At 56.7% G+C, this 69,036-nt stretch overlaps 2 long non-coding RNA genes across 3 annotated transcripts; both read right to left on the minus strand.

The window, feature by feature from the left end:
* Positions 1-6,343: 6,343 nt before the first annotated feature.
* On the minus strand, positions 6,344-26,220 carry LOC135408973 (uncharacterized). 2 transcript variants are annotated; one of them, XR_010427961.1, is made up of 8 exons: positions 25,968-26,220; positions 25,538-25,843; positions 24,431-25,006; positions 21,192-21,672; positions 18,726-20,215; positions 11,841-12,146; positions 10,734-10,863; positions 6,344-6,762 (listed from the first exon to the last, which is right to left on the minus strand). It is a non-coding gene; the product is annotated as an uncharacterized LOC135408973 (long non-coding RNA). The 2 variants fall into 2 exon arrangements; XR_010427962.1 differs by lacking the exons at positions 18,726-20,215; positions 21,192-21,672 and adding an exon at positions 22,793-23,495 and having other exon boundaries at positions 6,577-6,762; positions 25,968-26,187.
* Positions 13,261-14,500, minus strand: LOC135408972 (uncharacterized). Its single transcript, XR_010427960.1, has 3 exons — positions 14,337-14,500; positions 13,682-13,806; positions 13,261-13,360 (listed from the first exon to the last, which is right to left on the minus strand). It is a non-coding gene; the product is annotated as an uncharacterized LOC135408972 (long non-coding RNA).
* Positions 26,221-69,036: the final 42,816 nt, after the last annotated feature.

Below are 69,036 nucleotides of genomic sequence, written 5' to 3' on the forward strand. Positions count from 1 at the left end.
TACCTCAGTGTGTTCATTCCCCGCCCTGCAGGGAATGAAGCTCCTTTTTAACCCCCAAACTTTCCCCTTCCAGCCCACTCCTGATTACCTCTTTTTGAACACAAAATTGAGTCATTCTCTCCCTCAGTTTACCTACTTTTTAAATCCCAGAGTCTCCCCTACCTGCACACTCCTGATTACCTCTTTAGGACCTCCAAATATTCATGCTCTGCCCTGCAGATTTGCTCAAGTGGGACCCCCAAAATTTCCCTACCTCTCCACAGCTGATCACCTCATGTATACCTAAATATGTTCATGCTCTACCCTACAGACCACCTCAAGTTTACTCTCAAAACTTCCCCCACCTCCTCACCACTGACTACCTCCTTTTGACCTCCAAATATTCATTCTCCACCCTGGAGGGTTTCTCTAGTTTTACCTGTCCACTGATGACTGCCTTAGTTTATCCCAAAATGTTCATTCTCTCTGCCAGACACTGCCACACATTTTACCCCCAGAACCTTCCCTGGGCCCACTGTGGTGTCCACTCCTGGTTGCCTCCTCTGCACCTCTCAGGATTCATTCTGGACCCCGGAGATTACCTCAGAGATTTCTGCCCTGAATCTCCCCACCTGGCCACCACTGATTACCTCAGTTGACCTCCTGATGTCCTTTCTCTCCCTGGAGATAACCTCCTTAAAAACCCCCCAAGTTTTAACTCAAAATATTCCTTCTGTCCCCTGGACATTACCTCAAGTTTTACCCCTGTAATTTTCCCCATATGTCCACAACTGATTAACCCAGTTTACCTCAGGATGTACATTCTCTGCTCCACATGACCTCAACGTTTACAAACACAAATTTTCCCTCCTTGCCCATCACTGACTGCCTCACTTTACCCCAAGGTATTCATTCTCTCTGCTACAGATTTTACTCCCAAAATTCTCCTTACCTACCCACATGTAATCAGCTCCTCTGTACAAATACATGTTCATTCTCTACCCTGTGGGCTACCCCAAGTTTACCCTAAAACACTTCCCAACTGTCCACCACTGAGTACCTCATTTATCCTTCAAAATATTCATTCTCTGCCCTGGACGTTCCCTCAAGTTTTACCCCCAAAGGTTTCCCCTCCTGCCCACCCCTGACTGCCTCAGTGTCCATCAGGAGGTACATCCTCTCTGCTACAGGTGACCTCACACTGGACCCACTGCATTTTCCCGACCTCTCCACATCTCAGCAACTCACTTCTACATCAAGATGTTCATTCTCCACCCAGCACACCACCTCCAGTTTACTCTCAACACTTTCCCCACCTCTCCACCACCCAGGAACTCATTTTCACCTCAGAAGATTCACTCTCTGCCCTGCAGATTCCCACAAGTTTTACCCCCCACATTTTCCCTGCAGGTCTGCAAGGTTTACCCCAGTTTACCCCAGGAGGTGCATTCTCTCTTCTCCACATGACCTCTGATTTTACAAACACAAATTTTCCCTCCCTGCCCACCACTGACTGCCTCACTGGACCTCAAAAGCCTCATTTTCTCCCCTAGGTGACATCCACACTTACCCCTCACAGTTTTCCCTGCTTGCAAATTACTTATTACCTCATTTTTACCTCCAAACATTCATCCTCTGCCACAGAGATGACCTCAAAGTTTCCCCCAAAACCTCCTCACCTGTCCACTACTGTTTGCCCCAGTTTACCCCAGGAGGTGCATTCTCTCTGCTGCACATTACCTCAGGTTTGACAAACAAAGATTTCCCTCCCTGCCCACTGCTGACTGCCTCACCTTACCCCAAAAGATTCATTCTCTCTGGGACAGATTGCCCCACATTTTACTCCCAACATCTGCCTTACCTGTCCACGTCTGACCAGCTCCTTTGTACCTACAGAGGGTCATTCTGCACCCCACACACACACCTCAGGCTTATCTCAAACCTCTCCCCACCTGTCTGCCACCCAGTGCCTCATCTTTACCTCAACAGGTTCCTTCTCTTCCCAGCAGATCACCTGAACTTTAACACCCACAACTGTCTGTGTCTCTCACCACTCATCACCTCAGGTTACCTCAGTGTGTTCATTCCCTGCCCTGCAGAGAATGAACCTCCTTTTTAACCCCCAAACTTTCCCCTTCCAGCCCACTCCTGATTACCTCTTCTTGAACACAAAAGAGTCATTCTCTCCCCAGAGTCTTCCCTACTGCACACTCCTTATTGCCTCTTTTGGACCTCCAAATATTCATTCTCTGCCCTGCAGATTTGCTCAAGTTTCACCCTCAGAAATTCCTCTGCCTGTCCCCCTACTGACTGCCTCACTTTGTGGGGGTCAAATCTGTGGCAATGTGCAGCAGAGAGAAGGAATATTTTGGAACAATTTTCCCTACAAGTCCACCACTGAGTACCTCATGTTCATCTCTCAATATTCATTCTCTACCATGCAGATTACCTCAGATATTTCCCTCCCAATTTTCCCTATGAGTCCACAACTGATTACCCCAGTTTATCTCAGGATGTACATTCTCTGCTCCACGTGACCTCAAATTTTACAAACAGAATTTTTCCCTACCTGCCCAACACTGACTGCCTCACTTCACACCAAGATATTCATTCTCTCTGCTACAGATTGCCCAGATTTTACTCCCAAAATTCTCCTTACCTACCCACATGTAATCAGCTCCTCTGTACAAATACATGTTCATTCTCTACCCTGTGGGCTACCCCAAGTTTACCCTAAAACACTCCCCAGCTGTCCACCACTGAGTACCTCATTTATCCTTCAAAATATTCACTCTCTGCCCTGGATGTTCCCTCAAGTTTTAACCCCAAAGGTTTCCCCCCCTCCTGCCCACCCCTGACTGCCTCAGTGTCCATCAGGAGGTACATCCTCTCTGCTATAGGTGACCTGAAATTTTACAAACACAAATTTTCCCGACCTGCCCACCACTCACTGCCTCACTTTATCTCTAAATGGTCCTTCTGTCCTCTACAGATGAGATCAAGTCTTACCCCCAACATTTCCCTTCCTCTACATCACCAATTATCTCTTCCTGGCACCCCAAATTTCCATTCCATCCCTACACATTCCCTGAGTGTTTCCCTCCCAAGCATCCTTCCCTTCTTCCCTGTTTAATAACTCACACTCCAGCCCCAGGCTCTCCACTCCCCCCTCAGTGGGACCCCTCCAAAATGTCACCTCCCTCCCCTCTGCAGCACCTCACCTTTTCCTACACAAACAGTTGCTGGGTCCCCTCAAAATTACATTTCTGCAATCTAATGAATAACTCTTTCCAGTTTCCCAGGGAGAAGAACAGGAACTCACAGCCACCAAGGCCTGACAGTCCCCTGCAGCCAGAGCTCAGCACACAGCCAGAGAGGCAATTCCAGCATCTAAAAGAAAAAAAAGAAGAAAAAAGTGATTTATTTTGGTTTAAAGTTCCTTTAAGTTGTTCCAAGCAAAGCAAGCCTTGCTCTGGTTTCAGTTGGGTGAACAGGGAGCGCTGGGCACAGGGCACATCATTAATGCCCAGGGGATGGGGCTTTGTGGGGGAGGGAAGAGCAGCTGATGGAGTTGCCCAGTCCAATTCCTGCCCCAGGCCTGACTGGCCCAGGACAAACCCTCTGGCAGGCAGTGGTTTTGTTCCCTCTCATGGTCAGTGCCCCGTGTGTCCCTGTGGGCAGTGCCAGGCTGGGGACAGGCACACGCAGCTGGCAGCACCCTCTGCTCCAAAGACACTTCTGGCCTCCTTGGCAAACTGCCCCTGACACTTGGTTTTCTCCAGGAGAAATTAAGGAATTGCTCATGGCAATTTGGAGATGAAGTTATCCCAAAGGGAAGGAAAGAACAAATATTCCTGTCAGAGCCCTTGGGATCTGCTGGGCTGAATTGGGAAGGGCCCATTATCTGCAGAGCAAATACAGGACAACCCCAAACACAAAGCCCAGCCTGTCCAGTGGGGTGTGAAAGCACCACTGGGACAAAACTCCACTCTCCTGATTCTTTTCAGGGACTGCTCCAATCCAGCTCTGAAGCTGCCAAACCCAAACTGTCCCCAGTGCTCTGGAACAACAGGATCTTCTCAGAGATGATACATTGGAAGCACAGTCCCAGCAAACACTCCCAGACACACAGAGGCACAACTGGAGCTCATGGCTGGGGCTGGGAAGGGCTGCAAGGAGGACACAACTCCCAGGTAGGGGAGCCTCGGCAGCAACAGCAGCAAATTCCCAGCTTGGATGGCAAAGCAGAGAGACAAAGGCTGGCAATGCCCATGGCATTGGTAGCTTTCCCTTCTGCTCCCTGTGGGGCCACAGCCCGGGAGGAAATCTCCAAGGGGGACAGAAGACCTCAGGAGGCAACAAAAGACAGCAGCGTCTGTTGCCCTGGTCCTGTTCCAACTCAGCCTGCGGGCCCAAACCTTCCCCCTCCAGGGAAACACTGACCTTCCCGGTGTCAGGCTGGAACACAGCCCTCATTCTCACCTTCCACACGCTCCCAGGCTCACCCCAAATTCAGGACAAGGGGCCAAAGGCCCCTCGGGCCGGGGCTCTCTCTGTCTCTGCGGGCTCAGGGACTGCAGCCACCAGGGCCCTCCAGCACGGACAGCCTGGACCCAGAGCAGATCCCTGGGCATTAGCAGTGTCCTGGGCATCCCTGGAGACAGAAACCATCAGCCTCTGGGATAGCACTTCATTGCCAGCACACACAGCCTGCCAAATTTAGGGGGGCAGCTCTCAGACCACAAAGCCCAGTCTGACCCAGTTCTCCTGGGCACCAACACGGACTCCACAAACCCACAGGAATGAGAATGTTCTGCTGCTTTGACAAACTTCAGCCCAGCTTTGCAAACCTCAGTCCCTGCAGCTCCTGCTCTCCAGAGCCCCGTTCAGGGCTGGCTCCAGTTCCCTGGAGAACCTGCCCCAGCCCCACTCTGGGCCAGCCTGAGCAGAAGCCACTGGGCTGCACAAGGAAGAACCCTCCCCTGGCTGCTGCAGCTGGAGGGAGATCCAGCTCCCAATGGAATCCTGGCAACAGCCTCCCAGAGGGTCTCTCCCCAGCCCTTGGCAGTGGCTCAGAATGGCAGCAGCTCCAGTGCCAGCTGGGTCCCTGCACGAGTCCTTGTCCCAGCCCTGCCACACGGACACACACGGGAGACACCCACGGGCACACAGGCCTTGCTTGCACAATTCCTCACCCACAGCTGAGGGAAAGCCACACAATATCAAGAAATACCCTGGGCTCAGAGCACTCATCACTCCAGTCCATCAGGACTTGGAGGCAGTTGGGGAGGCAACAGACCCAAATTCTAATCCTACCTCTACATTTCTAACAGGTTCTCTTAGAAAGATCCTGGACAGGAACTCAGACAACAGAACCCAAACACTGCACAAGCAATAACAGAAGGATTGCCAGGAAGAACAGAAGTTCCTTGTTTTCCTTAACGCTCTGGGAGTGTAGGACCCAATCTTTGCAACCAAGGGACACCAGAGATGTGATTAATACTTAAACCTCTCCCCCATGGGTCTGTCTCAGAGAACTGGGCCAGCCCTGAGCTACTCCCAGGTGCCTGCAGTGCTTTGGGGAGGGGCAGGACAATGTCCCACTTCTGCTTGGAAACATTCCAGATGAGGAAAAGCCACTTCCCTTCTCTCTCTCTGACCCAGAACCAAAGCAGTCCTGTAGGACAACATGGACTATGCACAGAAGGCCCGAGTCAGTGGGGGGAAAAAAAACCTAAACAAACCAAACCACCCCAAATTTCAAGATAAAAACAGGCTGCTTCCTTAACAGGAGCACACCAAACTCATTGAAGCCAGAGAGGAAATTACAAACAAACAAATAAACAAACAGAAGACACAAAAAGATGCTTTGCACTGATACACTCTGGTTGATCATTCCAAAGGAAATTCCACACAAATCAGAAACAATTACCAATGATTTTCCCTCTGTTACAAATTAATGACTTGGGTTTCTGCTGGGACACAAACTAAACATACCTAAGGTGATGGTTCCATCAGCACTTGGAATTCCAAGCTCCCCGTTCCTTGGAATGCTCATCCCAACACTCACAGCAATCTCACCTCAGCCCACAGACTCTCTGTCCTCACAGGGAAATGCAGCCCACCGGGACACAGCTCTGGCACCGTGTTTCCTCTCATTCCTGGTCTCCTGCAAACGCCCAGAGAAATCCAATCCCTCAGACCCTGCATCCCTGGACACGAGGGGAACTGGAGTTTGACCCGGATCCCAGCGCCCTGGACAAGTGTGTTCCCAGGAGCACACGCCCGTGGCTCCATCCAGCCCATCCATCCCTCCTTTCCCTCCCAGCAGTCCCAAACCCTCCCCCAGCTCCCCTGGGTCTGTCCCACGGCCCAGCCCAGCTCCAGCCCTGGCAGAGCTGCAAACACCCCCCAGCTCGGCCCCCTGGGCTCCTGAACCCCCAAACCAAGGCTGAGGCTCACCAACGGGGACCCACCTGCCCCTCTCAGCACAGCCCAACCCCACAGCTCGGGGACCCCACACTCACCTGGCCCTTCGCCCCTTCCTCTCCACACTTCCCAGCACACAGGGCAAGGACCAGCCTGCAGTGGGAAACAGAGTCAGTGCCCAGGGAGCAAATGCCAACAGCAGGAGGAGAGAAACGTGTCCCTCTGACTTACCCCACCCCACGGGCAGCACCAGGAGCCCCCAGCCCGGCCGGCGGGGCTGCAGCCTCTTGCCTTTGGCTGCTCCCAGCCCAGGGCACTTGGCAGAGCTGGGCTGGATCAGGGCTTTGGCCTGGCCTGGAAGAGAGGAGAACAAGGCAATTAAGGGCACTGGGCAAGTCAAAGGCTCCTGCCCTTCACCCTTCTCTTCAATTGCTCACTAGAGAGTTTTAGCCATGAAAAATCCAGGGGGGACAACAAATAAGATGGGACCTTTTCCAGCATTTTCATTCCTATCTGCTTCAGGCATTAAAAGAAGGCTCGTTTTTCTTATTGCATTCCTTGCCCTATTTGATCAGCATCATTTTCATTCCAAACCCCCTTGGGAGTCGGTTGATTTTCTGCCATTGGACTTTGGGCAAAGGAAGAGACATCTGGGACGATGGAGCCCAGGAAATGACAGAGAGAAACCTGACAGGGAAAGGATTCAAGGCACTCCAGAACTCAGAAATGTGTTCATGCCTTGCCAGCCCACCCCCATTCTGTGCCACCCACCTGAGCTGGGCAGGTGAGGCCAAGGCTCCCCTTCCTGCTGCCAATCACTGTCCCAGCACACGGATCCCTGTGCTGGGCAGCACTTGGAAAAACCTGGGAAAGGCAAAAGGAAAATGGCACTGCCTGTCAGAAAACATGCCCGTGAACATCCCTTCTGGACAAACTTAATCACTTCCCTCTGCTCCAATAAACCCAGGGCAGGCAGGTCTCTCCAGCCCAGGGAGAACAGGAAGGAGAACTGCAGGAACACAGGCAGGCACAGGCAGCTCTTGGCACTTCTTCCCTGCAGACCTCTCTGCACTTGGGGCTCTTGGCACTTCATTTATAAAGAATGGGGGGGCAGCAGCCCAGGAATGTCCCTCAAAAACACAGAGAGAGAACAGGAACAGGGGTTGTTTGGGAACAGGCTGTGTGTCCAGCAGGGATGGGAACTGGAAACACGGGAGGCTGGAGGAAGGCAGGGGGGGAGCACTGGCCTGCCTTGGATGGATCCTTTTTCCCTTTGCTCAGAGACCTCAACTCCACCCTCTCTGAGAGCAGCAGGGAACTGCTGCAGGGGAAGAGTTCATTTAGGCACAAGCCAGTGATGCAGCCACGGGGGCAGGGGAAGAGGGGAGAGGAACTGACACAAAAATGACACAGTCACCACTGAAAGGGACTTTATTGAGCTACAACACAAACACATTCACAGCAGGCCAGGGCAGGAGGTGCCCCCAGGACCACCAACACAGCAGCTGGGCTTACAGGAACACCCTCTTCTCAAGTTATGGAGCCAGGGGCTGACAGCTGGGATCGAGCCTGGGGGGGTTGGAGAGCACTCAGGCATCAGGGCCAAGTCCTGCCCAGTCACTGCAGACAGTTCAGCCCCAGCAGCAGGGGGAGTTTCTGCCTCTCTCTTCACTATTATTTGCGACCCAACAGCTCAGTGCTGTGGAATTTTAGCTCCATAAGTGTTTTACACAGTTGAGCTTCACCAGAACTGGGGCACTTGTCAGTATTCCTGACTCTTCCAGGGCTGCACTTCCTTTGGGCATGAGGAACCTTGCAGACTGCTCCAAACCTTCACAGCCCACTTGCTCTTCTTGCCACAGTTGGACCAGCTCACTGTACCTTCCGAAAGAGAAGGCAATGATCCCTTCTGAAACCAGAACCTCCCCCCCTTTGCTTTCCCATTCCATGTTTGGTTCCCTACACAACTGAGGCCCTTCCAGGCCTTGCCAAGTGGCTGCCAAGGAATCCAAGCCAGGAACCTGCCAGGGAACAATGTCTGTGCTACAGCAACATCATTCCAGGCCTCTCACTGCCACCCCTTTGCTTCTCCCAACAGCTCCAGGGGCACCAGAACTTGCCCTGAAGACAGAAAGGCTCCTTTTGGGAGCACCACGAGCCATCTATTGTGTAGCACTGGAATTCCATCTCCTGGACAAGCCATGAGAAGCAGGGAACAATGCCTACGGTGACACGTATAGAAATGAGTCACTGTAGTGCAACGACACAGGAGTGGAAACCATTCAGTCAGTCTGACCAAACCCCACAGTCTTCCGAAAGGAATTTCTTCTTTGTGGAGACAGGGCATGGCCAGGAATTCCAACACGTGCAGTCAGAGAGCCTTGCACAATTGGACACCTGACCTGTATGGTCCTCAGTGTTCCTGATGTTCTCCTGCACACACTGCTGGGGCGAGACCAAAGGGATGCTCTACTCCTGCTTTTGCTGCAGCCTGTGACGAGAGGGGAACCGATGGGGATAAAGCACCCCGAATTTTTGCTTCACTATTTGCCCTTGTAGGAACAGCAAAAGCTACAAGAAACAAATTAGGATGCTGTCTTGCAAAGCAAACAAATGCAACATGCAAGGTACTAAGTGAACTGCCTTTGGATGTTAATTCAGTCAGACCTGCTGTGTTACAGAATAGAGCTACAATTGACTTTTTACTATTGGCTCAGGGACATGAATGTAAAGAATTTCAAGGAAGGTGTGGTATGAATTTGTCTGATCATTAGGAGTCTATTCACAGTGCATCCAACAGTTGCAAAAGGGAGTTGCAAAGCTGCATGTTAAGGAGAGCTGGGATTACCTGGAAAACCTGCTGAATAGTTGGGGAAGATCAGCATGGGTTAAATCCATAGTAAAGATGGGATGGGCCGGTGTGAGGATGTTTCTGTGTATTGCAATATGCTTGCCATGCTTGATGCAATGCAATCAACCAACTATAAACAAAGCATTAAAGGCTGTTTTATTTGTAAAAAAAGAAGGGGGAATTATGGAGGTGAACAGTGTCACCTCCCTCAGGCCCAGGACAGTGGACATTGTTCAACTAGCTGGCAGAAAGCCATGGGAACGGAAAGCAGGACAAAGAGGACACAGAAGAAGAAGCTAAAAGACTGCAAGAAGGACCTTGGTGGCTAAGATATGTAGTTATTTGTATCTCTTAAAACACAGGCTGTATTATGTAGACTTGAAAAAGTAAGCATAAGTAGAAGATCACCAATTGTTCTGCTTGAACTACCTATTGTTCTGCCTGGGATATAAAAGCTTATGCATTGTCATAATAAAGGACTTCGTCTTTCTTACATCACCGAAACAGAGTCTGTGCCTTTTAAAGCCACACTCCTTCTACTGGGTTAAGGACTGAGGAAGTTGGACCTGTGTCTGACCAGGACACGTGCAAACAAAATGGTGGGGACTGGAACACACACCTTGCACTCCTGCAGCTCTTACCATTACATTCCAGAGAAAACAGCCAATTGCACCATCACTGCTCATTTCTTAATCCCAATCCCACACTTCTTTTGCACTTGGAGCACCACTTTTATCACCCAATTACAGTCCATTAGAGAGCTCCACGTCTAGCAGTGACAGGTACCCCTGGGATATTCTCAGCAATGCCTGAATCCATTGCAGGGACCTTGCTTTGAGCTCCCCAGGGCCAGGCACCCCGAGGATCTCCCCGAATAATCCTTTCGGTGCGCGCTGGAGTCCTCGGGGTGCCCCAACCCGGGGGGCACCAACAGCACTGTCCCTCCAGGGGGCCAATTTGGTCCTAAAATGTAGGGGGATCTTGCCTGTGTCCCAGACTGGTCCGGGGATCTGAGGCCCTTCCCGAGAAAATCTCGGTGCCGGCGTGAAGGGCCAGAGATCCCTTGGAGCCACGGGAGAGCAGGCACAGAGTCCCTCCTGGGGGGCCAATTCTGCTGCCTCAACTCAGCTCTTCAAAGAAGCCTCTAAGACTCAGATCGTGACTTTTAGAAGCCATAAAATCTTTTATTCCTATGCTCTTGAATCATTCCAGCCCACCAGGTGCCCTGGTAATCAGATCCCAAAGGGCACACAGACCTATCTCCATTGCAGCTGATATGGCAGCATTACAGGAGGATTCATTTTCCTTCCCTGCATTCCTGTTCAATATTCAGGACATTCTCCTACACTCATTACCATACACACCTACCCTTAGAAGGTTTCCAAGGGGCTTCACCCAGGGCCCTCACAGGTCTGCTCTGTCTGGAGCCCTCAAAGTCCTCAGTGCCTGCCTTAGGAACCTCAACACAACTCACCTGCTTACACAGCAACTTGCTGCTGCTTGCCTGCTGCCTCACTTCCCTTCTTCCTTCTTTCTTCACCTCCCTTGCTTGGTCCCTTTCACTCCCTTGGCTCAGCTCTGTGCACTTTCCAGGCTACATCCCACTGCAAAAAGGATCAGCTCTTGTTACATCTCAACACTCAGACAGCATTCTCCCATTTTTCCTGACACTTGGCCATCAGGCCAATGTCTCATTATTTAAAGCAGAGTTTGACTCCTCAGTGACAACAACAACTGACAGCCCTGAATCCTATCACAGCTGAGACACAAACATGGATGGGAACTCTGAAGGATCCACTTTATCCTGCTCACCAACCAAAAGGAGCTTTCTGAACTCAAGAAGAAGAGACCCAACATCCTTTTTCTGCAACTTCAGCTACTACAAATGTGACCCACAAGACCTGGAAAGGCCCTTCCCACTTCACCTGCAGGGCTGGCAGTGCCACCACTGGACACGGACCCAGTGGCTGGGCAGGAACGGAGGGGCTGGGGCGTCCAATCCATCGGCCCAGGCGGCACCAGGAGTTCCTGGAGTACCTGCAGGGGAGAGCCTCAGGATTATGAAGGATTATGAAGATCAGTTTAAAATTCAATATGTATATCTCCTGGAATATGGGGAGTTGGACAAGGCCTACTGGTGCAACAAGGACACACTCAAGGCTATCTATTCAAAGGATCTACCAGCACTCAAAAGCTATCACTGTCCTTCTTGCAGGGCGAACTCAGGAAACTCTGTTGGCCAAAAGCCTCGAGGAGGATTTCCAGCTTTTGGGGCTCCCTTTTAACCATTTTTCCCATCACTGTAGCTGGGACTATCACCTGCCCTACAGGGGGAACAGCCCACACAGTTCACTTGCAGGGATGCCATTAACTCAAAGTCCCTTCTCAGGGGGGGCACTGCACACCTTGGCCTTTGTTTGCCCTCCCCACCAAAGATGCTTCCAACAGTTCTGAGACATCTGGCAGACCCAGAGCTCTCCTCAGGGAATGCTTCAGCTGCTTAAAGGCTGCCCTTGCACCATCTAGCCAAGGCAGAAAATGCTTTACATGCTATTCTTAAAAGTTGGCAGAACAGTCTTACCACACATCCAGAGGGAGCAATCCAGAGTCCACCCCGTCCTACCATTCCCAGCAAGGCAGTTCATGGGCTGTCTGGGGCTCAGGGAGGAGTCAGGGGGCTTCTTTTCTTCCTTCCTGCTTTCCCCATTTTCTCCTTCCAAAGCAAAGGTTTCTTGGCTTTCCTTGCTCAAGGAGATGCAGCAAAGGCCATCTCTTCAATCCAATACTGGAAACAGCTCGAGGTTGTCATTCAAGGTGCTTCTCTCAGGTCCTGCACTCATCAATCATCTTGGTCATTGGTTCCTTGGCAGGTTCTTGCATTCACGTCCTACAAGCAAACCAGGATGAGCAAATTCAGCTGTTACTGCAACCAATCCAAGCTGGCATTCTGATTTTAAAGGACACTGGCTTGGCCCTACCCATGTAGATCCCACATTAGGGGTAATACCTACAAGTTCTACCCTCTTCCACCCTCCTGGAAGTCCACTGGCCCACACAACAGGAACAACTGCAGCTACCACTTCAGTCAGGACCATGCTGCTGACAGGAGTTATTCCCTGCACAACAAGAGCTGCTGCTTGGACACATTTAGTTCCAGCAATTACAGTTTCAATATCCTCACTTTCTTAATCCCAATCCCACACTTCTTTTGCACTTGGAGCACCACTTTTATCACCCAATTACAGTCCATTAGGGAGCTCCATGTCTAGCAGGGACAGGGACCCCTGGGATACTCTCAGGAATGCCTGAATCCATGGCAGGGACCTTGCTTTGAGCTCCCCAGGGCCGGGCACCCCGAGGATCTCCCCGAATAATCCTTTCGGTGCGCGCTGGAGTCCTCGGGGTGCCCCAACCCGGGGGGCACAAACAGCACTGTCCCTCCAGGGGGACCAATTTGGTCCTAAAATGCAGGGGGATCTTGCCTGTGTCCCAGACTGGTCCAGGGATCTGAGGCCCTTCCCGAGAAAATCTCGGTGCCGGCGTGAAGGGCCAGAGATCCCTTGGAGCCACGGGAGAGCAGGCACAGAGTCCCTCCTGGGGGGGCAATTTTCCTGCCTGAACTCAGCTCTTCAAAGAAGCCTCTAAGACTCAGATGGTGAGTTTCAGAAGCCAGGAAATCTTTTATTCCTATGCTCTTGAATCATCCCGGCCCACCAGGTGCCCTGGCAATCAGATCCCAAAGGGCACACAGACCTATCTCCATTGCAGCTGATATGGCAGCATTACAGGAGGATTCATTTTCCTTCCCTGCATTCCTGTTCCATACTCAGGACATTTTCCAACACTTATTACCATACACACCTACCCTTAGAAGGTTTCCAAGGGGCTTCACCAAGGGCCATCCCAGGTCTGCTCTGTCTGGAGCCCTCAAAGTCCTCAGTGCCTGCCTTAGGAACCTCAACACAACTCACCTGCTTACACTGCAACTTGCTGCTGCTTGCCTGCTGCCTCACTTCCCTTCTTCCTTCCTTCTTCACCTCCCTTGCTTGGTCCCTTTCAATCCCTTGGCTCAGCTCTGTGCACTTTCCAGGCTACATCCCACTGCAAAAAGGATCAGCTCTTGTTACATCTCAACACTCAGATATCATTCACCCTTTTTTCCTGACACTTGGCCATCAGGCCAGTGTCTCATTATTTAAAGCAGAGTTTGACTCCTCAGTGGCAACAACAGCTACAGCCCTGAATCCTAACACAGGCTGAGACACAAACACGGATGGGAACTCTGAAGGATCCACTTTGTCCTGCTCACCAACCAAAAGGAGCTTTCTGAACTCAAGAAGAAGAGACCCAACATCCTTTTTCTGCAATGTCAACTGCTATAAATGTGATCCACAAGACCTGGAAAGGCCCTTCCCACTTCACCTGCAGGGCTGGCAGTGCCACCACTGGACACGGACCCAGTGGCTGGGCAGGAACGGAGGGGCTGGGGCGTCCAATCCATCGGCCCAGGCGGCACCAGGAGTTCCTGGAGTTCCTGAGGGGAGAGCCTCAGGATTATGAAGGATTATGAAGATCAGTTTAAAATTCAATATGTGTATCTCCTGGCATATGGGGACTTTGGCAAGGCCTACTGGTGCAACAAGGACACACTCAAGGCTATCTATTCAAAGGATCTACCAGCACTCAAAAGCTGTCACTGTCCTTCTGTCAGGGGGAACGCAGGAAACTCTGTTGGCCAAAAGCCTCCAGGAGGATTTCCAGCTTTTGGGGCTCCCTTTTAACCATTTCCCCCATCACTGTAACTGGGACTATCACCTGCCCTACAGGGGGAACAGCCCACACAGTTCACTTGCAGGGATGCCATTAACTCAAAGTCCCTTCTCAGGGGGGTCACTGCACACCTTGGCCTTTGTTTGCCCTCCCCACCAAAGATGCTTCCAACAGTTCTGAGACATATGGCAGACCCAGAGCTCTCCTCAGGGAATGCTTCAGCTGCTTAAAGGCTGCCCTTGCACCAGCTAGCCAAGGCAGAAAATGCTTTACATGCTATTCTTAAAAGTTGGCATAACAGTCTTACCACACATCCAGAGGGAGCAATCCAGAGTCCACCCCATCCTACCATTCCCAGCAAGGCAGTTCATGGGCTGTCTGGGGCTCAGGGAGGAGTCAGGGGGCTGCTTTTCTTCCTTTCTGCTTTCCCCATTTTCTCCTTCCAAAGCAAAGGTTTCTTGGCTTTCCTTGCTCAAGCAGATGCAGCAAAGGCCATCTTTTAAATCCAACACTGGTATCTACTCGAGGTTGTCACTTACAGGGGTTCTCTCAGGTCCTGCACTCATCCATCATCTTGGCCACTGGTTTTCTTGGCAGGTTCTTGCATTCACGTCCTACAGGCAAACCAGGATGAGCAAATTTAGCTGTTACTGCAACAATCCAAGCTGGCATTCTGATTTTAAAGGACACTGGCTTGGCCTTACCCATATAGATGGCATATTAGGGTTAATACCTACAGGTTCTGCCCTCTTCCACCCTCCTGGAAGTCCACTGGCCCACACAACAGGAACAACTGCAGCTGCCACTTCAGTCAGGACCTTGCTGCTGACAGGAGTTATTCCCTGCACAAGAAGAGCTGCTGCTTTGACACATTTAGTTTCAGCAATTACAGTTTCAATATTCAATACACTTTCCCATTTCATTTCTGCCTCAACTTTTCCACTCAATCTCTTCCTAGCAGAGGTTTGGGTGAGTTTGGCAAAGAGACCAACTGAGGAATTCCCCAATGTTTTCCCAGTTTAACCCCTGTCACACCAATCACCTTAACACTGCCAGTCCTTCATTCTCCCTCTATTGTGTTAAGGACTGAGGAAGTTGGACCTGTGTCTGACCAGGACATGTGCAAACCAAATGCTGGGGACTGGAACACACACCTGGCACTCCTGCAGCTCTTACCATTACATTCCAGAGAAAACAGCCAATTGCACCATCACTGCTCAATTCTTAATCCCAATCCCACAATTCTTTTGCAGTTGGAGCACCACTTTTAGAACCCAATTACAGTCCATTAGAGAGCTCCATGTCTAACAGGGACAGGTACCCCTGGGATACTCTCAGCAATGCCTGAATCCATTGCAGGGACCTTGCTTTGAGCTCCCCAGGGCCGGGCACCCCGAGGATCTCCCCGAATAATCCTTTCGGTGCGCGCTGGAGTCCTCGGGGTGCCCCAATAGCACTGTCCCTCCCGGGGGGCCAATTTGGTCCTAAAATGCAGGGGGATCTTGCCTGTGTCCCAGACTGGTCCGGGGATCCGAAGCCCTTCCCGAGAAAATCTCGGTGCCGGCGTGAAGGGCCAGAGATCCCTTGGAGCCACGGGAGAGCAGGCATAGAGTCCCTCCTGGGGGGCCAATTTTCCTGCATGAATTCAGCTCTTCAAAGAAGCCTCTGAGACTCAGCTGGTGAGTTTTAGAAGCCAGGCATTCCTTGCTTACAACACCCTGCCATGATCCCAGCCCACCGGGTGTCCTGGCCATCAGCTCCCAAAGGGCACACACAGGTATCTCCACTGCAGCTGATGGCAGGGGTCAGCACTACAGGAGGGTTCTTTTTCCTTCCCTGCATTCCTGTTCCACAGTCAGGACATCCCCAACACCTGTTTCCATACACACAAACCCTTATAAGCTCTCTGAGGGGCTCCATCAGAGGTGTCTGGTGGTCACCTGTGCCTGGAGCCCCCCATGTTCTAAGTGACCACCTTATCAACTTCAAGACAACTCACCTGGTTGTAGAGGAACTCGGTGCTGCTTGGCTGCTCTCTCAGTTCCCTTCTTCATTCTTTCTTTACTTCGCTTGCTTAGTCCCTCTAAATCCCTTGGCTCAGCTCCTGGAGTTTCTAGGGTACATCCCACTGCAAAAACTACCAGTTCTTAGTACACCTCACAACTTAGACACCAGAGAGCAACGCAGAAATCATCTAATCCAGGGAACTGCCTCCAAATATTGGGACAAAAATACCGTAACATTCCACAGCCTCCCTTGGCAAATAAACACCAAACTACTCAGGCACAAACAATAACCTGCATGCTACAACAGCCTGGCACTGCCAAGTCAGTTGGTAAATTACACAAGGTGAACTTCTTTACAAGTTCCAGTTATGATACAAAAACGAGGGAGATCACAGACTCCCCCAGACACTTTTACTCTGAGGAAAGAAGGAAAGCAAAGCCATCCCCAGTGCTGCAATAGCTCAGGCTCCCAAAAGGCCCAGGGGCTGGGCTGGGCTTTTGGCTGCCCTGGAGCACAGGCAGGAACACGATGTCACCACCCCACAGCCACAGCTGAGAACCCAAAGAGCAGCCACACCAGCAGCTCCTGCCAGCCCTGCTGGGCTGGGCCTTGGGGAGGAAGGGCACTGGCCTTTCTTCCTGCCTAGGAGCAAAGAGCCTCCTTGCTGAGCACTTCTCCTGCCAAGGGCATCAGCTCAGAGGGGAAGTTCATCAAGTGCAACTTCCTGGAATGAGAAACATTCCTCTTCCCTGGACAATCTCTTTCCAACGGAACTCAGAAGTACACACTAGAAGTTCAGGTGTTACCTAAAATTTCTTACAGGGACCTCTGAGACTCAATTGGTGAGTTTCAGAAGCCAGGCAATCTTGTATTCCCATGCTCTTGAATCATTCCAGCCCACCAGGTGCCCTGGCAATCAGCTCCAAAAGGGCACACAGACCAAACTCCATTGCAGCTGATATGGCAGCATTACAGGAGGGTTCATTTTCCTTCCCTGCATTCCTGTTCCACATTCAGGACATTCTCCAACACTTATTACCATACACACCTACCCTTACAAGGTTTCCAAGGGGCTTCAATGAGGGCCTTCCCAGGTCTGCTCTGTCTGGAGCCCTCAAAGTCCTCAGTGCCTGCCTGAGGAACCTCAACACAACTCACCTGCTTACACAGAAACTTGCTGCTGTTTGCCTGCTGCCTCACTTCCCTTCTTCCTTCTTTCTTCACCTCCCTTGCTTAGTCCCTTTCAATCCCTTGGCTCAGCTCTGTGCACTTTCCAGGCTACATCCCACTGCAAAAAGGATCAGCTCTTGTTACATCTCAACACTCAGATATCATTCCCCCTTTTTTCCTGACACTCGGCCATTAGGCCAGTGTCTCATGATTTAAAGCAGAGTTTGACTCCTCAGTGACAACAACAGCTATAGCCCTGAATCCTAACACAGGCTGAGACACAAACACGGATGGGAACTCTGAAGGATCCACTTTGTCCTGCTCACCAATCCAAAGGAGCTTTCCTAACTCAGGAATAATAGACCCCAGGTCCTTTTTCTGCAACTTCAGCTGCTATAAATGTGACCCACAAGACCTGGAAAGGCCCTTCCCACTTCACCTGCAGGGCTGGCAGTGCCACCACTGGACACGGACCCAGTGGCTGGGCAGGAACGGAGGGGCTGGGGCGTCCAATCCATCGGCCCAGGCGGCACCAGGAGTTCCTGGAGTTCCTGAGGGGAGAGCCTCAAGACAACAAAGGATTAGGAAGATCACTTTTTCCTTTAATATGCACATCTCCTGGAATATGGGGACTTTGATAAGGCTTACTGGTGCAACAAGGACACACTCAAGGCTATCTATTCAAAAGATCTACCAGTACTCAAAAGGTATCACTGTCCTTCTTGCAGGGAGAACTCAGGAAACTCTGTTTGCCAAGAGCCTCCTGGAGGATTTCCAGCTTTTGGGGCTCCCTTTTAACCATTTTCCCCATCACTGTAGCTGGGACTATCACCTGCCCTACAGGGGGAACAGCCCACACAGTTCACTTGCAGGGATGCCATTAACTCAAAGTCCCTTCTCAGGGGGGTCACTGCACATCTTGGCCTTTGTTTGCCCTCCCCACCAAAGATGCTTCCAACAGTTCTGAGACATCTGGCAGACCCAGAGCTCTCCTCAGGGAATGCTTTAGCTGCTTAAAGGCTGCCCTTACACCATCTAGCCAAGGCAGCAAATGCTTACAGGCTGTTCTGAAAAGTTGGCATAACAGTCTTACCACACATCCAGAGGGAGCAATCCAGAGTCCATCCCGTCCTACCATTCCCAGCAAGGCAGTTCATGGGCTGTCTGGGGCTCAGGGAGGAGTCAGGGGGCTTCTTTTCTTCCTTCCTGCTTTCCAGGTTTTCTCCTTCCAAAGCAAAGGTTTCTTGGCTTTCCTTGCTCAAGCAGATGCAGCAAAGGCCATCTTTGCAATCCAATACTGGAAACTGCTCAAGGTTGTCATTCAAGGTGGTTCTCTCAGGTCCTGCACTCATCAATCATCTTGGACATTGGTTTCCTGGCAGGTTCTTGCATTCACCTCCTACAAGCAAACCAGGAGGAACCAATTTAACTGTTACTGCAACCAATGCAGTCTGGCATTCTGATTTTAAAGGATACTGGCTTTGCCTTACCAGGAGAGATCCAACATCAGGGGTAATACCTACAGGTTCTGCCCTCTTCCACTCTCCTGCAGTTCCACTGGCCCACACCACAGGAACAACTGCAGCTGCCACTTCAGTCGGGACCTTGCTGCTGACAGGAGTTATTCCCTGCACAACAAGAGCTGCTGCTTGGACACATTTAGTTCCAGCAATTACAGTTTCAATAGCCCCAGTTTTCCATTTCATTTCTGCCTCAACTTTTCCAGTCCATCTCTTCCTAGCACAAGTTTGGGTGAGTTTGGGCAATAGACAAACTGAGGAATTCCCCAATGTTTTCCCAGTTTAACCTCTGTCACACCAATCACCTTAACACTGCCAGTCCTTAATTCTCCCTCTACTAGGTTAAGGACTGAGGAAGTTGGACCTGTGTCTGACCAGGACATGTGCAAACCAAATGCTGGGGACTGGAACACACACCTGGCACTCCTGCAGCTCTTACCATTACATTCCAGAGAAAACAGCCAATTGGACCATCACTGCTCATTTCTTAATCCCAATCCCACACTGCTTTGGCACTTGGAGCACCACTTTTAGAACAAAATTACAGTCCATTAGAGAGCTCCATGTCCAGCAGGGACAGGTACCCCTGGGATACTCTCAGGAATGCCTGAATCCATTGCAGGGACCTTGCTTTGAGCTCCCCAGGGCCGGGCACCCCGAGGATCTCCCCGAATAATCCTTTCGGTGCGCGCTGGAGTCCTCGGGGTGCCCCAACCCGGGGGGCACCAACAGCACTGTCCCTCCAGGGGGCCAATTTGGTCTCAAGCTTGCCATGGACAGCCCAAAAGCCATTTCAAGAGGCCTTCTTTGGAACCCACCAATGGGTACGGGGAGGAAGCCACAAGAAGGCCTCATTTCTAAAGGCAGGGGGATCTTGCCTGTGTCCCAGACTGGTCCGGGGATCTGAGGCCCTTCCCGAGAAAATCTCGGTGCCGGCGTGAAGGGCCAGAGATCCCTTGGAGCCACGGGAGAGCAGGCACAGAGTCCCTCCTGGGGGCCAATTTTCCTGCCTGAATTCAGCTCTTCAAAAAAGCCTCTAAGACTCAGCTGGTGAGTTTTAGAAGCCAGTCATTCCTTGCTTACAACACCCTGCCATGATCCCAGCCCCACTGGTGCCCTGGCAATCAGCTCCCAAATTGCACACACAGGTATCTCCACTGCAGCTGATATGGCAGCAATACAGGAGGATTCATTTTCCTTCCCTGCATTCCTGTTCCACAGTCAGGACATTCTCCAACACTTATTACCATACACACCTACTCTTAGAAGGTTTCCAAGGGGCTTCACCAAGGGCCTTCCCAGGTCTGCTCTGTCTGGAGCCCTCAAAGTCCTCAGTGCCTGCCTTAGGAACCTCAACACAACTCACCTGCTTACACAGCAACTTGCTGCTGCTTGCCTGCTGCCTCACTTCCCTTCTTTCTTCACCTCCATTGCTTGGTCCCTTTCAATCCCTTCGCTCAGCTCTGTGCAGTTTCCAAGCTACATCCCACTGCAAAAAAGATCAGCTCTTGTTACATCTCAACACTCAGATATCATTCCCCCTTTATTCTTGACACTTGGCCATTAGGCCAGTGTCTCATGATTTAAAGCAGAGTTTGACTCCTCAGTGACAACAACAGCTACAGCCCTGAATCCTAACACAGGCTGAGACACAAACATGGATGGGAACTCTGAAGGATCCACTTTGTCCTGCTCACCAACCAAAAGGAGCTTTCTGAACTCAAGAAGAAGAGACCCAACATCCTTTTTCTGCAACTTCAGCTGCTATAAATGTGACCCACAAGACCTGGAAAGGCCCTTCCCACTTCACCTGCAGGGCTGGCAGTGCCACCACTGGACACGGACCCAGTGGCTGGGCAGGAACGGAGGGGCTGGGGCGTCCAATCCATCGGCCCAGGCGGCACCAGGAGTTCCTGGAGTACCTGCAGGGGAGAGCCTCAGGATTATGAAGGATTATGAAGATCAGTTTAAAATTCAATATGTATATCTCCTGGAATATGGGGAGTTGGACAAGGCCTACTGGTGCAACAAGGACACACTCAAGGCTATCTATTCAAAGGATCTACCAGCACTCAAAAGCTATCACTATCCTTCTTACAGGGGGAATTCAGGAAAATCTCTTTGCCAAGAGCCTCCTGGAGGATTTACAGGTTTTTGGGCTCTCTTTTAACCATTTTTCCCATCACTGTAGCTGGGACTATCACCTGCTCTACAGGGGGAACAGCCCACAAAGTTCACTTGCAGGGATGCCATTAACTCAAAGTCCCTTCTCAGGGGGGTCACTGCACACCTTGGCCTTTGTTTGCCCTCCCCACCAAAGATGCTTCCAACAGTTCTGAGACATCTGGCAGACCCAGAGCTCTCCTCAGGGAATGCTTCAGCTGCTTAAAGGCTGCCCTTGCACCATCTAGCCAAGGCAGCAAATGCTTACAGGCTGTTCTTAAAAGCTGGTATAAAAGTCTCACCACACATCCAGAGGGAGCAATCCAGAGTCCATCCCGTCCCACCATTCCCAGCAAGGCAGTTCATGGGCTGTCTGGGGCTCAGGGAGGAGTCAGGTGGCTTCTTTTCTTCCTTCCTGCTTTCCAGATTTTCTCCTTCAAAAGCAACAGCCATCTTTTAAACCTAAGGTTGTCATTCAAGGTGGTTCTCTCAGGTCCTGCACTAATCAATCACCTTGGACATTGGTTTTCTTGGCAGGTTCGTGCATTCACATCCTACAAGCAAACCAGGATGAGCCAATTTAGCTGTTACTGCAACCAATCCAGTCTGGCATTCTGATTTTAAAGGATACTGGGTTTGCCTTACCAGGAGAGATCCCTCATTAGGGGTAATACCTACAGGTTCTGCCCTCTTCCACTCTCCTGCAATTCCACTGGCCCACACCACAGGAACAACTGCAGCTGCCACTTCAGTCGGGACCTTGCTGCTGACAGGAGTTATTCCCTGCACAACAAGAGCTGCTGCTTGGACACATTTAGTTTCAGCAATTACAGTTTCAATCAACATCTCCAGTTTTCCATTTCATTTCTGCCTCAACTTTTCCAGTCCATCTCTTCCTAGCACAGGTTTGGATGAGTTTGGCAAAGAGACAAACTGAGGAATTCCCCAATGTTTAACCCCCGTCACACCAATCACCTTAACACTGCCAGTCCTTAATTCTCCCACTATTGTGTTAAGGACTGAGGAAGTTGGACCTGTGTCTGACCAGGACATGTGCAAACCAAATGCTGGGGACTGGAACACACACCTGGCACTCCTGCAGCTCTTACCATTATATTCAAGAGAAAATAGTCAATTGTACCACCACTGCTCATTTCTTCTGTGCCACAGCAACATCATTCCAGACCTCTCACTGCCAACCCTATGCTTCTCCCAGCAGCTCCAGTGGCACCAAAACTTGTCCTGAAGGCACAAAGGCTCCTTTTGGGAGCAACATGACCCACCCAGACTGTAGCACTGGAATTCCATCTCCTGGACAAGCTGGGAGAAGCAGGGAAAAAAAACAAGGACCTTACAGGTCAATTGGGGGCACCTCTTCATCCAACAGCAGCTCCAAGAAAGGTACTGAGTCAACACCTCACCAAAAACACAGGAAAACAAGTGCCAACACTTCAACAATCACTCCAGTTTTCAATTGATAAAGCAACACTGAAGAAAAGCTTTTCAGACACTTGGCAAGAGTCCATCCCACTTTAACCAGTGTGTGGGACTCGTTCCCAGCCTCCTGAGGTTCATTTCCCACCTCACTCAGGGCTGCAGTACACCTGGTTCTACACACACACAGGGAGCTGCTGTTCCTGCATTCCAGTCTCCTGGTTCCCCTTGCAACTCCTCCAGCTGTTTGCCCAGCTCTCCAGTGCCCATTCCTTTGCCCACTGCACTTGTTCACAGCCCCAGGGCTCCCAGGGCCACCCTGGGCTCTCCCCTGCCCTGACACTCAGGGCCCTTTCCCAGCCCCGACTCCATCCAGCACTGACCCAGCTGCTGCACCTGCAATTCTCCTGCTCCTGCCCTCCCTCTGCCTGCAAAACACCCCTGCCAGCTCCTGCACCCCACCTCTTACCTCCCAGCTAAGCAGAGCTGCATCCTCCTGGATCCTCCAGCTGGATGCTGCTGGCTCTGGGCAGCTCCCACCCTTCAGCAGGGGATGCCAAAGGCAGCTCTGGGGACTGGCCCGAGGGCAGGGACACCCACTCTGGCTCACACCAACACTCAGCCAGCTCAGGCCTGGGCTCTTCTGCCTGCAGGGCAACAAACAGCCAAGCAGGGACACTGGGACACTCCAAGGAAACAGGGACAACACACTCAGCAGCCTGGCACACCACAGCCCCCAAACCTGCCCAGGCTCCAGCTGCTGCACAGACCTGTGGCCACACAGGACCCAAACCCACCCCCAGCACAGACAACCCTGGGCAGGTCAAGCTGCTCATTCCCAAACACAACCAAACATCCATCCCACTGTCTGCCAGCCCCTGCTCCCAGCAATCCATCATCTTTCCCATTTCCTTTCTTTACAGGTCCTTCCATTCACATTCTACTATCAAACCATGATTAGGAAGTTTAGCTGTTACTGCAACCAATCCAGCTTGGCTTCCTAATTTTAAAGGATACTGGGTTTGCCTTACCAGGAGAGACTCTGGCTTAGGGGTAATTCTTACAGCTTCTGTCCTTGTCCATTTCTTGGAATTCCACTGGCCCACACCACAGGAACAACTGCAGCTGCCACTTCAGTCGGGACCTTGCTGCTGACAGGAGTTATTATCCCTCTGTAAACACCAAACTGCTTCAATACAAACAATCCAGTGGACACTACAACTCCTTGGCACTTTCAGTGTAACCAGTGCAAGTCAGTTCCTAAGTTACACAAGCTTTTCTTCTCAAGTTGTAATTAATTAAGATATCAAAACAACAACAACTGTGAGATAAGAGATCCCCCCCAACGGTTCTACTTTTAGGGAAACAAAAACCCAAACCCCCATCCCCAGTACTACAATAGCTCAGGCTCCCACAAAGGCCCAGGGGCTGGGCTGGGGTTTTGGCTGCCCTGGAGCACAGGCAGGAACACGATGTCACCACCCCACAGCCACAGCTGAGAACCCAAAGAGCAGCCACACCAGCAGCTCCTGCCAGCCCTGCTGGGCTGGGCCTTGGGGAGGAAGGGCACTGACCTTTCTTCCTGCCTAGGAGCAAAGAGCCTCCTTGCTGAGCACTTCTCCTGCCAAGGGCATCAGCTCAGATGGGAAGTTCATAAAGTGCAACTTCTTGGAATGAGAAAGATAGTTGTTCCCAGGACAATCTCTTTCCAACTGAACTCAGAAGTACACACTAGCAGTTCAGGTGTTGTCTAAAATTTCTTACAAGAACCTCTGAGACACAACTGGTGAGTTTCAGAAGCCAGGCAATCTTGTATTCCTATGCTCTTGAATCATTCCAGCCCACCAGGTGTCCTGGCAATCAGTTCCCAAAGGGCACACAGAGCTATCTCCACTGCAGCTGATGGGAGGGGTCAGGATTACAGGAGGATTCATTTTCCTTCCCTGCATTCCTGTTCCACAGTCAGGACATTCTCCAACACTTATTACCATACACACCTACCCTTACAAGGTTTCCAAGGGGCTTCACCGAGGGCCTTCCCAGGTCTGCTCTGTCTGGAGCCCTCAAAGTCCTCAGTGCCTGCCTTAGGAACCTCAACACAACTCACCTGCTTACACAGCAACTTGGTGCTGCTTGGCTCATTCCTCACTTCCCTTCTTCCTTCTTTCTTCACCTCGCTTGCTTGGTCCCTTTCAATCCCTTGGCTCAGCTCTGTGCACTTTCCAGGCCACATCCCACTGCAAAAAGGATCAGCTCTTGTTACATCTCAACACTCAGATATCATTCCCCCTTTATTCTTGACACTTGGCCATCAGGCCAGTGTCTCATGATTTAAAGCAGAGTTTGACTCCTCAGTGACAACAACAGCTACAGCCCTGAATCCTAACACAGGCTGAGACACAAACACGGATGGGAACTCTGAAGGATCCACTTTGTCCTGCTCACCAATCAAAAGGAGCTTTCTGAACTAAAGAAGAAGAAACCCCAGGTCCTTTTTCTGCAATGTCAGCTGCTATAAATGTGACCCACAAGACCTGGAAAGGCCCTTCCCACTTCACCTGCAGGGCTGGCAGTGCCACCACTGAACACGGACCCAGTGGCTGGGCAGGAACGGAGGGGCTGGGGCGTCCAATCCATCGGCCCAGGCGGCACCAGGAGTTCCTGGAGTTCCTGAGGGGAGAGCCTCAAGACAACAAAGGATTAGGAAAAGGATCATTTTAAACTTTAATATGTGTATCTCCTGGAAGATGGGGAGTTGGACAAAGCCTACTGGTGCAACAAGGACACACTCAAGGCTATCTATTAAAAGGACCTACCACCACTCAAAACTATCACTGTTCTTCTTTCAGGGGGAACTCAGGAAACTCTGTTTGCCAAGAGCCTCCTGGAGGATTTCCAGCTTTTTGGGCTCTCTTTTAACCATTTTTCCCATCACTGTAGCTGGGACTATCACCTGCCCTACAGGGGGAACAGCCCACACAGTTCACTTGCAGGGATGCCATTAACTCAAAGTCTCTTCTCAGGGGGGTCACTGCACACCTTGGCCTTTGTTTGCCCTCCCCACCAAAGATGCTTCCAACAGTTCTGAGACATCTGGCAGACCCAGAGCTCTCCTCAGGGAATGCTTTAGCTGCTTAAAGGCTGCCCTTGCACCATCGAGCCAAGGCAGCAAATGCTTACAGGCTGTTCTGAAAAGTTGGCAGAACAGTCTTACCACACATCCAGAGGGAGCAATCCAGAGTCCACCCTGTCCTACCATTCCCAGGAAGGCAGTTCATGGGCTGTCTGGGGCTCAGGAGGAGTCAGGGAGCTTCTTTACTTCCTTCCCGCTTTCTGGATTTTCTCCTGCCAAAGCAAAGGTTTCTTGGCTTTCCTTGCTCAAGCAGATGCAGCAAAGGCCATCTTTGCAATCCAGTACTGGAAACTGCTCGAGGTTGTCATTCAAGGTGCTTCTCTCAGGTCCCGCACTAATAAATCATCTTGGCCACTGGTTTACTTGGCAGGTTCTTGCATTCACGTCCTACAAGCAAACCAGGATGAGAAAATTTAGCTGTTACTGCAACCAATTCAAGCTGGCATTCTGATTTTAAAGAATACTGGCTTTGCCTTACCCATATAGATCCCACATCAGGGGTAATACCCACAGGTTCTGCCCTCTCCCACTCTCCTGCAATTCCACTGGCCCACACGACAGGAACAACTGCAGCTGCCACTTCAGTCGGGACCTTGCTGCTGACAGGAGTTATTCCCTGCACAACAAGAGCTGCTGCTTGGACACATTTAGTTCCAGCAATTACAGTTTCATTATCCCCAGTTTTCCATTTCATTTCTGCCTCAACTTTTCCACTCAATCTCTTCCTAACACAGGTTTGGGTGAGTCTGGCAAATAGACAACCTGAGGAATTCCCCAATGTTTTCCCAGTTTAACCCCTGTCACACCAATCACCTTAACACTGCCAGTCCTTCATTCCCTCTTTGTTGTGTTAAGGACTGAGGAAGTTGGACCTGTGTCTGACCAGGACACATGCAAACCAAATGCTGGGGACTGGAACACACACCTGGCACTCCTGCAGCTCTTACCATTACATTCAAGAGAAAACAGCCAATTGCACCATCACTGCTCATTTCTTAATCCCAATCCCACACTGCTTTGGCACTTGGAGCACCACTTTTAGAACCCAATTACAGTCCATTAGGGAGCTCCATGTCTAGCAGGGACAGCTACCCCTGGGATACTCTCAGGAATGCCTGAATCCATTGCAGGGACCTTGCTTTGAGCTCCCCAGGGCCGGGCACCCCGAGGATCTCCCCGAATAATCCTTTTGGTGCGCGCTGGAGTCCTCGGGGTGCCCCAACCCGGGGGGCACCAACAGCACTGTCCCTCCAGGGGGCCCAATTTGGTACTAAAATGCAGGGGGATCTTGCCTGTGTCCCAGACTGGTCCGGGGATCTGAGGCCCTTCCCGAGAAAATCTCGGTGCCGGCGTGAAGGGCCAGAGATCCCTTGGAGCCACGGGAGAGCAGGCACAGAGTCCCTCCTGGGGGGCCAATTTTCCTGTCTGAAATCAGCTCTTCAAAGAAACTTCTAAGACTCGGTGAGTTTTAGAAGCCAGGCATTCCTACACACTATGAGATATTTTAAAAGCTTACTGAGTGAAAAAACAAAGCTTTTATCAGTGACATCTGATCTCCCACAGACAGCTCCTTTCTCCTTTCAGTACAAAATTATTTTCATGGAATCGCTTAACAGGAAGTGCCCAGGAACCCCAGACTGTGCTTTCCAGAATAGAAAATAAACAGAGGGAAGGAGCTTTGCACAAGTGTAACATACTCCAGAACACACCTGACTTTAGTTTTACTCTGTATGTTCAAATAGAGCAGAAGACAAAAACTCCAGCAGGAGAGCTGGCACATTACCCATGGTACCCTGAAAGTCCCCCTTAAGAGACCTGGAGAAAAATCGCAGTTGTGCGAGTCCCTTTTGCCTGCAGATGGCTGGGGATCCTCTCCATCCACCTCGTGCTCTCCCAACAGCAGAAAGGGGAACCTCAGGGACACGGTGGCACTCGACATCCTGCTGAGAGAACAAGGAAACCTTTAGCATAAAGGGGAGTTGGAATCTAAAACTTCCTTTCCTGGGAAAGGAAGCTTGTGAAGCTTTGTGAAGCCTGCAACCAAGAGGGGGAAAATTTGCATCTCCTTTGGTGCAGGTGTCAACAGAGGCCAACAGAGCTTCCACCCTTTTCAGACAACCAGCCCCGCAGCCCTGCCACGGCTCCCCCGGGGTCACCCGGCAGGGAAGGACCTGACCCGGCCCCCGCTGCCCAGCACAAGGCGCCCCTAAACGCCCCCCGGCTCCCCCGGTCCATAACCCAGCGGCCAAGGCGCTCTCCCCTCCGCAGCCCGGGCAGCAGCGGGGCCGCGCCCTCAGCCCTCACACACAACCGACCGCACCCGCCCCGCCGGCCCTTTATACCGCGGGCCGCCAGCGCTGCCCAATCAGCGCTCGAGCGCCGCCGCCCAATCCCAGCCCGCCTGGCCCTGCGGCCCCGCCCCGCCCGCTCGGCTGAGGGAGATCGGGAACTGGGGACAGGAACCTGCTGCTGGGGGAGAGCCTGGAGATGGAATTGCACACGGGCACCTGAAGCCCAGGCGATTTGCTTGCCTTGGCAAGGCCCTGTCACAGGAAATCTTGCTCCCAGTCACAGGAAATCTCTGTTTCCCTGCCCATCCCTGGAGACAGGTGGCCCCTAAAATCCCCGGCAATCAGGAAGCACAGGCTGGAGGAGCTGGCAGGACCCAGTGGCCGTGTGTGCTGTGTGACACCGTGTCCTGCAGCCCCACGGACCTGCAAGCAGGGACAGGTCCTGGCAGCGTTTCAGTGCCGAGGCCAAAGCTGGGGCTCAGGGACAGCTGGGGCACGTGGCAGCTCTGGGAATCTCTGCCATGGATGGCTGGGCATTCCAGGACTGCCTGCTGGGCAAAGGAGCTTCTCTGCAGACTGTGGAACCAACAGGTCTCATGGACTTTAAGAAGCCAGAACTGCTGCAGGACTGGAGAGGAATCTGGGTCAGAAGAGACAGTTCAAGGTCTCTAAGTCTGACCTCCTGCTCAGGCCACAGTCACCAATGGGATCGCACCGGGCTGCTCAGGGAGGGATCCAGTCATGTTTTGAAACATTCCACGGATGGGGATACAACAACCTCCCCAGGCAACCCGTTCCATGAGCGACTGTCCTGACAAAATACCTCCCCTCCTATGCGGTTGGCAGCAACAGCTGGGCTGGCAGGAGCAGAACCTCCCTGCTGGGCCATTCCCCAGCAGCCCAAGTGCCCTGCACAGGGCTTGGTGCGGAGGCCTGGGCGGCTCGTTCCTCCAGCTGGGCATTTTAGGAGCTGCCCTTGCCCCGTCACTGCCAAGTCCCTCTGGCAGTGGTGCAGCTCCTCAGCTGGAGTGCCTCTGAGGGACCCCGGCCACGTTTCCCAGCAGCTGAAGGAAGGGAGGGTCACCCCCCAAGCTGGGCTGCCTTTCTCTCGCTGCCTTTTCCCCACCTTTACACTGCAGTGACAAGAGCTGCACTTTCCCAGGGAACGGGGCAGTGACAGGGCAGAGGAGCAGGCAGGAACCCCCTTCTTTTCTGCAGGCCAGTGACTAACTGTGTGTGAAGGGACAGCGACTCTGGTACCAACTCCACCTCCCACTTCTTGTCACAGATCGATCTGAGGCACTTGTCAGGTCAATACCTGCTCTTTTCAGGAGCACCAGGCTTGTGGTCAGTGTCCTCATTGTAGCCCACGAATCCCTCTAGGTGTTAAATCAGCCTCCCTGTCCTGATTCTTCTCATGAAGAATTAGCATTTAATGAGATCTACAAATTATCCTGGCAGTGTCTATGTTACAAGCTCAGTTTGGCAGTGTTGCTATCCTGGAAAGTGTGGAACAGTGACTGTCAGTTTTCCTTAGGATGCTCTTAAACACCATCCCTACATTCCCAGGAGAACTCTGGAGGGAGAGACAGAATGTTTAAAACATGAAACCCCGGCATTGCAATTGTTATTTCTAAGGATGTGTTTCTATCTGATACAGTTGTTGGGGTGATTACTCTGGAGAGTGTTTTGTACCTCAGGCAGTAAGTCTGGTGTATCAGCCTCCTCGTGAGCAGGAACCAGCAGGTTCCCCAAAGGAATGTTATGTCAGACTCTGTCAAACACAGCACGGAGATGAGCAGGAGTGGTGCTTGTGCACAGCTGAAGTGAAGCACCCTTGGATTCGAACTGCTCTGGGAGATCTTTGTTGAGATGGGTATTTCTGCACAGCTTCTTGTGCCATGTTGAATTTAGAGATGAGCTGATAAAGGCAGTGACACTATTCTGTCATCACTGAGCTTTTGAGGATTTCAAACCCCTTACTCTTAAGTCCAGGGGCTCGTTGCCGGGGGTCCGTGCTCGGGGGTTTGTTCCCGGGGCTCGTTGCCGGGTCCCGCCCGTGCCCGCTGCTGGTCCTGGCCGGTGCCGCCTCTCCCCCCGAGGTGGGATTGGGGCTGGGACCCCCCCAGGGAACGGGACACGGTCCCGCTCGGGCCGGGGGAGCCGGGGCTGTGCCTTGGCACGGGAGAGCGGTGACCCCGGTGGGCACGGCCGGGACTGCAGCCCCGGGGCGCGACCCAAAAGCGGCGGATGGACCCCAAAGCACGGCTGGGATGCGAGAGTGTGTCGTGGGTGGCCATAACCACTTGTCCCTCCCGCAGTCCTCGGCCCTGTCGGTCAAGTCCTGCAGTGCGGACTCGCCGTTCCCGGTAGCCGGAGAGGGCTCCCATCCCCGGGCAGCCCCAACGCCCCTAAATCCCGCAGCTCCTGCTCCCGATCCCGGGGTGCCGGGTCTCCTCGTCCCGCCCCTGCCGCAGCTATCTGGACGAGTACGGCAGCAGCTACAGCCAGGCGCCTCTGCCTGTGCTCCTGGGCTCCACCAGGACCTTCCTCTCCATGGTCTCCACCTGCTGCATCTCCCCTGCACCCACCGCCTGCTTCCTGAAGGAGGTGACACCCCTGGCACCAGTGGGCTCATCTCCGTGCTGCTCCTTGGCAATCCAGGCGAACCAATGACGCCTGCTTCCAAATTGCCAGCCACTCCCCCATACCACCACAGTGATCCTCAGATCTCAATTCGGTCAGACAAGACTCAACACATAAGGAAACTTCTCATAGCCAAGGAAAGGCTGATATTGCCTAACTTGGCAAAGGCAAGAAGGTGGGATTTGCAAGAAACATTGGGACAGCAGCCCTGTGCCCCAGGACAGAAAGCCTGTGAGCTTTGGCTTTCAGGTGCAGTGTGTGGCGCAGCCTGGGCACTCTGTGGGGAGTAAGTGGTCTGTTTCCTGGTATTCGAGCAAGCCACATCAGCTCATCTGCACCTAAGGACCTTGTGAGGTAACCAGGAGACGAGTTGAGGTTCTTCCTCGGAGATTTTTACTTCATGGAGGAGCTCCTTTCAGTTCAGCGCAGGTGAACGGAGCTGCACTGCAAGCTCTAATCATCTCCTCATTGAATGCAGCTGAGGGCGTTTGGGGGGATTTAAACTGCGGGGAGAAACTGCTCTGAGCTCAGCCCGGCTCAGCCCAGCTGCCTTGAGAGGCATAATCAGCTGAGCGGGGGGTGGAGTCCAGGTGGTTTCTGGGTGATAGAAATTGGAGCAGGCAAAGAGGAGTGTGCCATGTTAGTAAGGCAGGGCACTTGGAGCAGCAGGTCGTCCAGGCAGAGGGAGTAAAAGAGAAGAACCACTCTCCTTCCCAGCTGTCTTTGGTGGCCTATGAGGTAGGTCTGCGGCTAATGGTTTTTCTGGAATAGGACTGAGAGTTTAAGTGGAGCACTTCATCAATAGACGGGGTGCAGTTCAATAATGGAAAGAAAAGCTTTGCCGTGTGTCTCTCAAGTTCAGCTAATGGCCCACTTTTGGTATAAGGTGGGCAGCCAGGGCTTTCTGTGCTGGCACCTTTTCCCTGCGAGGAATCCTCGTTTGGGTCGGGTTTGGGGAGGTGTTACAATCTGCTAAAATATTGCAGAAAGAATTTTTATATTCGAATGTTCCCTTGAGCAAAATTAAAACTCATACAAGTTAACTGTTGATGCCAAAACTGCTTTTATTAATTGCTAAGAGATGCAAAGAGAAAGAGGAAAAAATCAGAAAAGGTTAGAAAATGCTAAGATTACTTTTTAGAAGCACAGAAAAAGATTACCACTGAAAAACTACCTATTCGTCCGAGCTGACTTGTGGAGTGGGGGGGGGGGGAGAGGGAGAGAAAGAAGCAGCTTTCGCCTTCTTTTTTTCCTCTCTGGCTCCGCCGCCGCTATTCGGTGATGTTATCTCTTTAGCTGCAGGGGGTCTGGAATGCAGCCGGGATGTGGCTTCTCCGCAGCTCACGCCGTCACTCCCCCCGGCCCAGTCTTAGGCTTGTGCAGAGGTCTCGGTCCTGCCGTCCCTCTCAGAAATGGGCTTAGGGTGGAAAACTCACCCAGAGTAGCACGGAGGGTCCCGGTGCAATTCCGGACGGCAGAGGTTCAGTCTCTGGTGACGGGCAGGCAGTTTTACGGCGGCGGAAGAAAAGAAAAGGTGAGGGCGAGGCGGAGACAAGATTTTTCAGCTGGCATAACCAAAATCTCTTGTTCACTCCTCTTTCCTGGTTTTCCCAAATTTCTCTTCAGCTTTTATAGTGTTTAAGGAGGTAGACTGTGGTGTTTTGGCACTTAGCCCTGTTCAGATGTTGGGAGAGATATGATAAGGCTGGACAATCCCAGGATCCTTTGGCAGGAAAACTCCCATGGGAAGACTGGTGAGAAGTTCTGGTGAAAAACTGACACAGGAGTTTTGGTAGGAAGTTTTTGACAGGCAGAAACACTGGCGAAACATACTTTTTTGCATTTGAATGTTATCTCTCTGTTACACGGGACAGGAGCCCTGTTTCCCGGGACAGAAAGCTTGTGAGGTTTGGCTTTCAGATGCAGTGTGTGGCACAGCCTGGGCGCTCTGTGGGCAGGCAGGGCTTTCTGTGCTGGCACCTTTTCCCTGCGAGGAATCCTCATTTGGATCGGGTTTTGGGGGGGCTGCTAAAATGGCGGGGCGGGGCTGACCAAAGGGGGGACAGCAGCCCTGTTTCCCGGGACAGAAAGCTTGTGAGGTTGGGCTTTCAGGTGCATTGTGTGGCGCAGCCTGGGCACTCTGTGGGCAGGCAGGGCTTTCTGTGCTGGCACCTTTTCCCTGCGAGGAATCCTCGTCTGGATCGCGTTTGGACCGGGTGGCCGGCAATGGCGGGGCATGGCTGACGAAAGGGGGGACAGCAGCCCTGTTTCCCGGGACAGAAAGCTTGTGAGGTTTGGCTTTCAGGTGCAGTGTGTGGCGCAGCCTGGGCACTCTGTGGGCAGCCAGGGCTTTCTGTGCTGGCACCTTTTCCCTGCGAGGAATCCTCATTTGGATCGGGTTTGGATCGTGTGGCCGGCAATGGCTTGACGGGGCTGACCAAAGGGAGGACAGCAGCCCTGTTTCCCGGGACAGAAAGCTTGTGAGGTTTGGCTTTCAGGTGCAGTGTGTGGCTCAGCCTGGGCACTCTGTGGGCAGCCAGGGCTTTCTGTGCTGGCACCTTTTCCCTGCGAGGAATCCTCATTTGGATCGGGTTTGGATCGGGTGGCCGGCAATGGCGGGGCGGGGCTGACCAAGGTGGGGGACAGCAGCCCTGTTTCCCGGGACAGAAAGCTTGTGAGGTTTGGCTTTCAGGTGCAGTGTGTGGCGCAGCCTGGGCACTCTGTGGGCAGGCAGGGCTTTCTGTGCTGGCACCTTTTCCCTGCGAGGAATCCTCATTTGGATCGGGTTTTGGGGGGGCTGCTAAAATGGCGGGGCGGGGCTGACCAAAGGGGGGACAGCAGCCCTGTTTCCCGGGACAGAAAGCTTATGAGGTTTGGCTTTCAGGTGCAGTGTGTGGCGCAGCCTGGGGTGTCCGTGGGCAGGCAGGGCTTTCTGTGCTGGCACCTTTTCCCTGCGAGGAATCCTCATTTGGATCGGGTTTGGATCGGGTGGCCGGCAATGGCGGGGCGGGGCTGACCAAGGTGGGGGACAGCAGCCCTGTTTCCCGGGACAGAAAGCTTGTGAGGTTTGGCTTTCAGGTGCAGTGTGTGGCTCAGCATGGGCACTCTGTGGGCAGGCAGGGCTTTCTGTGCTGGCACCTTTTCCCTGCGAGGAATCCTCATTTGGATCGGGTGGCCGGCAATGGCGGGGCGGGGCTGACCAAAGGGGGGACAGCAGCCCTGTTTCCCGGGACAGAAAGCTTGTGAGGTTTGGCTTTCAGGTGCAGTGTGTGTCGCAGCCTGGGGTGTCCGTGGGCAGGCAGGGCTTTCTGTGCTGGCACCTTTTCCCTGCGAGGAATCCTCATTTGGATCGGGTTTGGATCGGGTGGCCGGCAATGGCGGGGCGGGTCTGACCAAAGGGGGGACAGCAGCCCTGTTTCCCGGGACAGAAAGCTTGTGAGGTTTGGCTTTCAGGTGCAGTGTGTGGCGCAGCCTGGGCACTCTGTGGGCAGGCAGGGCTTTCTGTGCTGGCACCTTTTCCCTGCAAGGAATCCTCATTTGGATCGGGTTTTGGGGGGGCTGCTAAAATGGCGGGGCGGGGCTGACGAAAGGGGGGACAGCAGCCCTGTTTCCCGGGACAGAAAGCTTGTGAGGTTTGGCTTTCAGGTGCAGTGTGTGGCGCAGCCTGGGGTGTCCGTGGGCAGGCAGGGCTTTCTGTGCTGGCACCTTTTCCCTGCGAGGAATCCTCATTTGGATCGGGTTTTGGGGGGCTGCTAAAATGGCGGGGCGGGGCTGACCAAAGGGGGGACAGCAGCCCTGTTTCCCGGGACAGAAAGCTTGTGAGGTTTGGCTTTCAGGTGCAGTGTGTGGCTCAGCCTGGGCACTCTGTGGGCAGGCAGGGCTTTCTGTGCTGGCACCTTTTCCCTGCGAGGAATCCTCATTTCGATCGGGTTTGGATCGGGTGGCCGGCAATGGCGGGGCGGGCTGACCAAAGGGGGGACAGCAGCCCTGTTTCCCGGAACAGAAAGCTTGTGAGGTTTGGCTTTCAGGTGCAGTGTGTGGCGCAGCCTGGGCACTCTGTGGGCAGGCAGGGCTTTCTGTGCTGGCACCTTTTCCCTGCGAGGAATCCTCATTTGGATCGGGTTTTGGGGGGGCTGCTAAAATGGCGGGGCGGGGCTGACCAAGGTGGGGGACAGCAGCCCTGTTTGCCGGGACAGAAAGCTTGTGAGGTTTGGCTTTCAGGTGCAGTGTGTGGCGCAGCCTGGGGTGTCCGTGGGCAGGCAGGGCTTTCTGTGCTGGCACCCTTTTCCCTGCGAGGAATCCTCATTTGGATCGGGTTTGATCGGGTGGCCGGCAGTGGCGGGGCGGGGCTGACCAAAGGGGGGACAGCAGCCCTGTTTCCCGGGACAGAAAGCTTGTGAGGTTCGGCTTTCAGGTGCAGTGTGTGGCACAGCCTGGGCACTCTGTGGGCAGGCAGGGCTTTCTGTGCTGGCACCTTTTCCCTGCGAGGAATCCTCATTTGGATCGGGTTTGGATCGGGTGGCCGGCAATGGCGGGGCGGGGGTGACCAAAGGGGGGACAGCAGCCCTGTTTCCCGGGACAGAAAGCTTGTGAGGTTTGGCTTTCAGGTGCAGTGTGTGGCACAGCCTGGGCACTCTGTGGGCAGGCAGGGCTTTCTGTGCTGGCACCTTTTCCCTGCGAGGAATCCTCATTTGGATCGGGTTTTGGGGGGGCTGCTAAAATGGCGGGGCGGGGGTGACCAAAGGGGGACAGCAGCCCTGTTTCCCGGGACAGAAAGCTTGTGAGGTTTGGCTTTCAGGTGCATTGTGTGGCACAGCCTGGGCACTCTGTGGGCAGGCAGGGCTTTCTGTGCTGGCACCTTTTCCCTGCGAGGAATTCTCATTTGGATCGGGTTTGGATCGGGTGGCCGGCAATGGCGGGGCGGGGCTGACCAAGGTGGGGGACATCAGCCCTGTTTCCCGGGACAGAAAGCTTGTGAGGTTTGGCTTTCAAGGTGCAGTGTGTGGCACAGCCTGGGCACTCTGTGGGCAGGCAGGGCTTTCTGTGCTGGCACCTTTTCCCTGCGAGGAATCCTCATTTGGATCGGGTTTGGATCGGGTGGCCGGCAATGGCGGGGCGGGGCTGACCAAAGGGGGGACAGCAGCCCTGTTTCCCGGGACAGAAAGCTTGTGAGGTTTGGCTTTCAGGTGCAGTGTGTGGCGCAGCCTGGGGTGTCCGTGGGCAGGCAGGGCTTTCTGTGCTGGCACCTTTTCCCTGCGAGGAATCCTCTTTTGGATCGGGTTTTGGGGGGGCTGCTAAAATGGCGGGGCGGGGCTGACCAAAGGGGGGACAGCAGCCCTGTTTCCCGGGACAGAAAGCTTGTGAGGTTTGGCTTTCAGGTGCAGTGTGTGGTGCAGCCTGTGGTGTGCGTGGGCAGGCAGGGCTTTCTGTGCTGGCACCTTTTCCCTGCGAGGAATCCTCATTTGGATCGGGTTTCGATCGGGTGGCCGGCAGTGGCGGGGCGGGGCTGACCAAAGGGGGGACAGCAGCCCTGTTTCCCGGAACAGAAAGCTTGTGAGGTTTGGCTTTCAGGTGCAGTGTGTGGCGCAGCCTGGGCACTCTGTGGGCAGGCAGGGCTTTCTGTGCTGGCACCTTTTCCCTGCGAGGAATCCTCATTTGGATCGGGTTTTGGGGGGGCTGCTAAAATGGCGGGGCGGGGCTGACCAAGGGGGGACAGCAGCCCTGTTTCCCGGGACAGTAATCTTCTGAGGTTTGGTTTTGAAGTGCAGTGTGTGTCGCAGCTTGGGGTGTCCGTGGGCAGGCAGGGCTTTCTGTGCTGGCACCTTTTCCCTGCGAGGAATCCTCATTTGGATCGGGCTTTGGGGGGCTGCTAAAATGGCGGGGCGGGGCTGACCAAAGGGGGGACAGCAGCCCTGTTTCCCGGGACAGAAAGCTTGTGAGATTTGGCTTTCAGGTGCAGTGTGTGGCACAGCCTGGGCACTCTTTGGGCAGGCAGGGCTTTCTGTGCTGGCACCTTTTCCCTGCGAGGAATCCTCATTTGGGTCGGGTTTGGATCGGGTGGCCGGCAATGGCGGGGCGGGGCTGACCAAAGGGGGGACAGCAGCCCTGTTTCCCGGGACAGAAAGCTTGTGAGGTTTGGCTTTCAGGTGCAGTGTGTGGCGCAGCCTGGGGTGTCCGTGGGCAGGCAGGGCTTTCTGTGCTGGCACCTTTTCCCTGCGAGGAATCCTCATTTGGATCGGGTTTTGGGGGGGCTGCTAAAATGGCGGGGCGGGGCTGACCAAAGGGGGGACAGCAGCCCTGTTTCCCGGGACAGAAAGCTTGTGAGGTTTGGCTTTCAGGTGCAGTGTGTGGCACAGCCTGGGGACTCTGTGGGCAGCCAGGGCTTTCTGTGCTGGCACCTTTTCCCTGCGAGGAATCCTCATTTGGATCGGGTTTGGATCGTGTGGCCGGCAATGGCGGGGCGGGGCTGACAAAGGGGGGACAGCAGCCGTGTTTCCCGGGACAGAAAGCTTGTGAGGTTTGGCTTTCAGGTGCAGTGTGTGGCGCAGCCTGGGCACACTGTGGGCAGGCAGGGCTTTCTGTGCTGGCACCTTTTCCCTGCGAGGAATCCTCATTTGGATCGGGTTTTGGGGGGGCTGCTAAAATGGCGGGGCGGGGCTGACCAAAGGGGGGACAGCAGCCCTGTTTCCCGGGACAGAAAGCTTGTGAGGTTTGGCTTTAAGGTGCAGTGTGTGGCACAGCCTGGGCACTCTGTGGGCAGGCAGGGCTTTCTGTGCTGGCACCTTTTCCCTGCGAGGAATCCTCATTTGGATCGGGTTTTGGGGGGGCTGCTAAAATGGCGGGGCGGGGCTGACCAAAGGGGGGACAGCAGCCCTGTTTCCCGGGACAGAAAGCTTGTGAGGTTTGGCTTTCAGGTGCAGTGTGTGGCGCAGCCTGGGGTGTCCGTGGGCAGGCAGGCCTTTCTGTGCTGGCACCTTTTCCCTGCGAGGAATCCTCATTTGGATCGGGTTTTGGGGGGGCTGCTAAAATGGCGGGGCGGGGCTGACCAAAGGGGGGACAGCAGCCCTAGTTTCCCGGGACAGAAAGCTTGTGAGGTTTGGCTCTCAGGTGCATTGTATGGCACAGCCTGGGCACTCTGTGGGCAGGCAGGGCTTTCTGTGCTGGCACCTTTTCCCTGCGAGGAATCCTCATTTGGATCTGGTTTGGATCGGGTGGCCGGCAATGGTGTGGCAGGGCTGACCAAAGGGGGGACAGCAGCCCTGTTTCCCGGGACAGAAAGCTTGTGAGGTTTGGCTTTCAGGTGCAGTGTGTGGCACAGCCTGGGCACTCTGTGGGCAGGCAGGGCTTTCTGTGCTGGCACCTTTTCCCTGCGAGGAATCCTCATTTGGATCGGGTTTGGATCGGGGGGCCGGCAATGGCGGGACGGGGCTGACCAAAGGGGGGGACAGGAGCCCTGTTTCCCGGGACAGAAAGCTTGTGAGGTTGGGCTTTCAGGTGCAGTGTGTGGCGCAGCCTGGGCACACTGTGGGCAGGCAGGGCTTTCTGTGCTGGCACCTTTTCCCTGCGAGGAATCCTCATTTGGATCGGGTTTTGGGGGGGCTGCTAAAATGGCGGGGCGGGGCTGACCAAAGGGGGGACAGCAGCCCTGTTTCCCGGGACAGAAAGCTTGTGAGGTTTGGCTTTCAGGTGCAGTGTGTGGCACAGCCTGGGCACTCTGTGGGCAGGCAGGGCTTTCGGTGCTGGCACCTTTTCCCTGCGAGGAATCCTCATTTGGATCGGGTTTGGATCGGGTGGCCGGCAGTGGTGGGCGGGGCTGACCAAAGGGGGGACAGCAGCCCTGTTTCCCGGGACAGAAAGCTTGTGAGGTTTGGCTTTCAGGTGCAGTGTGTGGCGCAGCCTGGGGTGTCCGTGGGCAGGCAGGGCTTTCTGTGCTGGTACCTTTTCCCTGCGAGGAATCCTCATTTGGATCGGGTTTGGATCGGGTGGCCGGCAATGGCGGGGCGGGGCTGACCAAATGGGGGACAGCAGCCCTGTTTCCCGGGACAGAAAGCTTGTGAGGTTTGGCTTTCAGGTGCAGTGTGTGGCACAGCCTGGGCACTCTGTGGGCAGGCAGGGCTTTCTGTGCTGGCACCTTTTCCCTGCGAGGAATCCTCATTTCGATCGGGTTTTGGGGGGGCTGCTAAAATGGCGGGGCGGGGCTGACGAAAGGGGGGACAGCAGCCCTGTTTCCCGGGACAGAAAGCTTGTGAGGTTTGGTTTTCAGGTGCAGTGTGTGGCGCAGCCTGGGGTGTCCGTGGGCAGGCAGGGCTTTCTGTGCTGGCACCTTTTCCCTGCGAGGAATCCTCATTTGGATCGGGTTTGGATCGGGTGGCCGGCAGTGGTGGGCGGGGCTGACCAAAGGGGGGACAGCAGCCCTGTTTCCCGGGACAGAAAGCTTGTGAGGTTTGGCTTTCAGGTGCAGTGTGTGGCGCAGCCTGGGCACTCTGTGGGCAGGCAGGGCTTTCTGTGCTGGCACCTTTTCCCTGCGAGGAATCCTCATTTGGATCGAGTTTTGGGGGGGCTGCTAAAATGGCGGGGCGGGGGTGACCAAAGGGGGGACAGCAGCCCTGTTTCCCGGGACAGAAAGCTTGTGAGATTTGGCTTTCAGGTGCAGTGTGTGTCGCAGCCTGGGGTGTCCGTGGGCAGGCAGGGCTTTCTGTGCTGGCACCTTTTCCCTGCGAGGAATCCTCATTTGGATCGGGTTTTGGGGGGGCTGCTAAAATGGCGGGGCGGGGCTGACCAAAGGGGGGACAGCAGCCCTGTTTCCCGGGACAGAAAGCTTGTGAGGTTTGGCTTTCAGGTGCAGTGTGTGGCGCAGCCTGTGGTGTGCGTGGGCAGGCAGGGCTTTCTGTGCTGGCACCTTTTCCCTGCGAGGAATCCTCATTTGGATCGGGTTTGGATCGGGTGGCCGGCAGTGGCGGGGCGGGGCTGACCAAAGGGGGGACAGCAGCCCTGTTTCCCGGGACAGAAAGCTTGTGAGGTTTGGCTTTCAGGTGCAGTGTGTGGCGCAGCCTGGGGTGTCCGTGGGCAGGCAGGGCTTTCTGTGCTGGCACCTTTTCCCTGCGAGGAATCCTCATTTGAATCGGGTTTTGGGGGGGCTGCTAAAATGGCGGGGCGGGGCTGACCAAAGGGGGGACAGCAGCCCTGTTTCCCGGGACAGAAAGCTTGTGAGGTTTGGCTCTCAGGTGCATTGTATGGCACAGCCTGGGCACTCTGTGGGCAGGCAGGGCTTTCTGTGCTGGCACCTTTTCCCTGCGAGGAATCCTCATTTGGATCCGGTTTGGATCGGGTGGCCGGCAATGGTGGGGCAGGGCTGACCAAAGGGGGGACAGCAGCCCTGTTTCCCGGGACAGAAAGCTTGTGAGATTTGGCTTTCAGGTGCAGTGTGTGGCACAGCCTGGGCACTCTTTGGGCAGGCAGGGCTTTCTGTGCTGGCACCTTTTCCCTGCGAGGAATCCTCATTTGGGTCGGGTTTGGATCGGGTGGCCGGCAATGGCGGGGCGGGGCTGACCAAAGGGGGGACAGCAGCCCTGTTTCCCGGGACAGAAAGCTTGTGAGGTTTGGCTTTCAGGTGCAGTGTGTGGCGCAGCCTGGGGTGTCCGTGGGCAGGCAGGGCTTTCTGTGCTGGCACCTTTTCCCTGCGAGGAATCCTCATTTGGATCGGGTTTTGGGGGGGCTGCTAAAATGGCGGGGCGGGGCTGACCAAAGGGGGGACAGCAGCCCTGTTTCCCGGGACAGAAAGCTTGTGAGGTTTGGCTTTCAGGTGCAGTGTGTGGCACAGCCTGGGCACTCTGTGGGCAGGCAGGGCTTTCTGTGCTGGCACCTTTTCCCTGCGAGGAATCCTCATTTGGATCGGGTTTGGATCGTGTGGCCGGCAATGGCGGGGCGGGGCTGACCAAAGGGGGGACAGCAGCCGTGTTTCCCGGGACAGAAAGCTTGTGAGGTTTGGCTTTCAGGTGCAGTGTGTGGCACAGCCTGGGCACTCTGTGGGCAGGCAGGGCTTTCTGTGCTGGCACCTTTTCCCTGCGAGGAATCCTCATTTGGATCGGGTTTTGGGGGGGCTGCTAAAATGGCGGGGCGGGGCTGACCAAAGGGGGGACAGCAGCCCTGTTTCCCGGGACAGAAAGCTTGTGAGGTTTGGCTTTCAGGTGCAGTGTGTGGCGCAGCCTGGGGTGTCCGTGGGCAGGCAGGGCTTTCTGTGCTGGCACCTTTTCCCTGCGAGGAATCCTCATTTGGATCGGGTTTGGATCGGGTGGCCGGCAGTGGTGGGCGGGGCTGACCAAAGGGGGGACAGCAGCCCTGTTTCCCGGGACAGAAAGCTTGTGAGGTTTGGCTTTCAGGTGCAGTGTGTGGCTCAGCCTGGGCACTCTGTGGGCAGGCAGGGCTTTCTGTGCTGGCACCTTTTCCCTGCGAGGAATCCTCATTTGGATCGGGTTTTGGGGGGGCTGCTAAAATGGCGGGGCGGGGCTGACCAAAGGGGGGACAGCAGCCCTGTTTCCCGGGACAGAAAGCTTGTGAGGTTTGGCTTTCAGGTGAATTGTGTGGCGCAGCCTGGGCACTCTGTGGGCAGGCAGGGCTTTCTGTGCTGGCACCTTTTCCCTGCGAGTAATCCTCATTTGTATCGGGTTTGGATCGGGTGGCCGGCAATGGCGGGGCGGGGCTGACCAAAGGGGGGACAGCAGCCCTGTTTCCCGGGACAGAAAGCTTGTGAGGTTTGGCTTTCAGGTGCAGTGTGTGTCGCAGCCTGGGGTGTCCGTGGGTAGGCAGGGCTTTCTGTGCTGGCACCTTTTCCCTGCGAGGAATCCTCATTTGGATCGGGTTTTGGGGGGCTGCTAAAATGGCGGGGCGGGGCTGACCAAAGGGGGGACAGCAGCCCTGTTTCCCGGGACAGAAAGCTTGTGAGGTTTGGCTTTCAGGTGCAGTGTGTGGCACAGCCTGGGCACTCTGTGGGCAGGCAGGGCTTTCTGTGCTGGCACCTTTTCCCTGCGAGGAATCCTCATTTGGATCGGGTTTTGGGGGGGCTGCTAAAATGGCGGGGCGGGGCTGACCAAAGGGGGGACAGCAGCCCTGTTTCCCGGGACAGAAAGCTTGTGAGGTTTGGCTTTCAGGTGCAGTGTGTGGCGCAGCCTGGGGTGTCCGTGGGCAGGCAGGGCTTTCTGTGCTGGCACCTTTTCCCTGCGAGGAATCCTCATTTGGATCGGGTTTGGATCGGGTGGCCGGCAGTGGTGGGCGGGGCTGACCAAAGAGGGGACAGCAGCCCTGTTTCCCGGGACAGAAAGCTTGTGAGGTTTGGCTTTCAGGTGCAGTGTGTGGCGCAGCCTGGGCACTCTGTGGGCAGGCAGGGCTTTCTGTGCTGGCACCTTTTCCCTGCGAGGAATCCTCATTTGGATCGGGTTTTGGGGGGGCTGCTAAAATGGCGGGGCGGGGCTGACCAAAGGGGGGACAGCAGCCCTGTTTCCCGGGACAGAAAGCTTGTGAGGTTTGGCTTTCAGGTGCATTGTGTGGCGCAGCCTGGGCACTCTGTGGGCAGGCAGGGCTTTCTGTGCTGGCACCTTTTCCCTGCGAGTAATCCTCATTTGTATCGGGTTTGGATCGGGTGGCCGGCAATGGCGGGGCGGGGGTGACCAAAGGGGGGACAGCAGCCCTGTTTCCCGGGACAGAAAGCTTGTGAGGTTTGGCTTTCAGGTGCAGTGTGTGGCACAGCCTGGGCACTCTGTGGGCAGGCAGGGCTTTCTGTGCTGGCACCTTTTCCCTGCGAGGAATCCTCATTTGGATCGGGTTTGGATCGGGTGGCCGGCAATGGCGGGGCGGGGCTGACCAAAGGGGGGACAGCAGCCCTGTTTGCCGGGACAGAAAGCTTGTGAGGTTTGGCTTTCAGGTGCAGTGTGTGGCACAGCCTGGGCACTCTGTGGGCAGGCAGGGCTTTCTGTGCTGGCACCTTTTCCCTGCGAGGAATCCTCATTTCGATCGGGTTTGGATCGGGTGGCCGGCAGTGGCGGGGCGGGGCTGACCAAAGGGGGGACAGCAGCCCTGTTTCCCGGGACAGAAAGCTTGTGAGGTTTGGCTTTCATGTGCAGTGTGTGGCGCAGCCTGTGGTGTCCGTGGGCAGGCAGGGCTTTCTGTGCTGGCACCTTTTCCCTGCGAGGAATCCTCATTTGGATCGGGTTTTGGGGGGGCTGCTAAAATGGCGGGGCGGGGCTGACCAAAGGGGGGACAGCAGCCCTGTTTCCCGGGACAGAAAGCTTGTGAGGTTTGGCTTTCAGGTGCAGTGTGTGGCTCAGCCTGGGCACTCTGTGGGCAGGCAGGGCTTTCTGTGCTGGCACCTTTTCCCTGCGAGGAATCCTCATTTGGATCGGGTTTTGGGGGGGCTGCTAAAATGGCGGGGCGGGGCTGACCAAAGTGGGGACAGCAGCCCTGTTTCCCGGGACAGAAAGCTTGTGAGGTTTGGCTTTCAGGTGCAGTGTGTGGCACAGCCTGGGCACTCTCTGGGCAGGCAGGGCTTTCTGTGCTGGCACCTTTTCCCTGCGAGGAATCCTCATTTGGATCGGGTTTGGATCGGGTGGCCGGCAGTGGCGGGGCGGGGCTGTCCAAAGGGGGGACAGCAGCCCTGTTTCCCGGGACAGAAAGCTTGTGAGGTTTGGCTTTCAGGTGCAGTGTGTGGCGCAGCCTGGGGTGTCCGTGGGCAGGCAGGGCTTTCTGTGCTGGCACCTTTTCCCTGCGAGGAATCCTCATTTGGATCGGGCTTTGGGGGGGCTGCTAAAATGGCGGGGCGGGGCTGACCAAAGGGGGGACAGCAGCCCTGTTTCCCGGGACAGAAAGCTTGTGAGGTTTGGCTCTCAGGTGCATTGTATGGCACAGCCTGGGCACTCTGTGGGCAGGCAGGGCTTTCTGTGCTGGCACCTTTTCCCTGCGAGGAATCCTCATTTGGATCCGGTTGGGATCGGGTGGCCGGCAATGGTGGGGCAGGGCTGACCAAAGGGGGGACAGCAGCCCTGTTTCCCGGGACAGAAAGCTTGTGAGATTTGGCTTTCAGGTGCAGTGTGTGGCACAGCCTGGGCACTCTTTGGGTAGCCAGGGCTTTCTGTGCTGGCACCTTTTCCCTGCGAGGAATCCTCATTTGGGTCGGGTTTGGATTGGGTGGCCGGCAATGGCGGGGCGGGGCTGACCAAAGGGGGGACAGCAGCCCTGTTTCCCGGGACAGAAAGCTTGTGAGGTTTGGCTTTCAGGTGCAGTGTGTGGCGCAGCCTGGGGTGTCCGTGGGCAGGCAGGGCTTTCTGTGCTGGCACCTTTTCCCTGCGAGGAGTTCTCATTTGGATCGGGTTTTGGGGGGGCTGCTAAAATGGCGGGGCGGGGCTGACCAAAGTGGGGACAGCAGCCCTGTTTCCCGGGACAGAAAGCTTGTGAGGTTTGGCTTTCAGGTGCAGTGTGTGGCACAGCCTGGGCACTCTGTGGGCAGCCAGGGCTTTCTGTGCTGGCACCTTTTCCCTGCGAGGAATCCTCATTTGGATCGGGTTTGGATCGGGTGGCCGGCAATGGCGGGGCGGGGCTGACCAAAGGGGGGACAGCAGCCCTGTTTCCCGGGACAGAAAGCTTGTGAGGTTTGGCTTTCAGGTGCAGTGTGTGGCGCAGCCTGGGCACTCTGTGGGCAGGCAGGGCTTTCTGTGCTGGCACCTTTTCCCTGCGAGGAATCCTCATTTGGATCGGGTTTTGGGGGGGCTGCTAAAATGGCGGGGCGGGGCTGACCAAAGGGGGGACAGCAGCCCTGTTTCCCGGGACAGAAAGCTTGTGAGGTTTGGCTTTCAGGTGCATTGTGTGGCGCAGCCTGGGCACTCTGTGGGCAGGCAGGGCTTTCTGTGCTGGCACCTTTTCCCTGCGAGTAATCCTCATTTGTATCGGGTTTGGATCGGGTGGCCGGCAATGGCGGGGCGGGGGTGACCAAAGGGGGGACAGCAGCCCTGTTTCCCGGGACAGAAAGCTTGTGAGGTTTGGCTTTCAGGTGCAGTGTGTGGCACAGCCTGGGCTCTCTGTGGGCAGGCAGGGCTTTCTGTGCTGGCACCTTTTCCCTGCGAGGAATCCTCATTTGGATCGGGTTTGCATCGGGTGGCCGGCAGTGGTGGGCGGGGCTGACCAAAGGGGGGACAGCAGCCCTGTTTCCCGGGACAGAAAGCTTGTGAGGTTTGGCTTTCAGGTGCAGTGTGTGGCGCAGCCTGTGGTGTCCGTGGGCAGCCAGGGCTTTCTGTGCTGGCACCTTTTCCCTGCGAGGAATCCTCATTTGGATCGTGTTTGGATCGGGTGGCCGGCAATGGCGGGGCGGGGGTGACCAAAGGGGGGACAGCAGCCCTGTTTCCCGGGACAGAAGCTTGTGAGGTTTGGCTTTCAGGTGCAGTGTGTGGCTCAGCCTGGGCACTCTGTGGGCAGGCAGGGCTTTCTGTGCTGGCACCTTTTCCCTGCGAGGAATCCTCATTTGGATCGGGTTTGGATCGGGTGGCCGGCAATGGCGGGGCGGGGCTGACCAAGGTGGGGGACAGCAGCCCTGTTTCCCGGGACAGAAAGCTTGTGAGGTTTGGCTTTCAGGTGCAGTGTGTGGCGCAGCCTGGGCACTCTGTGGGCAGGCAGGGCTTTCTGTGCTGGCACCTTTTCCCTGCGAGGAATCCTCATTTGGATCGGGTTTTGGGGGGGCTGCTAAAATGGCGGGGCGGGGCTGACCAAAGGGGGGACAGCAGCCCTGTTTCCCGGGACAGAAAGCTTGTGAGATTTGGCTTTCAGGTGCAGTGTGTGTCGCAGCCTGGGGTGTCCGTGGGCAGGCAGGGCTTTCTGTGCTGGCACCTTTTCCCTGCGAGGAATCCTCATTTGGATCGGGTTTTGGGGGGGCTGCTAAAATGGCGGGGCGGGTCTGACCAAAGGGGGGACAGCAGCCCTGTTTCCCGGGACAGAAAGCTTGTGAGGTTTGGTTTTGAGGTGCAGTGTGTGGCGCAGCCTGGGGTGTCCGTGGGCAGGCAGGGCTTTCTGTGCTGGCACCTTTTCCCTGCGAGGAATCCTCATTTGGATCGGGTTTTGGGGGGGCTGCTAAAATGGCGGGGCGGGGCTGACCAAAGTGGGGACAGCAGCCCTGTTTCCCGGGACAGAAAGCTTGTGAGGTTTGGCTTTCAGGTGCAGTGTATGGCGCAGCATGCGTTGTGCGTGGGCAGGCAGGGCTTTCTGTGCTGGCACCTTTTCCCTGCGAGGAATCCTCATTTGGATCGGGTTTGGATCGGGTGGCCGGCAATGGCGGGGCGGGGCTGACCAAAGGGGGGACAGCAGCCCTGTTTCCCGGGACAGAAAGCTTGTGAGGTTTGGCTTTCAGGTGCAGTGTGTGTCGCAGCCTGTGGTGTCCGTGGGCAGGCAGGGCTTTCTGTGCTGGCACCTTTTCCCTGCGAGGAATCCTCATTTGGATCGGGTTTGGATCGGGTGGCCGGCAGTGGCGGGGCGGGGCTGACCAAAGGGGGGACAGCAGCCCTGTTTCCCGGGACAGAAAGCTTGTGAGGTTTGGCTTTCAGGTGCAGTGTGTGGCGCAGCCTGGGCACTCTGTGGGCAGGCAGGGCTTTCTGTGCTGGCACCTTTTCCCTGCGAGGAATCCTCATTTGGATCGGGTGGCCGGCAATGGCGGGGCGGGGCTGACCAAAGGGGGGACAGCAGCCCTGTTTCCCGGGACAGAAAGCTTGTGAGGTTTGGCTTTCAGGTGCAGTGTGTGGCGCAGCCTGGGCACTCTGTGGGCAGGCAGGGCTTTCTGTGCTGGCACCTTTTCCCTGCGAGGAATCCTCATTTGGATCGGGTTTTGGGGGGGCTGCTAAAATGGCGGGGCGGGGCTGACCAAAGGGGGGACAGCAGCCCTGTTTCCCGGGACAGAAAGCTTGTGAGGTTTGGCTTTCATGTGCAGTGTGTGGCGCAGCCTGTGGTGTGCGTGGGCAGGCAGGGCTTTCTGTGCTGGCACCTTTTCCCTGCGAGGAATCCTCATTTGGATCGGGTTTGGATCGGGTGGCCGGCAGTGGCGGGGCGGGGCTGACCAAAGGGGGGACAGCAGCCCTGTTTCCCGGGACAGAAAGCTTGTGAGGTTTGGCTTTCAGGTGCAGTGTGTGGCGCAGCCTGGGCACTCTGTGGGCAGGCAGGGCTTTCTGTGCTGGCACCTTTTCCCTGCGAGGAATCCTCATTTGGATCGGGTTTTGGGGGGGCTGCTAAAATGGCGGGGCGGGGCTGACCAAAGGGGGGACAGCAGCCCTGTTTCCCGGGACAGAAAGCTTGTGAGGTTTGGCTTTCAGGTGCAGTGTGTGGCTCAGCCTGGGCACTCTGTGGGCAGGCAGGGCTTTCTGTGCTGGCACCTTTTCCCTGCGAGGAATCCTCATTTGGATCGGGTTTTGGGGGGGCTGCTAAAATGGCGGGGCGGGGCTGACCAAAGGGGGGACAGCAGCCCTGTTTTCCGGGACAGAAAGCTTGTGAGGTTTGGCTTTCAGGTGCAGTGTGTGGCGCAGCCTGGGCACTCTGTGGGCAGGCAGGGCTTTCTGTGCTGGCACCTTTTCCCTGCGAGGAATCCTCATTTGGATTGGGTTTTGGGGGGGCTGCTAAAATGGCGGGGCGGGGCTGACCAAAGGGGGGACAGCAGCCCTGTTTCCCGGGACAGAAATCTTCTGAGGTTTGGCTTTCAGGTGCAGTGTGTGGAGCAGCCTGTGGTGTCCGTGGGCAGGCAGGGCTTTCTGTGCTGGCACCTTTTCCCTGCGAGGAATCCTCATTTGGATCGGGTTTTGGGGGGGCTGCTAAAATGGCGGGGCGGGGCTGACCAAAGGGGGGACAGCAGCCCTGTTTCCCGGGACAGAAAGCTTGTGAGGTTTGGCTTTCATGTGCAGTGTGTGGCGCAGCCTGTGGTGTCCGTGGGCAGGCAGGGCTTTCTGTGCTGGCACCTTTTCCCTGCGAGGAATCCTCATTTGGATCGGGCTTTGGGGGGGCTGCTAAAATGGTGGGGCGGTTCTGACCAAAGGGGGGACAGCAGCCCTGTTTCCCGGGACAGAAAGCTTGTGAGGTTTGGCTTTCAGGTGCAGTGTGTGGCGCAGCCTGGGGTGTCCGTGGGCAGGCAGGGCTTTCTGTGCTGGCACCTTTTCCCTGCGAGGAATCCTCATTTGGATCGGGTTTTGGGGGGGCTGCTAAAATGGCGGGGCGGGGCTGACCAAAGGGGGGACAGCAGCCCTGTTTCCCGGGACAGAAAGCTTGTGAGGTTTGGCTTTCAGGTGCAGTGTGTGGCGCAGCCTGGGCACTCTGTGGGCAGGCAGGGCTTTCTGTGCTGGCACCTTTTCCCTGCGAGGAATCCTCATTTGGATCGGGTTTTGGGGGGGCTGCTAAAATGGCGGGGCGGGGCTGACCAAAGGGGGGACAGCAGCCCTGTTTCCCGGGACAGAAAGCTTGTGAGGTTTGGCTTTCAGGTGCAGTGTGTGGCACAGCCTGGGCACTCTGTGGGCAGGCAGGGCTTTCTGTGCTGGCACCTTTTCCCTGCGAGGAATCCTCATTTGGATCGGGATTTGGGGGGGCTGCTAAAATGGCGGGGCGGGGCTGACCAAAGGGGGGACAGCAGCCCTGTTTCCCGGGACAGAAAGCTTGTGAGGTTTGGCTTTCAGGTGCATTGTGTGGCGCAGCCTGGGCACTCTGTGGGCAGGCGGGGCTTTCTGTGCTGGCACCTTTTCCCTGCGAGGAATCCTCATTTGAATCGGGTTTGGATCGAGTAGCCGGCAGTGGTGGGCGGGGCCGACCAAAGGGGGGACAGCAGCCCTGTTTCCCGGGACAGAAAGCTTGTGAGGTTTGACTTTCGGGTGCATTGTGTGGCTCAGCCTGGGCACTCTGTGGGCAGGCAGGGCTTTCTGTGCTGGCACCTTTTCCCTGCGAGGAATCCTCATTTGGATCGGGTTTTGGGGGGGCTGCTAAAATGGCGGGGCGTGGCTGACCAAAGGGGGGACAGCAGCCCTGTTTCCCGGGACAGAAAGCTTGTGAGGTTTGGCTTTCAGGTGCAGTGTGTGGCGCAGCCTGGGGTGTCCGTGGGCAGGCAGGGCTTTCTGTGCTGGCACCTTTTCCCTGCGAGGAATCCTCATTTGGATCGGGTTTGGTTGGATTGGCCGGCAGTGGCAGGGCGGGGCTGACCAAAGGGGGGACAGCAGCCCTGTTTCCCGGGACAGAAAGCTTGTGAGGTTTCGCTTTCAGGTGCAGTGTGTGGCGCAGCCTGGGGTGTCCGTGGGCAGGCAGGGCTTTCTGTGCTGGCACCTTTTCCTTGCGAGGAATCCTCATTTGGATCGGGTTTTGGGGGGGCTGCTAAAATGGCGGGGCGGGGGTGACCAAAGGGGGGACAGCAGCCCTGTTTCCCGGGACAGAAAGCTTGTGAGGTTTGGCTTTCAGGTGCAGTGTGTGGCTCAGCCTGGGCACTCTGTGGGCAGCCAGGGCTATCGGTGCTGGCACCTTTTCCCTGCGATGAATCCTCATTTAGATCGGGTTTGGATCGGGTGGCCGGTAGTGGTGGGCGGGGCTGACCAAGGGGGGGGACAGCAGCCCTGTTTCCTGGGACAGAAAGCTTGTGAGGTTTGGCTTTCAGGTGCAGTGTGTGGCACAGCCTGGGCACTCTGTGGGCAGGCAGGGCTTTCTGTGCTGGCACCTTTTCCCTGCGAGGAATCCTCATTTGGATCGAGTTTTGGGGGGGCTGCTAAAATGGCGGGGCGGGGGTGACCAAAGGGGGGACAGCAGCCCTGTTTCCCGGGACAGAAAGCTTGTGAGGTTTGGCTTTCAGGTGCATTGTGTGGCTCAGCCTGGGCACTCTGTGGGCAGGCAGGGCTTTCTGTGCTGGCACCTTTTCCCTGCGAGGAATCCTCATTTGGATCTGGTTTGGATCGGGTGGCCGGCAATGGCGGGGCGGGTCTGACCAAAGGGGGGACAGCAGCCCTGTTTCCCGGGACAGAAAGCTTGTGAGGTTTGGCTTTCAGGTGCAGTGTGTGGCACAGCCTGGGCACTCTGTGGGCAGGCAGGGCTTTCTGTGCTGGCACCTTTTCCCTGCGAGGAATCCTCATTTGGATCGAGTTTTGGGGGGGCTGCTAAAATGGTGGGGCGGGGGTGACCAAAGGGGGGACAGCAGCCCTGTTTCCCGGGACAGAAAGCTTGTGAGGTTTGGCTTTCAGGTGCAGTGTGTGGCACAGCTTGGGGTTTCCGTGGGCAGGCAGGGCTTTCTGTGCTGGCACCTTTTCCCTGCGAGGAATCCTCATTTGGATCGGGTTTGGATCGGGTGGCCGGCAATGGCGAGGCGGGGCTGACCAAAGGGGGGACAGCAGCCCTGTTTCCCGGGACAGAAAGCTTGTGAGGTTTGGCTTTCAGGTGCAGTGTGTGGCGCAGCCTGGGGTGTCCGTGGGCAGGCAGGGCTTTCTGTGCTGGCACCTTTTCCCTGCGAGGAATCCTCATTTGGATCGGGTTTTGGGGGGGCTGCTAAAATGGTGGGGCGGGGGTGACCAAAGGGGGGACAGCAGCCCTGTTTCCCGGGACAGAAAGCTTGTGAGGTTTGGCTTTCAGGTGCAGTGTGTGGCACAGCCTGGGCACTCTGTGGGCAGCCAGGGCTTTCTGTGCTGGCACCTTTTCCCTGCGAGGAATCCTCATTTGGATCTGGTTTGGATCGGGTGGCCGGCAATGGCGGGGCGGGGCTGACCAAAGGGGGGACAGCAGCCCTGTTTCCCGGGACAGAAAGCTTGTGAGGTTTGGCTTTCAGGTGCAGTGTGTGGCACAGCCTGGGCACTCTGTGGGCAGGCAGGGCTTTCTGTGCTGGCACCTTTTCCCTGCGAGGAATCCTTATTTGGATCGGGTTTGGATCGGGTGGCCGGCAATGGCGGGGCGGGGCTGACCAAAGGGGGGACAGCAGCCCTGTTTCCCGGGACAGAAAGCTTGTGAGGTTTGGCTTTCAGGTGCAGTGTGTGGCGCAGCCTGGGGTGTCCGTGGGCAGGCAGGGCTTTCTGTGCTGGCACCTTTTCCCTGCGAGGAATCCTCATTTGGATCGGGTTTTGGGGGGGCTGCTAAAATGGCGGGGCGGGGCTGACCAAAGGGGGGACAGCAGCCCTGTTTCCCGGGACAGAAAGCTTGTGAGGTTTGGCTTTCAGGTGCAGTGTGTGGCACAGCCTGGGCACTCTGTGGGCAGGCAGGGCTTTCTGTGCTGGCACCTTTTCCCTGCGAGGAATCCTCATTTGGGTCGGGTTTGGATCGGGTGGCCGGCAATGGCGGGGCGGGGCTGAACAAAAGGGGGACAGCAGCCCTGTTTCCCGGGACAGAAAGCTTGTGAGGTTTGGCTTTCAGGTGCAGTGTGTGGCACAGCCTGGGCACTCTGTGGGCAGGCAGGGCTTTCTGTGCTGGCACCTTTTCCCTGCGAGGAATCCTCATTTGGATCGCGTTTTGGGGGGGCTGCTAAAATGGCGGGGCGGGGCTGACCAAAGGGGGGACAGCAGCCCTGTTTCCCGGGACAGAAAGCTTGTGAGGTTTGGCTTTCAGGTGCAGTTTGTGACACAACCTGGGCACTCTGTGGGCAGGCAGGGCTTTCGGTGCTGGCACCTTTTCCCTGCGAGGAATCCTCGTTTGGATCGGGTTTGGATCGGGTGGCCGGCAGTGGTGGGCGGGGCTGACCAAAGGGGGGACAGCAGCCCTGTTTCCCGGGACAGAAAGCTTGTGAGGTTTGGCTTTCAGGTGCATTGTGTGGCGCAGCCTGGGGTGTCCGTGGGCAGGCAGGGCTTTCTGTGCTGGCACCTTTTCCCTGCGAGGAATCCTCATTTGGATCGGGTTTTGGGGGGGCTGCTAAAATGGCGGGGCGGGGGTGACCAAAGGGGGGACAGCAGCCCTGTTTCCCGGGAGAGAAAGCTTTTGAGGTTTGGCTTTCAGGTGCATTGTGTGGCTCAGCCTGGGCACTCTGTGGGCAGGCAGGGCTTTCTGTGCTGGCACCTTTTCCCTGCGAGGAATCCTCATTTGGATCGGGTTTGGATCGGGTGGCCGGCAATGGCGGGGCGGGGCTGACCAAAGGGGGGACAGCAGCCCTGTTTCCCGGGACAGAAAGCTTGTGAGGTTTGGCTTTCAGGTGCAGTGTGTGGCGCAGCCTGGGGTGTCCGTGGGCAGGCAGGGCTTTCTGTGCTGGCACCTTTTCCCTGCGAGGAATCCTCATTTGGATCGGGTTTGGATCGGGTGGCCGGCAGTGTTGGGCGGGGCTGACCAAAGGGGGGACAGCAGCCCTGTTTCCCGGGACAGAAAGCTTGTGAGGTTTGGCTTTCAGGTGCAGTGTGTGGCGTAGCCTGGGCACTCTGTGGGCAGGCAGGGCTTTCTGTGCTGGCACCTTTTCCCTGCGAGGAATCCTCATTTGGATCGGGTTTGGATCGAGTCGCCGGCAGTGGCGGGGCAGGGCTGACCAAAGGGGGGACAGCAGCCCTGTTTCCCGGGACAGAAAGCTTGTGAGGTTTGGCTTTCAGGTGCAGTGTGTGGCGCAGCCTGGGGTGTCCGTGGGCAGGCAGGGCTTTCTGTGCTGGCACCTTTTCCCTGCGAGGAATCCTTATTTGGATCGGGTTTGGATCGGGTGGCCGGCAATGGCGGGGCGGGGGTGACCAAAGGGGGGACAGCAGCCCTGTTTCCCGGGACAGAAAGCTTGTGAGGTTTGGCTTTCAGGTGCAGTGTGTGGCACAGCCTGGGGTGTCCGTGGGCAGGCAGGGCTTTCTGTGCTGGCACCTTTTCCCTGCGAGGAATCCTCATTTGGATCGGGTTTTGGGGGTCTGCTAAAATGGCGGGGCGGGGCTGACCAAAGGGGGGACAGCAGCCCTGTTTCCCGGGACAGAAAGCTTGTGAGGTTTGGCTTTCAGGTGCAGTGTGTGGCGCAGCCTGGGGTGTCCGTGGGCAGGCAGGGCGTTCTGTGCTGGCACCTTTTCCCTGCGAGGAATCCTCATTTGGATCGAGTTTTGGGGGGGCTGCTGAAATGGTGGGGCGGGGGTGACCAAAGGGGGGACAGCAGCCCTGTTTCCCGGGACAGAAAGCTTGTGAGGTTTGGCTTTCAGGTGCATTGTGTGGCTCAGCCTGGGCACTCTGTGGGCAGGCAGGGCTTTCTGTGCTGGCACCTTTTCCCTGCGAGGAATCCTCATTTGGATCTGGTTTGGATCGGGTGGCCGGCAATGGCGGGGCGGGGCTGACCAAAGGGGGGACAGCAGCCCTGTTTCCCGGGACAGAAAGCTTGTGAGGTTTGGCTTTCAGGTGCAGTGTGTGGCACAGCCTGGGCACTCTGTGGGCAGGCAGGGCTTTCTGTGCTGGCACCTTTTCCCTGCGAGGAATCCTTATTTGGATCGGGTTTGGATCGGGTGGCCGGCAATGGCGGGGCGGGGCTGACTAAGGGGGGGGACAGCAGCCCTGTTTCCCGGGACAGAAAGCTTGTGAGGTTTGGCTTTCAGGTGCAGTGTGTGGCGCAGCCTGGGGTGTCCGTGGGCAGGCAGGGCTTTCTGTGCTGGCACCTTTTCCCTGCGAGGAATCCTCATTTGGATCGGGTTTTGGGGGGGCTGCTAAAATGGCGGGGCGGGGCTGACCAAAGGGGGGACAGCAGCCCTGTTTCCCGGGACAGAAAGCTTGTGAGGTTTGGCTTTCAGGTGCAGTGTGTGGCACAGCCTGGGCACTCTGTGGGCAGGCAGGGCTTTCTGTGCTGGCACCTTTTCCCTGCGAGGAATCCTCATTTGGGTCGGGTTTGGATCGGGTGGCCGGCAATGGCGGGGCGGGGCTGAACAAAAGGGGGACAGCAGCCCTGTTTCCCGGGACAGAAAGCTTGTGAGGTTTGGCTTTCAGGTGCAGTGTGTGGCACAGCCTGGGCACTCTGTGGGCAGGCAGGGCTTTCTGTGCTGGCACCTTTTCCCTGCGAGGAATCCTCATTTGGATCGCGTTTTGGGGGGGCTGCTAAAATGGCGGGGCGGGGCTGACCAAAGGGGGGACAGCAGCCCTGTTTCCCGGGACAGAAAGCTTGTGAGGTTTGGCTTTCAGGTGCAGTGTGTGGCACAGCCTGGGCACTCTGTGGGCAGGCAGGGCTTTCGGTGCTGGCACCTTTTCCCTGCGAGGAATCCTCATTTGGATCGGGTTTGGATCGGGTGGCCGGCAGTGGTGGGGTGGGCTGACCAAAGGGGGGACAGCAGCCCTGTTTCCCGGGACAGAAAGCTTGTGAGGTTTGGCTTTCAGGTGCAGTGTGTGGCGCAGCCTGGGGTGTCCGTGGGCAGGCAGGGCTTTCTGTGCTGGCACCTTTTCCCTGCGAGGAATCCTCATTTGGATCGGGTTTTGGGGGGGCTGCTAAAATGGCGGGGCGGGGCTGACCAAAGGGGGGACAGCAGCCCTGTTTCCCGGGACAGAAAGCTTGTGAGGTTTGGCTTTCAGGTGCAGTGTGTGGCGCAGCCTGGGCACTCTGTGGGCAGGCAGAGCTTTCTGTGCTGGCACCTTTTCCCTGCGAGGAATCCTCATTTGGATCTGGTTTGGATCGGGTGGCCGGCAATGGCTGGGCGGGGGTGACCAAAGGGGGGACAGCAGCCCTGTTTCCCGGGACAGAAAGCTTGTGAGGTTTGGCTTTCAGGTGCAGTGTGTGGCGCAGCTAGGGCACTCTGTGGGCAGGCAGGGCTTTCTGTGCTGGCACCTTTTCCCTGCGAGGAATCCTCATTTGGGTCGGGTTTGGATCGGGTGGCCGGCAACGGTGGGGCGGGGCTGACCAAAGGGGGGACAGCAGCCCTGTTTCCCGGGACAGAAAGCTTGTGAGGTTTGGCTTTCAGGTGCAGTGTGTGGCGCAGCCTGGGGTGTCCGTGGGCAGGCAGGGCTTTCGGTGCTGGCACCTTTTCCCTGCGAGGAATCCTCATTTGGATCGGGTTTGGATCGGGTGGCCGGCAATGGCCGGGCGGGGCTGACCAAAGGGGGGACAGCAGCCCTGTTTCCCGGGACAGAAAGCTTGTGAGGTTTGGCTTTCAGGTGCAGTGTGTGGCACAGCCTGGGGTGTCCGTGGGCAGGCAGGGCTTTCTGTGCTGGCACCTTTTCCCTGCGAGGAATCCTCATTTGGATCGGGTTTTGGGGGTCTGCTAAAATGGCGGGGCGGGGCTGACCAAAGGGGGGACAGCAGCCCTGTTTCCCGGGACAGAAAGCTTGTGAGGTTTGGCTTTCAGGTGCAGTGTGTGGCGCAGCCTGGGGTGTCCGTGGGCAGGCAGGGCGTTCTGTGCTGGCACCTTTTCCCTGCGAGGAATCCTCATTTGGATCGAGTTTTGGGGGGGCTGCTAAAATGGTGGGTCGGGGGTGACCAAAGGGGGGACAGCAGCCCTGTTTCCCGGGACAGAAAGCTTGTGAGGTTTGGCTTTCAGGTGCATTGTGTGGCTCAGCCTGGGCACTCTGTGGGCAGGCAGGGCTTTCTGTGCTGGCACCTTTTCCCTGCGAGGAATCCTCATTTGGATCGGGTTTTGGGGGGGCTGCTAAAATGGCGGGGCGGGGGTGACCAAAGGGGGGACAGCAGCCCTGTTTCCCGAGACAGAGAGCTTGTGAGGTTTGGCTTTCAGGTGCAGTGTGTGGCGCAGCCTGGGGTGTCCGTGGGCAGGCAGGGCTTTCTGTGCTGGCACATTTTCCCTGCGAGGAATCCTCATTTGGATCGGGTTTTGGGGGGGCTGCTAAAATGGCGGGGCGGGGCTGACCAAAGGGGGGACAGCAGCCCTGTTTCCCGGGACAGAAAGCTTGTGAGGTTTGGCTTTCAGGTGCAGTGTGTGGCACAGCCTGGGCACTCCGTGGGCAGGCAGGGCTTTCTGTGCTGGCACCTTTTCCCTGCGAGGAATCCTCATTTGGGTCGGGTTTGGATCGGGTGGCCGGCAACGGTGGGGCGGGGCTGACCAAAGGGGGGACAGCAGCCCTGTTTCCCGGGACAGAAAGCTTGTGAGGTTTGGCTTTCAGGTGCAGTGTGTGGCACAGCCTGGGCACTCTGTGGGCAGGCAGGGCTTTCTGTGCTGGCACCTTTTCCCTGCGAGGAATCCTCATTTGGATCGAGTTTTGGGGGGGCTGCTAAAATGGCGGGGCGTGGGTGACCAAAGGGGGGACAGCAGCCCTGTTTCCCGGGACAGAAAGCTTGTGAGGTTTGGCCTTCAGGTGCAGTGTGTGGCACAGCCTGGGCACTCTGTGGGCAGGCAGGGCTTTCTGTGCTGGCACCTTTTCCCTGCGAGGAATCCTCATTTGGGTCGGGTTTGAATCGGGTGGCCGGCAATGGCGGGGCGGGGCTGACCAAAGGGGGGACAGCAGCCCTGTTTCCCGGGACAGAAAGCTTGTGAGGTTTGGCTTTCAGGTGCAGTGTGTGGCGCAGCCTGGGGTGTCCGTGGGCAGGCAGGGCTTTCTGTGCTGGCACCTTTTCCCTGCGAGGAATCCTCATTTGGATCGGGTTTTTATCGGATGGCCGGCAGTGGTGGGCGGGCCTGACCAAAGGGGGGACAGCAGCCCTGTTTCCCGGGACAGAAAGCTTGTGAGGTTTGGCCTTCAGGTGCAGTGTGTGGCACAGCCTGGGCACTCTGTGGCCAGGCAGGGCTTTCTGTGCTGGCACCTTTTCCCTGCGAGGAATCCTCATTTGGATCGGGTTTGGATCGGGTGGCCGGCAATGGCGGGGCGGGGCTGACCAAAGGGGGGACTGCAGCCCTGTTTCCCGGGACAGAAAGCTTGTGAGGTTTGGCTTTCAGGTGCAGTGTGTGGCGCAGCCTGGGGTGTCCGTGGGCAGGCAGGGCTTTCTGTGCTGGCACCTTTTCCCTGCGAGGAATCCTCATTTGGATCGGGTTTTGGGGGTGCTGCTAAAATGGCGGGGCGGGGCTGACCAAAGGGGGGACAGCAGCCCTGTTTCCCGGGACAGAAAGCTTGTGAGGTTTGGCTTTCAGGTGCAGTGTGTGGCACAGCCTGGGCACTCTGTGGGCAGGCAGGGCTGTCTGTGCTGGCACCTTTTCCCTGCGAGGAATCCTCATTTGGATCGGGTTTGGATCGGGTGGCCGGCAATGGCGGGGCGGGGGTGACCAAAGGGGGGACAGCAGCCCTGTTTCCCGGGACAGAAAGCTTGTGAGGTTTGGCTTTCAGGTGCAGTGTGTGGTGCAGCCTTGGCACACTGTGGGCAGGCAGGGCTTTCTGTGCTGGCACCTTTTCCCTGCGAGGAATCCTCATTTGGATCGGGTTTTGGGGGGGCTGCTAAAATGGCGGGGCGGGGCTGACCAAAGGGGGGACAGCAGCCCTGTTTCCCGGGACAGAAAGCTTGTGAGGTTTGGCTTTCAGGTGCAGTGTGTGGCACAGCCTGGGCACTCTGTGGGCAGGCAGGGCTGTCTGTGCTGGCACCTTTTCCCTGCGAGGAATCCTCATTTGGATCGGGTTTGGATCGGGTGGCCGGCAATGGCGGGGCGGGGGTGACCAAAGGGGGGACAGCAGCCCTGTTTCCCGGGACAGAAAGGTTGTGAGGTTTGGCTTTCAGGTGCAGTGTGTGGCACAGCCAGGGCACTCTGTGGGCAGGCAGGGCTTTCTGTGCTGGCACCTTTTCCCTGCGAGGAATCCTCATTTGTTTTGTGTTAGGATCGTGTGGCCGGCAGTGGCGGGGCGGGGCTGACCAAGGTGGGGGACAGCAGCCCTGTTTGCCGGGACAGAAAGCTTGTGAGGTTTGGCTTTCAGGTGCAGTGTGTGGCACAGCCTGGGCACTCTGTGGGCAGGCAGGGCTTTCTGTGCTGGCACCTTTTCCCTGCGAGGAATCCTCATTTGGATCCGGTTTGGATCGGGTGGCCGACAGTGGTGTGCGGGGCTGACTAAGGGGGGGGACAGCAGCCCTGTTTCCCGGGACAGAAAGCTTGTGAGGTTTGGCTTTCAGGTGCAGTGTGTGGCGCAGCCTGGGGTGTCCGTGGGCAGGCAGGGCTTTCTGTGCTGGCACCTTTTCCCTGCGAGGAATCCTCATGTGGATCGGGTTTTTATCGGATGGCCGGCAGTGGTGGGCGGGGCTGACCAAAGTGGGGACAGCAGCCCTGTTTCCCGGGACAGAAAGCTTGTGAGGTTTGGCTTTCAGGTGCATTGTGTGGCTCAGCCTGTGCACTCTGTGGGCAGGCAGGGCTTTCTGTGCTGGCACCTTTTCCCTGCGAGGAATCCTCATTTGGATCGGGTTTGGATCGGGTGGCCGGCAATGGTGGGCGGGGCTGACCAAGGGGGGGGACAGCAGCCCTGTTTCCCGGGACAGAAAGCTTGTGAGGTTTGGCTTTCAGGTGCAGTGTGTGGCGCAGCCTGGGGTGTCCGTGGGCAGGCAGGGCTTTCTGTGCTGGCACCTTTTCCCTGCGAGGAATCCTCATTTGGATCGGGTTTTGGGGGGGCTGCTAAAATGGCGGGGCGGGGACTGGCCAACGGGGGAGGCAGCAGCCCTGTTTCCCGGGACAGAAAGCTTGTGAGGTTTGGCTTTCAGGTGCAGTGTGTGGCACAGCCTGGGCACTCTGTGGGCAGGCAGGGCTTTCTGTGCTGGCACCTTTTCCCTGCGAGGAATCCTCATTTGGATCGGGTTTTGGGGGGGCTGCTCAAATCGCGGGGCGGGGGTGACCAAGGTTGGGGACAGCAGCCCTGTTTCCCGGGACAGAAAGCTTGTGAGGTTTGGCTTTCAGGTGCAGTGTGTGGCGCAGCCTGGGGTGTCCGTGGGCAGGCAGGGCTTTCTGTGCTGGCACCTTTTCCCTGCGAGGAATCCTCATTTGGATCGGGTTTGGTTGGAGTGGCCGGCAGTGGCGGGGCGGGGCTGACCAAAGGGGGGACAGCAGCCCTGTTTCCCGGGACAGAAAGCTTGTGAGGTTTGGCTTTCAGGTGCAGTGTGTGGCACAGCCTGGGCACTCTGTGGGCAGGCAGGGCTTTCTGTGCTGGCACCTTTTCCCTGCGAGGAATCCTCATTTGGATCGAGTTTTGGGGGGGCTGCTAAAATGGCGGGGCGGGGGTGACCATGGTGGGGGACAGCAGCCCTGTTTCCCGGGACAGAAAGCTTGTGAGGTTTGGCTTTCAGGTGCAGTGTGTGGCGCAGCCTGGTGTGTCCGTGGGCAGGCAGGGCTTTCTGTGCTGGCACCTTTTCCCTGCGAGGAATCCTCATTTGGATCGGGTTTTAGGGGTGCTGCTCAAATGGCGGGGCGGGGGTGACCAAAGGGGGGACAGCAGCCCTGTTTCCCGGGACAGAAAGCTTGTGAGGTTTGGCTTTCAGGTGCATTGTGTGGCACAGCCTGGGCACTCTGTGGGCAGGCAGGGCTTTCTGTGCTGGCACCTTTTCCCTGCGAGGAATCCTCATTTGGATCGGGTTTTGGAGGGGCTGCTAAAATGGCGTGGCGGGGCTGACCAAAGGGGGGACAGCAGCCCTGTTTCCCGGGACAGAAAGCTTGTGAGGTTTGGCTTTCAGGTGCAGTGTGTGGCACAGCCTGGGCACTCTGTGGGCAGGCAGGGCTTTCTGTGCTGGCACCTTTTCCCTGCGAGGAATCCTCATTTAGATCGGGTTTGGATCGGGTGGCCGGCAATGGCGGGCGGGGCTGACCAAAGGGGGGGACAGCAGCCCTGTTTCCCGGGACAGAAAGGTTGTGAGGTTTGGCTTTCAGGTGCAGTGTGTGGCACAGCCAGGGCACTCTGTGGGCAGGCAGGGCTTTCTGTGCTGGCACCTTTTCCCTGCGAGGAATCCTCATTTGTTTTGTGTTAGGATCGTGTGGCCGGCAGTGGCGGGGGCGGGGCTGACCAAGGTGGGGGACAGCAGCCCTGTTTGCCGGGACAGAAAGCTTGTGAGGTTTGGCTTTCAGGTGCAGTGTGTGGCACAGCCTGGGCACTCTGTGGGCAGGCAGGGCTTTCTGTGCTGGCACCTTTTCCCTGCGAGGAATCCTCATTTGGATCCGGTTTGGATCGGGTGGCCGGCAGTGGTGTGCGGGGGCTGACTAAGGGGGGGGGACAGCAGCCCTGTTTGCCGGGACAGAAAGCTTGTGAGGTTTGCTTTCAGGTGCAGTGTGTGGGCACAGCCTGGGCACTCTGTGGGCAGGCAGGGCTTTCTGTGCTGGCACCTTTTCCCTGCGAGGAATCCTCATTTGGATCGGGTTTTGGGGGGGCTGCTAAAATGGCGGGGCGGGGCTGACCAAAGTGGGGACAGCAGCCCTGTTTCCCGGGACAGAAAGCTTGTGAGGTTTGGCTTTCAGGTGCAGTGTGTGGCGCAGCCTGGGGTGTCCGTGGGCAGGCAGGGCTTTCTGTGCTGGCACCTTTTCCCTGCGAGGAATCCTCATTTGGATCGAGTTTTTATCGGATGGCCGGCAGTGGTGGGCGGGCCTGACCAAAGGGGGGACAGCAGCCCTGTTTCCCGGACAGAAAGCTTGTGAGGTTTGGCCTTCAGGGTGCAGTGTGTGGCACAGCCTGGGCACTCTGTGGCCAGGCAGGGCTTTCTGTGCTGGCACCTTTTCCCTGCGAGGAATCCTCATTTGGGTCGGGTTTGGATCGGGTGGCCGGCAATGGCGGGGCGGGGCTGACCAAAGTGGGGACAGCAGCCCTGTTTCCCGGGACAGAAAGCTTGTGAGGTTTGGCTTTCAGGTGCAGTGTGTGGCGCAGCCTGGGGTGTCCGTGGGCAGGCAGGGCTTTCTGTGCTGGCACCTTTTCCTGCGAGGAATCCTCATTTGGATCGGGTTTTGGGGGTGCTGCTAAAATGGCGGGGCGGGGCTGACCAAAGGGGGGACAGCAGCCCTGTTTCCCGGGACAGAAAGCTTGTGAGGTTTGGCTTTCAGGTGCAGTGTGTGGCACAGCCTGGGCACTCTGTGGCCAGGCAGGGCTTTCTGTGCTGGCACCTTTTCCCTGCGAGGAATCCTCATTTGGATCGGGTTTGGATCGGGTGGCCGGCAATGGCGGGGCGGGGGTGACCAAAGGGGGGACAGCAGCCCTGTTTCCCGGACAGAAAGCTTGTGAGGTTTGGCTTTCAGGTGCAGTGTGTGGTGCAGCCTTGGCACACTGTGGGCAGGCAGGGCTTTCTGTGCTGGCACCTTTTCCCTGCGAGGAATCCTCATTTGGATCGGGTTTTGGGGGGGGCTGCTAAAATGGCGGGGCGGGGGTGACCAAAGGGGGGACAGCAGCCCTGTTTCCCGGGACAGAAAGCTTGTGAGGTTTGGCTTTCAGGTGCAGTGTGTGGCGCAGCCTGGGGTGTCCGTGGGCAGGCAGGGCTTTCTGTGCTGGCACCTTTTCCTGCGAGGAATCCTCATTGGATCGGGTTTTGGGGGGCTGCTAAAATGGCGGGGCGGGGCTGACCAAAGGGGGGACAGCAGCCCTGTTTCCCGGGACAGAAAGCTTGTGAGGTTTTGGCCTTCAGGTGCAGTGTGTGGCACAGCCTGGGCACTCTGTGGCCAGGCAGGGCTTTCTGTGCTGGCACCTTTTCCCTGCGAGGAATCCTCATTTGGGTCGGGTTTGGATCGGGTGGCCGGCAATGGCGGGGCGGGGCTGACCAAAGGGGGGACTGCAGCCCTGTTTCCCGGGACAGAAAGCTTGTGAGGTTTGGCTTTCAGGTGCAGTGTGTGGCGCAGCCTGGGGTGTCCGTGGGCAGGCAGGGCTTTCTGTGCTGGCACCTTTTCCCTGCGAGGAATCCTCATTTGGATCGGGTTTGGATCGGATGGCCGGCAGTGGTGGGCGGGGCTGACCAAAGGGGGAGACAGCAGCCCTGTTTCCCGGGACAGAAAGCTTGTGAGGTTTGGCTTTCAGGTGCAGTGTGTGGCGCAGCCTGGGCACTCTGTGGGCAGGCAGGGCTTTCTGTGCTGGCACCTTTTCCCTGCGAGGAATCCTCATTTGGATCGGGTTTTGGAGGGGCTGCTAAAATGGCGGGGCGGGGCTGACCAAAGGGGGGACAGCAGCCCTGTTTCCCGGGACAGAAAGCTTGTGAGGTTTGGCTTTCAGGTGCAGTGTGTGGCACAGCCTGGGGTGTCCGTGGGCAGGCAGGGCTTTCTGTGCTGGCACCTTTTCCCTGCGAGGAATCCTCATTTAGATCGGGTTTGGATCGGGTGGCCGGCAATGGCGGGGCGGGGCTGACCAAAGGGGGGGACAGCAGCCCTGTTTCCCGGGACAGAAAGGTTGTGAGGTTTGGCTTTCAGGTGCATTGTGTGGCACAGCCTGGGCACTCTGTGGGCAGGCAGGGCTTTCTGTGCTGGCACCTTTTCCCTGCGAGGAATCCTCATTTGGGTCGGGTTTGGATCGGGTGGCCGGCAATGGCGGGGCGGGGCTGACCAAAGGGGGGACAGCAGCCCTGTTTCCCGGGACAGAAAGCTTGTGAGGTTTGGCTTTCAGGTGCAGTGTGTGGCGCAGCCTGGGGTGTCCGTGGGCAGGCAGGGTTTTCTGTGCTGGCACCTTTTCCCTGCGAGGAATCCTCATTTGGATCGGGTTTTGGGGGGCTGCTAAAATGGCGGGGCGGGGCTGACCAAAGGGGGGACTGCAGCCCTGTTTCCCGGGACAGAAAGCTTGTGAGGTTTGGCTTTCAGGTGCAGTGTGTGGCACAGCCTGGGCACTCCGTGGGCAGGCAGGGCTTTCTGTGCTGGCACCTTTTCCCTGCGAGGAATCCTCATTTGGATCTGGTTTGGATCGGGTGGCCGGCAATGGCAGGGCGGGGCTGACCAAAGGGGGGACAGCAGCCCTGTTTCCCGGGACAGAAAGCTTGTGAGGTTTGGCTTTCAGGTGCGGTGTGTGGCGCAGCCTGGGGTGTCCGTGGGCAGGCAGGGCTTTCTGTGCTGGCACCTTTTCCCTGCGAGGAATCCTCATTTGGATCGGGTTTTGGGGGGGCTGCTAAAATGGCGAGGCGGGGCTGACCAAAGTGGGGACAGCAGCCCTGTTTCCCGGGACAGAAAGCTTGTGAGGTTTGGCTTTCAGGTGCAGTGTGTGGCACAGCCTGGGCACTCTGTGGGCAGGCAGGGCTTTCTGTGGTGGCACCTTTTCCCTGCGAGGAATCCTCATTTGGATCGGGTTAGGATCGGGTGGCCGGCAATGGCGGGGCGGGGGTGACCAAAGGGGGGACAGCAGCCCTGTTTCCGGGACAGAAAGCTTGTGAGGTTTGGCTTTCAGGTACAGTGTGTGGCGCAGCCTGGGGTGTCCGTGGGCAGGCAGGGCTTTCTGTGCTGGCACCTTTTCCTGCGAGGAATCCTCATTTGGATCGGGTTTGGTTGGAGTGGCCGGCAGTGGCGGGGCGGGGCTGACCAAAGGGGGGACCAGCAGCCCTGTTTCCCGGGACAGAAAGCTTGTGAGGTTTGGCTTTCAGGTGCAGTGTGTGGCGCAGCCTGGGGTGTCCGTGGGCAGGCAGGGCTTTCTGTGCTGGCACCTTTTCCCTGCGAGGAATCCTCATTTGGATCGGGTTTTAGGGGGGCTGCTCAAATGGCGGGGCGGGGCTGACCAAAGGGGGGACAGCAGCCCTGTTTCCGGGACAGAAAGCTTGTGAGGTTTGGCTTTCAGGTGCAGTGTGTGGCACAGCCTGGGCACTCTGTGGCCAGGCAGGGCTTTCTGTGCTGGCACCTTTTCCCTGCGAGGAATCCTCATTTGGGTCGGGTTTGGATCGGGTGGCCGGCAATGGAGGGGCGGGGCTGACCAAAGGGGGGACAGCAGCCCTGTTTCCCGGGACAGAAAGCTTGTGAGGTTTGGCTTTCAGGTGCAGTGTGTGGCACAGCTGGGCACTCTGTGGGCAGGCAGGGCTTTCTGTGCTGGCACCTTTTCCCTGCGAGGAATCCTCATTTGGATCGGGTTTTGGGGGGGCTGCTAAAATGGCGGGGCGGGGGGTGACCAAAGGGGGGACAGCAGCCCTGTTTCCCGGGACAGAAAGCTTGTGAGGTTTGGCTTTCAGGTGCAGTGTGTGGCGCAGCCTGGGGTGTCCGTGGGCAGGCAGGGTTTTCTGTGCTGGCACCTTTTCCCTGCGAGGAATCCTCATTTGGATCGGGTTTTGGGGGGCTGCTAAAATGGCGGGGCGGGGCTGACCAAAGGGGGGACTGCAGCCCTGTTTCCCGGGACAGAAAGCTTGTGAGGTTTGGCTTTCAGGTGCAGTGTGTGGCACAGCCTGGGCACTCCGTGGGCAGGCAGGGCTTTCTGTGCTGGCACCTTTTCCCTGCGAGGAATCCTCATTTGGATCTGGTTTGGATCGGGTGGCCGGCAATGGCAGGGCGGGGCTGACCAAAGGGGGGACAGCAGCCCTGTTTCCCGGGACAGAAAGCTTGTGAGGTTTGGCTTTCAGGTGCGGTGTGTGGCGCAGCCTGGGGTGTCCGTGGGCAGGCAGGGCTTTCTGTGCTGGCACCTTTTCCCTGCGAGGAATCCTCATTTGGATCGGGTTTTGGGGGGGCTGCTAAAATGGCGAGGCGGGGCTGACCAAAGTGGGGACAGCAGCCCTGTTTCCCGGGACAGAAAGCTTGTGAGGTTTGGCTTTCAGGTGCAGTGTGTGGCACAGCCTGGGCACTCTGTGGGCAGGCAGGGCTTTCTGTGCTGGCACCTTTTCCCTGCGAGGAATCCTCATTTGGATCGGGTTAGGATCGGGTGGCCGGCAATGGCGGGGCGGGGGTGACCAAAGGGGGGACAGCAGCCCTGTTTCCCGGGACAGAAAGCTTGTGAGGTTTGGCTTTCAGGTACAGTGTGTGGCGCAGCCTGGGGTGTCCGTGGGCAGGCAGTGCTTTCTGTGCTGGCACCTTTTCCCTGCGAGGAATCCTCATTTGGATCGGGTTTGGTTGGAGTGGCCGGCAGTGGCGGGGCGGGGCTGACCAAAGGGGGGACCAGCAGCCCTGTTTCCCGGGACAGAAAGCTTGTGAGGTTTGGCTTTCAGGTGCAGTGTGTGGCGCAGCCTGGGGTGTCCGTGGGCAGGCAGGGCTTTCTGTGCTGGCACCTTTTCCCTGCGAGGAATCCTCATTTAGATCGGGTTTGGATCGGGTGGCCGGCAATGGCGGGGCGGGGCTGACCAAAGGGGGGGACAGCAGCCCTGTTTCCCGGGACAGAAAGGTTGTGAGGTTTGGCTTTCAGGTGCAGTGTGTGGCACAGCCAGGGCACTCTGTGGGCAGGCAGGGCTTTCTGTGCTGGCACCTTTTCCCTGCGAGGAATCCTCATTTGTTTTGTGTTAGGATCGTGTGGCCGGCAGTGGCGGGGCGGGGCTGACCAAGGTGGGGGACAGCAGCCCTGTTTGCCGGGACAGAAAGCTTGTGAGGTTTGGCTTTCAGGTGCAGTGTGTGGCACAGCCTGGGCACTCTGTGGGCAGGCAGGGCTTTCTGTGCTGGCACCTTTTCCCTGCGAGGAATCCTCATTTGGATCCGGTTTGGATCGGGTGGCCGGCAGTGGTGTGCGGGGCTGACTAAGGGGGGGGACAGCAGCCCTGTTTCCCGGGACAGAAAGCTTGTGAGGTTTGGCTTTCAGGTGCAGTGTGTGGCGCAGCCTGGGGTGTCCGTGGGCAGGCAGGGCTTTCTGTGCTGGCACCTTTTCCCTGCGAGGAATCCTCGTTTGGATCGGGTTTTTATCGGATGGCCGGCAGTGGTGGGCGGGGCTGACCAAAGTGGGGACAGCAGCCCTGTTTCCCGGGACAGAAAGCTTGTGAGGTTTGGCTTTCAGGTGCAGTGTGTGGCACAGCCTGGGCACTCTGTGGGCAGGCAGGGCTTTCTGTGCTGGCACCTTTTCCCTGCGAGGAATCCTCATTTGGATCGGGTTAGGATCGGGTGGCCGGCAATGGCGGGGCGGGGGGTGACCAAAGGGGGGACAGCAGCCCTGTTTCCCGGGACAGAAAGCTTGTGAGGTTTGGCTTTCAGGTGCATTGTGTGGCTCAGCCTGGGCACTCTGTGGGCAGGCAGGGCTTTCTGTGCTGGCACCTTTTCCCTGCGAGGAATCCTCATTTGGATCGGGTTTGGATCGGGTGGCCGGCAATGGTGGGCGGGGCTGACCAAGGGGGGGGACAGCAGCCCTGTTTCCCGGGACAGAAAGCTTGTGAGGTTTGGCTTTCAGGTGCAGTGTGTGGCGCAGCCTGGGGTGTCCGTGGGCAGGCAGGGCTTTCTGTGCTGGCACCTTTTCCCTGCGAGGAATCCTCATTTGGATCGGGTTTTGGGGGGGCTGCTAAAATGGCGGGGCGGGGGTGACCAAAGGGGGGACAGCAGCCCTGTTTCCCGGGACAGAAAGCTTGTGAGGTTTGGCTTTCAGGTGCAGTGTGTGGCACAGCCTGGGCACTCTGTGGGCAGGCAGGGCTTTCTGTGCTGGCACCTTTTCCCTGCGAGGAATCCTCATTTGGATCGGGTTTTGGGGGGGCTGCTAAAATGGTGCGGCGGGGCTGACCAAAGTGGGGACAGCAGCCCTGTTTCCCGGGACAGAAAGCTTGTGAGGTTTGGCTTTCAGGTGCAGTGTGTGGCGCAGCCTGGGCACTCTGTGGGCAGGCAGGGCTTTCTGTGCTGGCACCTTTTCCCTGCGAGGAATCCTCATTTGGATCGGGTGGGCGGCAATGGCGGGGCGGGGGTGACCAAAGGGGGGACAGCAGCCCTGTTTCCCGGGACAGAAAGCTTGTGAGGTTTGGCTTTCAGGTGCAGTGTGTGGCACAGCCTGGGCACTCTGTGGGCAGGCAGGGCTTTCTGTGCTGGCACCTTTTCCCTGCGAGGAATCCTCATTTGGATCGAGTTTTGGGGGGGCTGCTAAAATGGCGTGGCAGGGGTGACCAAAGGGGGGACAGCCGCCCTGTTTCCCGGGACAGAAAGCTTGTGAGATTTGGCTTTCAGGTGCAGTGTGTGGCGCAGCCTGGTGTGTCCGTGGGCAGGCAGGGCTTTCTGTGCTGGCACCTTTTCCCTGCGAGGAATCCTCATTTGGATCGGGTTTGGATCGGGTGGCCGGCAATGGCGGGGCGGGGGTGACCAAAGGGGGGACAGCAGCCCTGTTTCCCGGGACAGAAAGCTTGTGAGGTTTGGCTTTCAGGTGCAGTGTGTGGCGCAGCCTGGGCACTCTGTGGGCAGGCAGGGCTTTCTGTGCTGGCACCTTTTCCCTGCGAGGAATCCTCATTTGGATCGGGTTTTGGGGGGGCTGCTAAAATGGCGGGGCGGGGGTGACCAAAGGGGGGACAGCAGCCCTGTTTCCCGGGACAGAAAGCTTGTGAGGTTTGGCTTTCAGGTGCAGTGTGTGGCACAGCCTGGGCACTCTGTGGGCAGGCAGGGCTTTCTGTGCTGGCACCTTTTCCCTGCGAGGAATCCTCATTTGGATCGGGTTTGGATCGGGTGGCCGGCAGTGGTGGGCGGGGCTGACCAAGGGTGGGGACAGCAGCCCTGTTTTCCCGGGACAGAAAGCTTGTGAGGTTTGGCTTTCAGGTGAAGTGTGTGGCGCAGCCTGGGGTGTCCGTGGGCAGGCAGGGCTTTCTGTGCTGGCACCTATTCACAGAGAGGAATCCTCATTGGGATCGGATTTGGGGGGGGCTCCCAAAACTGAGGGTTGGGGCTGACCAAAGGGAGGACAGCAGCCCTGTTCCCCGGGACAGAAAGCTTGTGAGGTTTGGCTTTCAGGTGCAGTGTGTGGCGCAGCCTGGGGTGTCCGTGGGCAGGCAGGGCTTTCTGTGCTGGCACCTTTTCCCTGCAAGGAATCCTCATTTGGATCGGGTTTTGGGGGGGCTGCTAAAATGGCGGGGCGGGGGTGACCAAAGGGGGGACAGCAGCCCTGTTTCCCGGGACAGAAAGCTTGTGAGGTTTGGCTTTCAGGTGCAGTGTGTGGCACAGCCTGGGCACTCTGTGGGCAGGCAGGGCTTTCTGTGCTGGCACCTTTTCCCTGCGAGGAATCCTCATTTGGATCGGGTGGGCGGCAATGGCGGGGCGGGGGTGACCAAAGGGGGGACAGCAGCCCTGTTTCCCGGGACAGAAAGCTTGTGAGGTTTGGCTTTCAGGTGCAGTGTGTGGCGCAGCCTGGGCACTCTGTGGGCAGGCAGGGCTTTCTGTGCTGGCACCTTTTCCCTGCGAGGAATCCTCATTTGGATCGGGTTTTGGGGGGGCTGCTAAAATGGCGGGGCGGGGGTGACCAAAGAGGGGACAGCAGCCCTGTTTCCCGGGACAGAAAGCTTGTGAGGTTTGGCTTTCAGGTGCAGTGTGTGGCACAGCCTGGGCACTCTGTGGGCAGGCAGGGCTTTCTGTGCTGGCACCTTTTCCCTGCGAGGAATCCTCATTTGGATCGGGTTTGGATCGGGTGGCCGGCAGTGGTGGGCGGGGCTGACCAAGGGTGGGGGACAGCAGCCCTGTTTCCCGGGACAGAAAGCTTGTGAGGTTTGGCTTTCAGGTGAAGTGTGTGGCGCAGCCTGGGGTGTCCGTGGGCAGGCAGGGCTTTCTGTGCTGGCACCTTTTCCCTGCGAGGAATCCTCATTTGGATCGGGTTTTGGGGGGGCTGCTAAAATGTCGGGGCGGGGCTGACCAAAGGGGGGACAGCAGCCCTGTTTCCCGGGACAGAAAGCTTGTGAGGTTTGGCTTTCAGGTGCATTGTGTAGCACAGCCTGGGCACTCTGTGGGCAGGCAGGGCTTTCTGTGCTGGCACCTTTTCCCTGCGAGGAATCCTCATTTGGATCGGGTTTGGATCGGGTGGCCGTCAGTGGTGGGCGGGGCTGCCCAAAGGGGGGACAGCAGCCCTGTTTCCCGGGACAGAAAGCTTGTGAGGTTTGGCTTTCAGGTGCAGTGTGTGGCACAGCCTGGGCACTCTGTGGGCAGGCAGGGCTTTCTGTGCTGGCACCTTTTCCCTGCGAGGAATCCTCATTTGGATCTGGTTTGGATCGGGTGTCCGGCAATGGCGGGGCGGGGCTGACCAAGGGGGGGGACAGCAGCCCTGTTTCCCGGGACAGAAAGCTTGTGAGGTTTGGCTTTCAGGTGCAGTGTGTGGCGCAGCCTGGGCACACTGTGGGCAGGCAGGGCTTTCTGTGCTGGCACGTTTTCCCTGCGAGGAATCCTCATTTGGATCGAGTTTTGGGGGGGCTGCTAAAATGGCGGGGCGGGGGTGACCAAAGGGGGGACAGCAGCCCTGTTTCCCGGGACAGAAAGCTTGTGAGATTTGGCTTTCAGGTGCAGTGTGTGGCGCAGCCTGGGCACTCTGTGGGCAGGCAGGGCTTCCTGTGCTGGCACCTTTTCCCTGCGAGGAGTCCTCATTTGGATCGGGTTTGGATCGGGTGGCCGGCAGTGGTGGGCGGGGCTGACCAAAGGGGGGACAGCAGCCCTGTTTCCCGGGACAGAAAGCTTGTGAGGTTTGGCTTTCAGGTGCAGTGTGTGGCGCATCCTGGGGTGTCCGTGGGCAGGCAGGGCTTTCTGTGCTGGCACCTTTTCCCTGCAAGGAATCCTCATTTGGATCGGGTTTTGGGGGGCTGCTAAAATGGCGGGGCGGGGGTGACCAAAGGGGGGACAGCAGCCCTGTTTCCCGGGACAGAAAGCTTGTGAGGTTTGGCTTTCAGGTGCAGTGTGTGGCACAGCCTGGGCACTCTGTGGGCAGGCAGGGCTTTCTGTGCTGGCACCTTTTCCCTGCGAGGAATCCTCATTTGGATCGGGTGGGCGGCAATGGCGGGGCGGGGGTGACCAAAGGGGGGACAGCAGCCCTGTTTCCCGGGACAGAAAGCTTGTGAGGTTTGGCTTTCAGGTGCAGTGT

This window comes from Pseudopipra pipra, unplaced genomic scaffold, assembly GCF_036250125.1.
Source record: "Pseudopipra pipra isolate bDixPip1 unplaced genomic scaffold, bDixPip1.hap1 HAP1_SCAFFOLD_98, whole genome shotgun sequence".
Lineage (NCBI taxonomy): Eukaryota > Metazoa > Chordata > Aves > Passeriformes > Pipridae > Pseudopipra > Pseudopipra pipra.